Source organism: Pithys albifrons, chromosome 9 (assembly GCF_047495875.1).
Source record: "Pithys albifrons albifrons isolate INPA30051 chromosome 9, PitAlb_v1, whole genome shotgun sequence".
Taxonomy (NCBI): Eukaryota; Metazoa; Chordata; class Aves; order Passeriformes; family Thamnophilidae; genus Pithys; species Pithys albifrons.
Genome location: NC_092466.1, coordinates 24,798,148 through 24,870,236, shown reverse-complemented (window position 1 = coordinate 24,870,236; position 72,089 = coordinate 24,798,148). Strand labels below are relative to the sequence as shown.

General features: G+C 38.2%; 2 protein-coding genes across 3 annotated transcripts; one reads left to right on the top strand and one right to left on the bottom strand.

Moving 5' to 3' along the window:
* Window positions 1-27,732: 27,732 nt before the first annotated feature.
* On the bottom strand, window positions 27,733-34,752 carry RPS24 (ribosomal protein S24). Of its 2 annotated transcripts, XM_071563958.1 has the most exons (7): window positions 34,666-34,752; window positions 32,775-32,840; window positions 31,981-32,190; window positions 31,410-31,520; window positions 30,549-30,565; window positions 28,616-28,651; window positions 27,733-27,826 (listed from the first exon to the last, which is right to left on the bottom strand). In XM_071563958.1, the coding sequence occupies exons 1-5, from the start codon at window positions 34,666-34,668 to the stop codon at window positions 30,560-30,562; spliced, it is 396 nt and encodes a 131-aa protein (XP_071420059.1). In that variant the 5' UTR covers window positions 34,669-34,752; the 3' UTR covers window positions 27,733-27,826; window positions 28,616-28,651; window positions 30,549-30,559. The 2 variants fall into 2 exon arrangements, with proteins under 2 accessions (XP_071420059.1, XP_071420060.1); XM_071563959.1 differs by lacking the exon at window positions 30,549-30,565.
* Window positions 34,753-35,410: 658 nt separating this feature from the next.
* POLR3A (RNA polymerase III subunit A) lies at window positions 35,411-68,633 on the top strand. The gene is made up of 31 exons (XM_071563815.1): window positions 35,411-35,496; window positions 36,308-36,443; window positions 36,992-37,129; window positions 37,670-37,841; window positions 38,663-38,817; window positions 39,748-39,987; window positions 40,872-41,034; window positions 41,224-41,360; window positions 41,914-42,017; window positions 42,669-42,810; window positions 43,329-43,469; window positions 44,665-44,734; window positions 45,383-45,510; window positions 46,971-47,109; window positions 48,978-49,142; window positions 49,419-49,591; window positions 50,729-50,840; window positions 52,136-52,254; window positions 53,448-53,585; window positions 54,290-54,460; window positions 55,256-55,369; window positions 59,363-59,449; window positions 59,529-59,611; window positions 60,979-61,149; window positions 61,751-61,844; window positions 61,955-62,047; window positions 62,493-62,657; window positions 63,322-63,486; window positions 63,818-63,949; window positions 65,179-65,311; window positions 66,877-68,633. Exons 1-31 carry the CDS (start codon window positions 35,453-35,455, stop codon window positions 67,023-67,025), a joined length of 4,173 nt encoding a protein of 1,390 aa, XP_071419916.1. The 5' UTR covers window positions 35,411-35,452; the 3' UTR covers window positions 67,026-68,633.
* Window positions 68,634-72,089: the final 3,456 nt, after the last annotated feature.

Sequence of the window (72,089 nt, the reverse complement as noted above, 5' to 3'; positions counted from 1 at the left end):
CCCTTATCATCTGCACAGGTACTGTTCTATCAACCCCAATCGTTGTTGAAAGAGATTTCACAGTTGTTTCATTAAGGCACCTGGATAAAGCCTTCCAGAGTGCAGACCACGTAGGGATTGAAGGCAAGTTTCATGCAACTTTATACTGCAAGCATACCATCAACCATTAACTGAAATTCCAGCAAAAGGTAAGAGCTACAAACATCCTTGATATCCAGGCATGAGGACCACCCATAGATTGGAATCAAAACAACCAAACACTAATTTGCTACTTCATTTTGATACAGATTTGTGTAAAATAAAAACCTCATAATCCAAATCACAATTTTTGCCTTCTTCAAAGTTCCATTTACCCACCATAGGTGACCATATAGATTTCTTGATTCTAAATTTATTTTTACTCCCTTCTCCCTACTAATAAAATACAAAAGAACCCCTGAAAACCTAGCAAGTTATTCTGATGACTGTACATTAGCACATTAATACACTAGTCCTAAATGCTTGCAGTCCCATCCTGTCCCTCTCTTCTTATTAATAGAAAGATTTCATTATTAAGACCTGTAAGTGGACTACACTAAATACTGTCTGTTAATATGAATCTGACTGAGTTAAGCAAAGACAACACTTTAAACAGATACAGCTATAGTAGACTTAAATCACATCTTCTCCTGATACCAGCTATGTCATCTTCCCTCAGAGAGAGGAGCTAAGACACTCTCAGTAATAAACGTTACCTTCTGCCTCACAATTTAATTCATTTCAGGCCTGAAGTAATGTATTTTTTAAAATTAATAAAATGCCATTTTTTCAGTGTTCTAAGGACAAGAAAATAGATATTCTGCTTGATTATTTAATTTCCATTAAATTTCCTTGGCTCAGCTAAGGTGATGCAAAGGTAGAACCATTCAACTTTGAAAATGAAAAATACAACTGAATAAAAGATGTGAAAGAAAAGATTTTATGAAGAAAACATTGTTTTGATGAATATTCATCCAGATTGGTACACGTAGAAACACAACATGGACAGGTGCCCCATTCAACATATACAATTCTGCTTCAGTACAGCTAAGCATTGGAGAGAAAGATATTTCTCTTTTCATTTTAAGTTCCTTCACAACCCTATTATTAAGAAAAATACTTGACAATATATCACTCAATACAAAGTAGTATCTTCTTTTAAATATAGTCTGTAAATTTTGTGGTGGTCTAAATGACAAGGGAAAATATTTCAAGACCCCCAAAATAGAACACATCTGGCTAATATCAAAACTAAAGTACTTGTCCTTTATTTCAGAAATCACCTATCTATCATTTATAGTAGTCATTTCTATTGTGACTTGCCTAAATATTAGACAGTGTTTTGGTAAAGCTAGGAACTATTGCACAAGAGCTGATTTGCCCACCCTTCACCTTTTCGAAAAACACGTCTGGCAGCATTTGTGCCATCTTGACATAAAGCAACATGAAGGAAAAATTTTTCATGAAACTTATAGCTGCTATGTGAAAGGATGCTGCCTTCCTTAGCAGCATTCTTACGTGAATATTCCAAACTGGTGGACTAAGTGTAACACTGTCCAATACAGGTACATCATTGCACACTTCTAATATCACATGATTTCATCCAAACACATTCACAGAACAGAAAATCCCTTTAAGCGATGCACATATAAAAGTGAAAGTGGATACTGAGACTGAATCCCAGATATTACTACATTTCCAACCAATTACCTCAAATAAAGACTTAAGTGAATTCTGCACTGTGTTCCCATTTACCAAAAGGAAGTTTTGAAGCTCAAGTCCTCTTGCCTATTTTTTTTTTGCCTTATAGAAAACTTGCTCATTAGAGAAGAGAAAAATAAAGTTACTAAATGTAAGCAGTGTCTTGAAATAACAGAGTTCAGGTGAATGAAATTCTAATCTTATCTCTCCTTGTGAAGTCAGTGGTAAAATTTCTACTGACTTCAGTGAAGCAGAAGTAGATATCACCTCTTCTGAACTTGCTTGCAATGGAGTTGACCCTGATCCTGCCTTGTACTGCAAGAAGCATCAATAAATCTGTACATAATCTAGTGTACAGTTTATTCTGCACTTCATTTTATAACTTGACTTCCACTGTCACAATGCAGTTTGGATATCACAACCAGAAAGGTCTAGACATTGGTACAAACACTTACTCACATAATTGGGAAAAAATACAATTTCCTTGTGAAGTGGGTTCATTCTTGTTAGGGGAAAGGTTGCAACAACAGCCAGGACACTATCAGCAGGCATCACTGAAGGCTGTGGTAACAAGAAACTAATGCAAATGAAGAGAGATGAGCAAAAATTAAGAAAAGAAGGTAGTTCTGCAACCACCACATGAGCTCCTACAGCTCTGTCTCAGTATTAATTGTCATTCAATTCCCCATGGTATTCTAAAACCTAGATGATCAGATAATAAGAGGTTGAGTGGTATGCATAACATCAGGCTGATTAAATTTGTTTAGTGATAATTCTTTCAGGTTCCTATGAATATCATGTAATTTTCAAGGTTTATTTCAAACAATTTTTATGTAATGTATTATTGACAACATCTTCATGGACCATTTCTACAATGTCATTCAGGATAATTATTTCACAACAGATTTTCAGAGTCTCTGATTCCTGTTGGGATTCACTTTTGCATAAATTAGAGAGCAGCATATTTAATCAGTGTCTCTATTAGAACCCTATGGCTTATTTTTAGGAATAAGAATGAGAGAACAGAAAAATTTCAGGAGAGGCAAGGGGAAGCAAAGGAATATTGGTATGATTGCACCACAATACTTTCCTCAGTAATACTTCCTCAAATACAGCAAAGCTAAAGTCTGTCTTGCAGCATCTTTGCCATTTTTTAGAAACAAACAGTGACATTAATCTTTTTACTCCAATAAATTAAATATTAATGTTAACAAATCATGTAATGGGGAGTTAAAAGTGATTAACATTTAAATTGCAGTCTCCTTAAGATTGTTCAAAAAAATTAGTTAGCTCCTCTTGAATAATGCCAAAACTGTAATAAATCCAAGAATTATGACTATGGGAATCTTGTATTTTCTTTTAGTCTATATCCACAGAAACAAAGACTGGGCAGTTGCTTGACACACGAACATGACAAATCCTTATGATTACAAAATACTGATATTTCCTTAAATAACATGCTCTAAAGATTGAGCAGCAGAACAGAATACCATACTTAGAGTTTACAAAAGTGAATTAGGCAGGCAGACAAAAATGGTGCTGTGATTTGCCAAAATATCAAGAAACAAAACCATAATAATTCATTTTTAATAGACTGAGAGTCTCCCACTTACATCTAATCACAACAAAGCATTTAAAAAATTAAAAAACTAAAAATTTCTGACTGGTATCCATCAGGGTTTCCCTGAATAAGGGCAAAACAAAGTATATATCTATGTTGTCAGAGCAAGATAGAATTTTAGGGCCATCAGAACACACTGAACAGTGAGGGGAAAGAGCTGTCCCCATTGCCTGATGTTTCAAGTTTCTGTCATAGAGGCAATGCATGTACCTGCTGCAGGGGAAGGGGTCCAAGTACAGCATGAACCTAAAAATAAACATCTTGAAAAGCAGATGGGGTTGTGATTCTACCCATACTGGATCTAGCAAGGAAATCACAGCTAGCACTGGGACATACAACAGGGAGCACAGAGAAGGCCCCATCTCACTTCTCAAGCTCAAATTGCATCTTAGGTACACCAGAAACTGCAATGAATGGGGAACTGCAGTTTTGGTAATTAGAGCTTCAACTTTCAGTATTCAAGGATCTGAACTGAGATCTGAATGCCAGACTATCTCTGGTACCTTTTCTCAGCTGAGAGTTCATTTGCAAGGACAGAGGGGTACAATACCCCTTTGTTACATGCATCACTCCCTGAAGGTCCAACGTGGCAACCAATGAACAAAACAGCTTTATACACTACCCACAAGTATTGCAATTTTAGAGAGTATGACAAGAGCACAAGGCTGAGTTCTGTGAAATTCTGCATCCTTCATGCCTTTTCCTACCAGCATAGCTCAGACATGTTTGTAACACCTGCTCAAGTACAATGATGTTGATTTGCACACATAAACGGTTATTCAAATACGGAAACTATTGACTGATAGTGCTTAAATGCTACTGAAAACCACAAGCCTAAACTGTTCACAAGACTTCCCTATGTTTGTGGCTCTGCAGAGTGTGCACACGCAGACATTCCTCTTACCCATGATATAATTTCTCCTGAGCCAACTGAGCTGGCATGGTTGCTGGAGCACGCAACCCGCAGCATAAAGGAAAAAGTGCCAATAGCCCATTGGCAAATGAGAATTGCTGGTTGGTGGCAATCAGGGTCATCAGGAGCTGGCCTTCACAAGGAACCTGGAAAGGCCTACAGCCATGCCTTGTTTTCCATGCAAAAATGCTTTCACCATTTTGCCATTGGGCCTCTCCAGTATCCACTTTGTAAAGAAGTCAAAGGCAAATCAATTCTTTCTTTTACCCTCATGTACCAAATCAAATACATCTATAAACTGTTACAGGTCATTAGTAGCCTCAGGCTCAAAGATCACGAATTCTGCATATACCCAGGTTCTAGACCCTTATTGTACCCCTTCCTGACAGTTGCCACACAAGAAGTATCCTACCTTCAACAGTAGCCATACTTGTAGTTTCAGTTTACATTCTGTACAAGAATTGAACAAAAAACCCCACCAACAACCCCCTTCCTCCCCAAAAAAACCAACAACCCAAATCTAGTGTATCCTGACAGCTTCTAACTTAACAATTTTTTGAAAGACCTTACGTAGACCCTTGTGGTACTAGTTATAGTACACTCATTGGTGTATACAACTTTTTTTTAAAGTAGAACTTTTGAAGTAATCCCACAGCAATATATTCATTTCTTCAGTGCATGCAGACTCAAAACAGCAAATCCAAATCACTTATTCTCATCAAATACGCAAGTCAATTATCATTCATCCAGAGCAAAAGCTTCAGTTCATTCTTTCTTTCTTTTTCCCACACCAGCTTTAGGTTGGGATTTGTTTAGTTGGAGTTTCTGCTCTTTTTGTTTATTTGGGTTTGGGTTTAGATTTTTTTTTTGAGGGGGGAGGGGGGTTGGTTGGTTTGGTTTTTGTTTGCTTGTTTGTTTTGTTTCTTTTTTAAACAGGAATCAACTCAACAACTAGGGAAAGTGTAAAGGTAGCTAGACCTCTGATAGAAAAAATTAGGACCCGGGAAATATCACAAATAACAGCAGCTATGGGTGTATCTAGCACAGGAGTTCATAACACAGCCTTTAAACTCTCAAGCTGGTATAAATAGAAGCAACTCTAGCTTGAGAAACAAGTGCTAAAAGCATCACTGGCCTTTTCTCCCCTTCACTACAAGTTTGGTACCAAAGCATGTTTTGTGAACTTGGTTTGCAAAAGACGAAGACCACTGTGCTTGACTACTTTGAAATAGTTATAAAAATCTCACTTAAAAGCCTTTAAAAAAACATTTTTATTAAGATAATTATATGGATACTGCCAGGAAAACTCCAATAAAATACATTTTCCATTTGTGCATACACTTAAATTACTTTGGTAAACATGAAATACAGGAAGGCATTTGTTATCACAGTACAAAGTACTGTACAATTTTTGTGTCCTACACAGGATGGCAGAAGAGCCAAACTCCAGGAAACACAGAACCACACAGTCTGACAGCACTGCAGGGGCTTTTGTCTCCCAAGCCTCACAGCAAACCTGCAGCAGCTGAGTGAGGCAGAGCCAGGGGACTGTAGAGGAGCCCAAACAGCTGGATAGTGCAGCATCTTCTCCATCCCTGAGCAACAGAGGACACAGCAGCAAAAGCATCACGATAAAAATTTACTGTCACAGCTTCAGGCATTGGTGTGTTCTGCTTCTGCTACTCCAACACCAGCTTGCAGCTGGGAGGCTGGCAGGCACAAGCCAGCTGGAGGGGAATCTGGGGCAAGGTGAAGTGTCCCCACATGATCCATAGCACCTCTCTTAGCAAAAAGAAAACATACATGATATTTCTAAATTGTGACCTTTCTTCTACAACCCAGCCAGGGTTGTAGGAGAAAGCTTGGGATATCAGCTTCCACAGGCCAAAGGCTATCGGCAAACCCCAGTGCCTCAGTCTTCCACGTGTTAAGCAAGCACATGGCTCATACTGTGGGCACTGGCTGTGCCACTTCCTTCAACACCGTCACACACTCTGAGACCAAGACCTGCGACAAATGCCTCCTTACACAAATTTAAGTACAGACTTGACGCTGGTGCACAATGACAAAATACAACCTTAAAAAGAGGAAGAAATACTGCCTGAAAAGCCAGCTCCTTGACATGCAAGGGACCACATGAAGGTCTGCTAACATGTAATGAAGCTTACGAGGAACAAGGGTCCAGAACAAAATAAATGGGCAGTAAAGATCAGTGGACAAAAATCAGTGATCAATCTTCATCATTTGCTTCCAAAGAATTAAGGCTGGATAAATCAGGCTCTTCTAACAAGCAAGGTGGCTAACCTGAATCTTTCTTTTCTATTATTAGCAGGATTAAAGCTCATTATTCCTTGTGTTCCCCATCCTGGCAACTAGAACATTTACCAAGAGCAATACCAGCCATCTCATCCACAGAGTAACTCTAAGGCCAGCCAAGGCTTTCAAAATGATGCTCCCTTACCCTGCGCTACACCTCATTGAAAATCTAAGCCAAATAACAATCAAGTTATTTTACCAATGAAGAAGCCAACCAATTGTTCAGGCTTAATGTTACAAGTGCAAGAATTGCCACTTCATAGTTTACTTCATATTTCTGTTTACACAGAGTGAAGGTCTTGAAAAATCTTTGACAAGAGAATATTTCAGATCAAGTCATCAGGAAAAAAATATGGCTTGTTCAAATACAAAGTGACTATGGTAATTGCAGGAGAAAAAGTTCACAAAACTCACAATTACACTTGTAATTTCATTCTGGTTTTATTTCTGGCAGGTGAGAATCCTTTCATGATACTCAATATAAACAAAAAAATCCCCCAAACAAAAACATAAAAGTGACTGAATTCGAGTAACTAAAAAACCCAAAAAAAACCAAAAAAAGCAAAACTAAAAAAAAAAAAGAATGGAATTACCAAAACCTGTGAGAACTAACCATGTTTACAACTCTTAACAGACACTCTCTCTCAAGAAAATAATGTTCCTTCTCCTGAAATGTGATTGTTTCAGGGAAGGTAAATATCTAAAAAGCTAGAACAAAAAGAAATTCACTCTTCTTCCCCACATTCACACATTCATTGTAGGATTTTTAAATGTATTTTATGAATCTCTACCAACTTCTGTTATTCTCTGTAGGAATACAATAGTAATATCTCATAGAAGATCTTCAGAAAACAGTACACACACTAACAGAACATGTGCAAGCTTCAGTAACTGGAGAGAAAGAAGGTGGGAGAAAGCATTAAAAATTTAGAAATAGCACTGTATCAAACACAGCAGCTTTCCCCCATGAATTACTTTGAAATGTACCACATTTTATTGGTTTTGTGCAGCAAGACTTTGGTCACAAAGGGCCTATGAAGGTGGCTTCCCTTAGAAGCTTCCCCCCTGTCAGAGCCAATGCCAGCCAGCTTCAGGACAGATCCAAGCCCAGCACTGACCATGGTGGCACCTCTGGGATAACATATCCAAGAAGGGGGAAAGGAGAGGGGAAATGGGCAACTGCAGAAAGAGGACAGAGTATGTAAGAAAACCAAGTCACCCTAGAGGAAGAGAAAACCAGGAATAATGCTCAGCCCAGGAGGAGGAGACAGCTGGGGTGGGGGAAAGTATTTGAATATTTAGGGTTTATTTTCTCGTAATCCTACTCTGATTTAAGTGGCAATAAATCACTTTTCCCCAAGCTGAGTTTGTTTTCTCCATGACAGTTATCTTTGAGTTATCCCTCCCTATCCTTATCTCAACCCATGAGCCTTTTGTTATATTTTCTCTCCCCTGTTCAGCTGAGGAGGGGAGAGAGCAGCTTTGGATGGTGTCTGGCATCCAGCCAGGGTCAACCTACCACAGTAAGAAATAAAGCAGTCTTAAAATCCAGAAATTGATTGACAAAGTAGCTAATTCTATCATATATATGAAATCCAAAAGGTAAGTTTTACCATTAACAGCAGATTCTTCAATACACCTTTTCAAGCCGGGCTTTTTCCCCCACCCCTGAAAAGCACCTCTGTTATATATGATCCTATTTTCCTAAGTCTTAAAACTTTTTAGAGTTGGACAGGTTTAATAATGGTCTTTCAGTGCCATAATTAAATGAATGCTTTGAATTCTACACATTTACTCTGTGCTCTGTTCCAATGTTGGTTCTGAAAAGAGGTCAAACCAACCAGTTCTTGCCCACTTTGTTGAAATGCATCACTAACTTCATCTGGCAATGAGTGACTGGCAAGCCCTGTAGTCATAGTGTGATTTCTGCCTACTTTTAACTGTCCCATAGCAGCCTTCAAGGTCACGACCTGCTTCAAGATTGAAGTGGTCCAAGGGGCAGACAGTTCCCCAAGGACCTGATATTTAGGGGCTGAGAAGAAGGGTTTGGAAGGATGCACAGTCTAGGACACAGGGCAGGGCTCACCAAGGAGAACTTGTCATCTGCTCCCAACTGACATGGAGTTACCTGCAAAAAGCCATTTTACCTTTTTTTACACTCATATTTCTGCTTCCCATCAACTGACAAACAGAAGAATCAGAACTAAGAAATTGGACAGGGCAAAATCCTGTGTCATCCAGATAAAGGCAGTTCAGCAGGTTTTGGCCTTTCAGTATCATCCTTGTCAGAGACAATATGACAGATAAATCCAATAATGGGAGATCACAGAGATGCTGGCTTTCCTGTCCACAACCAGCAACAGCAGCAAAAAGACAGAGCTGAACACCAGGCTTACCCTCTTTTATGAGAGAAACTCTTACTGTAGCTCTTAATCTTGAAACCTCTGTGCTTCCAAGATGCAAGTTCCTACAGCGTATTTATTTACTCATTCATTTGATTGCCCTGACTGGGTTTTTCCAGGAAAGAAAAAAGCAAACAACACAAAACCAAATTGTCTTTCCAGACTCCCTTGTCACCATTTCAACCGCCCCCAGCCCCAGCATTATTTTTTGTTAAACACATGTGAGTCCCACTGGGTTTATCATTGCAAGCCCACAGTTAATAACTTAGAAAGAAAGCAGAAGTTGATGAAAGGAAGCACATCTTGAATCAGAGAGGACAGGACCTAAATTAAAACATGGCATCAGGCAGTAGCTTTTCCTGTGACCCTTCATGAGCCACAATCTCTTTCTGTCCCTGATCTCTATCACCAAGATCATTAGCTGAATAAATGATAGTTAAAAAACCATTAACCAAAGTCAGATTTGCTAGGCTTGATCAATTAGGTTTTCCAAGTGTAAAAGGACCCTAACTTACAGCCCTTAAGGAAGACACTTTTGCCACATGTAATTTCTAATCACTGATTCCTTTTCCCAATCCATTCTCAATTGCTTTTTTAAAAGCAAAGGTTTGGAGAAGGTAAAGAAAATAGGTTATACTTTCTGATATTCACCTCAAGTACTGCCTCTTTTTCATTTTAAATTTTAATTAATTTTATTTATTTGGTTTTTTCCTTCTCCAATCTCCAAGGTTGAGCAGGGAAGGAAGAGCAAGATGGATGCTGGATGAACACAACTGGATTTCATGTAGCCAATTTTGTTCCTTTCCCCAGGGTTCATACCAAGGCTGCTGTGGTCCTGCTGGCTGTAGCCATTCAAGATCAGCAGCCCAGTGGGACCAATTACTGCATTTAGAGTAAAACATGCAAGAAAATCTATCTCCCCATCTTCATATAACCAAGTTTACTGAAGGATAACCTACTACATTACACGGATTAATACTCCAGTGAGTAAATTAATCCTTAGAATTTCACTTACTACTTGTGGCTTATAAATTTTAATTGGTTCTAAACTGCCACATGAATTTATGTGAATGTATATTGATGAAGTAGAAGGAATCAGAAATTACTCTATTAATACTCAGAGCTCAGAGATAACAGGAAATGTCAGGATCAATTTATAAACAAATATAAATGTTTATAAAGCAGGATTCAAACTTGTTTTAAAGGTGCCTCATCATAGTTTACATAGAACTCCACTGAGGAGGAAAGCAGCAGCAGCATGAGCTGAGAATGAAACACAGTTTCAGAAAGTGAAATACTCCCATTTTGCAAAAATTAGATGCAAAGCTGAAGGGTAAGCAGTGCTTAGGCTATTTTTGATTGTACTGTTATTGATCCCAATTGATCAATCTTACCAGTACAGTAATCAGAACAGCTTTCTGACACATTGACATCCTGCTGCACCATACAAGGATTATTTCTAAAAGAATAAAACATAGCTTCAGACTTTCAAGTGTATTAGAAGTACCTAAGGACATAGAACAGCATCTTTATGAAATCACAGATCTCCAAAAAGCTTTGCCATCAGGACAAAACATTCCCTCAGATATCTATTTGTTTACAAAGATTCAATTCACTGGTTGAGCCTTCCAATAGCAACTTGATAGAATTGATTTCCTGAAATACTACAGGGAAAGTTTAAAAGGACAGAGGGTTTTTTTAGCCACTTATGATTTGTTAATACTGAAACATAGCCATAATGATTTGAATGCCAGTAGCAGTAAATGCCCTACTACTGCCCATGACAACAGGGGTGTTCATTACATCTTAGCCATCTTTGTGAAATACAACAAGAGTAAACAAGTTAACGAATCAGAAAACTGACTTGTGAATTCATGTCAAGACTCGTCAAGTCTGGTAATATGAAAGGCCAAAGCTCTCTCCGGACCAAATCTAAGCAGCTTCCAAAAAGCCAGGAAGCAAAACTGTTACTCAAGGACCATCTCCCGTCATCCCATTTCAGTTATGCATTTTTCAGTTAACTAATATGATGCAAACCATTAATTATTACACCACACTAATCAATTTAATATGCTATGAATATAAATAATCCATGAAATAATGACAGGCTGCTTTTTCTTTTCTGTAATTATTTCCACTTCTACCTAAGACTTCCACAAACATTTCTAAGAAGCTTCCCTAATTGCTTTTCCTTCCAGTAGCTACTTATTCGGAATGTCCCATTCAGCACCATTAGCAGTGATGCTTCTGTAGAAAGGAAAACAGCTCCAAGACTACAACAGCACATTGTGTCCATTTCATTTTATGGGTGGATCAGTTCTCCAGCAAATATTTTTGGAGGAAAATATCTAGTACACCCTTTTCAGACTACACTTAGAAACTCTGTGAACATATTCCCGTAGTTATTATAGCTCCTAATCACAACTTTAGCCTCTATAATGACAACATCAGATAAAAAAGAATACCCAGTGTCTATCCTCAAAAGCCTTGATAGCTATGATTGTTGATTAAACTGGAACAAGAAGGCAACAAGTTTTCTTCAAAACAAACTCCTTACAATCAGATGCACTAATAAATTAGTAAACTCTGAGACTTCCTTGAAATTTACAACACTCCTTCTAACATTGAGAAATAAAAGAGGAAATAACCAGCAATTTTACAGTTACATATGCACTAAACAACTATCAATCCTAAGCATGTCTTCAGTTTATACCCTGTAGCTGTGCATGGCATCACCAAGTAAAATGGCACTTCAAACCCAATAAAACTACACAGCCTCCAGATCATGAGATATGTTATACTGAATAAATGACACTTACTAAATAGAAAAAGATTTTTCTCCAGTTTTAGTTTTTAAAGCTAGCTGAAAATACTGGTTGAAGTAGAAAACACCTCTTTATAAAGCCACCTTTTGAGTCAAAACCTAAAAGGGAAATAAATGAAAACAATTACAAAAAGAGGCCTCATTTCCTGATATTTCTTTAAAATGTATTTACTTCACCCATTTAACTGCATGTCCTTTCTACTTTACCATCTTCTCTTTTGCTTGCTTTTGACACTGCAAAGTTTAGAAATAAGCCAAACTGCCTTTTTTAACTTACAAACACTACTACACTCACACATCTAATTTGTTTGCTCTTTCTTTTAAGCATTTACAATTTCTGAATAAAACCAGTGAAACTCCTGTAGTCTTAAACAGAGAAGACAGAATTTTCCTACCTTTACCCAGGCTCAAGGCTTCTTAGGGCTCCTCTACTTGAATTTCAGGATAAACAAATGAACCCCAGAGCATTCAGAAGCATCTTAAACAGTCACTTTTCTGCCTTCTTATCTAGAGAAAATCACTCTCTGAACAGTCAGCTCCTGATCCTCCTTTCTCCAGCTTTGTAGGTTCAGAACAGCCATGAGGATAAGAAAGCCAGAACCTGTGGCTGGCAGCAGAAAAAGCCCCCCATCTTCCCTGGCTCTAATAGAAAACAGCTGTGCTGTGCCCTGCCCTGATAGCCCTGGGTCACAGGAGATTGGCATCAGCTGGGCCTGGCACACAATCAGCACCTGCAGCTGGGTGTAATTACAACCCTCCGTGTTAGTGCTGACCAACCAGCAAGACTGTTCAGGCTGCTGGGAGGAGGAGTCTTTTGATAAACTACTTGACTTTTTTTCTTAGGGAGGAAGAACAGGTGTGATTGAATTTGTTAGTTGACTTTTTAAGAAACCTTATGCGGTACTGTTGTCATCTATTACATTGTTTTTTCTAATTGTTTTTGTGTATAGTGTATCTGTTTTCATATAAGCTTTGCTTGGTAAGATCTCAGCATTTCAAGGAGATTAATAAGTATTATATATAACATTTGTTAAGCATTTGTTCTTTTATTCCCTTTGGAGAGAGAGAGGTGATTAACAGAGGATTTTATGATTCTTGGTATCAATTCTTCTCTGTTGTCCTCTATTTCTGTTGGCGTATGCTATATATCAATCAGCTGGACACCAAAAGATGGACCCTTATATTAGTTTCTCTCTCAGGTGCTAGTCAATACATCCAATTTGCCCTACACAGAAGACATTCGGAGTTCTGTGGTTGAGAGTTTAACAAGGCAAAATTATCACCTTTTCTAGGAGATTTTACTGCTTTGACAATCTTTAGGAAAACAGATACACAATGTAGCCCATTTTTTCTCTTCCAAAAAGTTCTGAGCTGAAATAGAACACAAAATTTGTCAGAACAGTCTTGGCTAAACACATTGTACAGATAGACCTAGCACATTACATCGAGGCCAATAAACTAATTAGATAGTAAATATTAGAAGACCCACCTGTTCATTAGACTAATTGAGCTAATGCTGTCCAGACATTAAAATACGAGGAATGAAAGCTATATGCAAACAAAACAGCTGTAATGACTTTCTGATAAATACTACCTGCCTGCATAAGGCTGGAGGATATCACTCAAGGGCAGTAGAAAGATCTCCTTTGCATAGCAGTAATAATCTATATATCCACAGAGAATTTAAATGGGTGATTGAGATCTGCAGCATACTATGTTCACTACAGAGGTAGAGGAAATATTGCAGATAAGCTTCTATTAGAAACCACAATCCCTGAATTCACATCATCTCCTCAGAAAGACATATTATACTAATATTTTGGAGAAATGGACAAAAGATCTTTGAACTAAATCTTTGGCAAGAGTAAGAGAAAGAAGCAGTCATTAGAATTCAGTCTAACTCAACTGTTACTTCCTCAACAAAACAAAATCAAAAGAAATGACAGAAAACAGAGCTTCTAGGTCTTATATATTTAGAAGATCAATGTAAGCCTTCTTTTTAAAGTTCTGATTTTGGAATCATCATAAAATGGTTTGGGTTGGAAGAGACTTTAAAAATCACCTTGCTACAATGCCCCTGTTATGGGCAGGGACACCTTCCACTAGACCAGGTTAATTACAGCCCAATCCAACCCAGACTTAAACACTTCCAGAGATGGGGCATCCACAGCTTTGGGCAACCTGTGCCAGTGCCTCACCACCCTCACAGTACAGAATTTCTTCCTACTGTCTAATCAAAACCTGCCCTGTTTTAGTTTAAAGCCGTACCCTCTTGTCCCATCCTTACATGCCCTTGTCAAAAGTTCCTCTGGCTTTCTCATAAGCCCCCTTTTGGTACTGGAAGTTGCTGCAAGGTCACCCCAGAGCCTTCTCTTCTCCACCCTGGCTTTCTGGGCTGCAAAAACATATTGCCAGGTAAGACTGAGCTTCTAGTAAACCAATACCTTCAAGTCTTTTTTGCTGAGGCTGCTCTCAACCTGGTCTCTACCAAGGACTGAGATAAAATTGTTTGTTCAAGACCAAATATTGCTAATCTGGAATTCTTTCTTTCTCTGAAAAATAAAGCACTAAAGCTTCACTGAGCCTGTCACAAAGTCCCATTGCTAACAGTAGGTCTCTACTGTTGCTGTAAATGAACAGTTTCTGAGTACAGTCTTTTTCTCTAAACTGACTCTGTTCTCTATTTCGTAGGAGTAGTTTAACAGAGGCCAAGAGGGGAATGCTCACCTTATAGCCTTTATTTCTCATATATCAGTGAAGGCCTGAGAATTGCCTCACATGTTTTCCATTCAAACAGAAGGAACACAGGTGTGCACTTGTGTACATATCCCTACATGTATGGACTTATTATCATACAATAAGCACATAAATCAAAGAGAGGTCTCAACAGAATTAAGATCTGAAAATTATTTTTCCCACATTGCATTCCTATTGATAAAACAAGGGGGAACATGCTTTTATGATAAAGCAAGGTGGAAGATAAAGCAGATGGACGCCTGCATGTGGGAAATAAATACATTTCCACTTTGTCACTTCCACAGCTTCCTGCTAGTGACATTGACTTTCTTCACTACTTCTTACATGGCCTGAACTGGAGGGAGAGACTGACAAAAGCATTAGGGAAGAACAAAAGATATAAAAAGGTTATTTTATGTATGGATATGAGACAGATTACAGATGAATATAAAAAATAGGGTGTAAGGGGAGAGGAAAGCCTAAGGACAGTCTGTGGTGGGTATATACAGGGGCCACTTCAGAGAGAGAGGAATGTTATCCAAAACAGAAACTCTTGTTTCACTACTCCTCTCTACCTGAATCAGTTTCCAAATTTACAGTCTTGCTGGTATCCTGGTCCTATATGTGGAGATTGTATGACTGCCATATTAGAATTCTGTTCAGATCTCCCAAACTAATATTGAGATTCCAGGTTCTGCCTGGAATAACTTCAATGGAATCTATATATCACAGTTCTTCTTCCTTTGGAAAGTTAGAGAAAACACTATTTGTATCAGTGTCTTCAGAGGTTTCAATGGCCATTAACAGCTTTGGGCTGAAAGGAAACAGGAAACAATTTCAAGAATTATATTCAAGGAGACTGTGCTGAAGCTGTGGCTTTCTTATGGTGTTGGTTGTTTTCACTCTTCCACTTGCACTCAAGTAATAGAAATTCAATCGCTTTCCTTCATCTATGAGATATCCTCTAATTTGATATGAAAGTGTGAAAACGTTCTGAGAAAGATATCAGCACAACTTACTGCAGATGCCCTACAAGCCTCTTACAAAGAAATCATTTATCACATATGTGAGAGTATGCCAGAAGTGAGGATTTCTGAACCTTGTCCGAGACTGCATTTTATATATGGAGTAATGAATCAAGCAATAAATCAAAAAAGACTGCTATGCTCTTATTATTCTCAGTTCCTCATATACAACTTTTAATGCTCAACCTGCAAGTCAATGGGGGCAAGCAAGGGGAGGCAATAGCACAGAAGAAAACAGGACCAGAGAGAGTCAGTTTTTGTCTTTGTAGTGATTCTACCTAGTGCTGCTTACCCATTTTTGATAGTATTTGCATGGTGATGCCTAAAAACTGGGTGGGAAACAGAATTCTTCCCTCCCTAAAAACATCCATGTGATCTCTAGGAACAAGTTTCTTCAGCACAGCATAACTGAATGTATTCCAGAAAACAGCATAGGTTTTACAACATACTGGTTCTTGTCCATGCTAAAGCATGGAAATACATTTAACAAACTTAGGCATTATTATATCTCTTAGTCCCTCAAAGTAGTCAACTGCAGCCTTACTAACACCAGTTATAGTCCTAAATGTCTCAGGTCTCACAGTGAACAGCATTGACTTAGTTGTCTAAGATAACTTCTTAGAAGATGAACTGAAACAAGTGAGAACTACATGAAGTTACTCCTCTTTACATTTTTATCCATTTTTTTAATTATATGAATTTGCCATATGTAGAAACGCAAAATGTCATGGAAATTTGTAAACTTTCCTAATCTATCCCAGATAGTTCCTGGCAGGTAGTACACAACAGGGTCCAAGAGCTTTTCCTAAAACTTTAATAAAGCAAATCTTCAGTAGCCTGTGGAATCTGTCTAGATTTGTTTTCTTTCAGGCATTATAATGTCTTTGGGAAGGAGTGTAAATGAGAAAAAGACATTTCTGGCTCCCAACAGAGGGCTTTATGACTTGTAATCACAAGTTCTCTGACAATGTTTGCTATTCCATTGCTGGAAAATCCCCCTTGCCCATTCTGAAGCTTTTATTTTTCTCTTTATCCCTCATTTGCATTTTCTCTTTCATCCAAACAACAACACAAGTTCAGCATTTTGACAGGTTGTCATCAGTATCATTCCTATCCTGAGGGCTAGATCCATGATGTACAATTGTTCTCCACAGCCTCTTTCATCTTTCCCATAGAGCATAAAGGAGGATGCAGAAATATTTCAATGTTTTAACATACACACTACTGTAGAAAGAGGGGATAACACATTTTAGCATTCAAAAGGGTGGATGCCAGATTAATATGACAAAACTGGAAGAAGCTGGATAGATAGCCAGGAAGAGATGACATAAGGTGCAGGAGAATGAGTTTTAAATTGGTGCTGAAACAAGCCATGTTAGCACTGATGTCATGAAGTCATAGAGTGTTTGCATACCACAGCAAGTGTTTGTTTTCTCCTTAGGGACAGTTTGTGTTTGCTATAGCTGACAAGAAGAAAGGTGAGGAAGAGAGAGTTAGTGTGTTTCAAAGCATCATAGGAGAAGAAAAAACCCGTTTTTATGTTTTCCTGGTGCTGAGAGAATATTTTGCTCTGCAATTTAAACAGATTGTAACTGGTGAAGGGTGGGAGTCCTTCAAATGGAGAGACATAGAAAAACAAAATGGGAATTGTTGGCTAAATTCTGAGTGCTGAACTGACCAGGATGCTGTATGATAGAGAGCTCTAGGAAGTCAAACAAACACTGGTAGCTTGCAAAGCCATTGGCTAGTGTTTTCAAGCTACCTGTAATTTAGCCATCTTATCAACATAACATGGCTCAGACTGTATTTATCCTATAGCTAAAAGGAGCAGATTATCTGCAATTTCAGCACATACACATATACTCACCTGCAGTTTGACTCAAAAAATATCCAAGCATTTTGGGAGGTATTTTGTCAACCCTGTGCTCATGGAGGATTTAGAAAAAATTATATGGCAATCACTGAACAGTCTCACAGACGACAAACTGATGTCTGAGCTGGCTCCAAAGACATGATAAATGCTAAATTCAAAAAGAATTGTTTCACTGCAGTGGCTAGATAAACTCACTGAGTACACATGGAGGCTTGTATAATAAATTAACAAAGAGCTACATTTTAAAAAGAAATACTTATCCTACTAAGTCTTTATTTCCTATGTATTACATGCTTTAGGAGCTCAGAATCGAGATGCAAAACGAAATCAGTATTTCAGGGTAGGACTGTGTCTCATTGCTTACTGTAGAGTATCCAGAACAGTGTGATTTCCTGTTGAAGTACAAGAAGAAATTAAAGTATGGTTCATCTCAGAAGTTCATGTTGCAGAGAAGTGATACTGTTAACTTCATTTTTTATTATCTATGTAGAGATTTCTTTTTCTAATTGGAGATCCCAAACAAATACTCTAAAAGAGACAGATAAATGGTAAAGTTTTATGTCTGCAGACATGCCCAGAACAGGTTACCTATCTTCAGCTGACACCTCCTTGGGCAGGCAATTTCCTGTTCTGTTCTTGCACTAGTGGATGCTTAACAACCCAGCTCAGTAGAGATGGTGGAATTCGTTAGGCCAGGGAAGCTGTAGCAAATAGCAGAATTTTAAAGTATTTGAGTGTTTGCATATTTGTTTTTCTCATGTAATAGTCTCAGCCTTCCTTTAGATTTATAGCATTGGGGAATGGTTTTAAGTACTTTATCTGTGTATCAATTATTCTCTGAAGAGGGCTTCACGGTATATCTACAATATTACACTTGTGCAGTAAAAACAAGCTTCTGAAGAACCCTCATGAAAATACATAAAAGCTAATTATTGTGATTTGTGTTTACATTCCAGCTGTCTTCTAATGATACTTTTTCCATGCCATTAAAAAAAGAGGATAGTGTTGTCAATTTCTGGACTCAAAGATAAAGTTCATGAAAACATTTAAGTATCTATTTCAGGTTTTGTTTTGTTGAGAGATTTTCCTGAAAATAGGTTAATTTAAATATGCAGGAGTGCCTTCATGAATTTAAATTTTATTTGATAAAAGCAAATAAATGCACAATGAAACTGAATTCAACTATCATTTGTCCATATGGGTTCCTTCCCACTCAAAGTAACCCCTCGCCTTTGATGATGAATGCCCAGTGTGTTTCAGGGCAGTCAATAGGACAGATCGGGCTTCCAGAGGAATTCTTCCAGACTACTAATATTTCTGCTTGACTTTAAACAGGGAACAGAGGATGAAAAGTAAGACTTTATTACCAGCAGCAAGTGAAAACCAGCTTTTATGGAGTGCCTCTAGTCAACCTGCCCACACCCAGGCACAGAGATCTAGAAGATGCCTACAACTCCACACAGACACAAATGTCTCTGCTCTGCTGAGGCAGCACAGCTCAGACATCTGCCCACACATGCTGAAAAAGTTGAATTAACTCTTGTGGAACGTGGGGAGTGTAGTGAATACGCCACTATAACACACTCAAACTACAGCTGCTGTAATAGCACAATGAATGTTCCTGTTTCTTAAAAGGGTGTCATGCATATCAAACCTTTCTTAGTCTTAATTACAAAACAAAAAATAATATGAACCTCTTACTGTATGTCTTTATTTACCCTCTCATCTGCTATGGCATTTTAATATCCAAGTTTTAGTTAGAAACAGATGCCTCAGCTTTAGCACCCTCTTGTAATGGTTTAATACTCTAGGTAAGATCAAAGACAGGAGAGAAAGATGCTACACTGAGCACAACTTTTGAGCAAATGGGTTTGAATATTCATTAAACAACATTTAATTTAAACACCCAAACCCTAAAAGCAGCAACATATGGGCCTGTTTTATTTTACATAAACTGAATAGGAGGTTGTGCCATTAGTTTCTGCAGACATAATGTTCATTATAAATGAAGTATGTTTTCCTTTAGGGAACACACCACCATTTCTGTAGTGTTGTCATTCCCCCAAAAGGTTCAGTATACTTACCATATGAAGTACTATTCTTGGCAATATGCTTCAAAATGTAAACAAAATTCCCATAGATTTTCATCGACAAGGGGATCCTGGGGCAAATTAAATTCCTTAATGAGAAACAAACAATGAAAAAGCCCTCCCTTTTCAGTATTTTACTGTATGTAAGAGACTATCTCAATTACATAGTTGGGTATGTGGGTTTTCCCCTTAATCTTTGTGATGGAACATTTTTGCATAAATGTGTGATATGTGGTTCTACAGTCCTCTGCTGGCTAAAGGATTACTTTGCACAACCTCTTTCAGAATCTATGATTTTTTATGAGTCTTTACCAAAAAGCACAATATTTGCTCTTGAGCTTTGTGTAGATTAAAAATGGCTAGACAAAAATATTTTGATTACTCAACAAGCCCCATGTAAAGTATTTTATGCATACTCCTGCACTTCATCTCCCAAGACAGATATTTAAGTGGAAAAAAAAAAAGAGAAAGAATAAAAGGAGAGTGGGAGTCATAAGTACTCAGAGAACTAAACAAAAAAGCAACAGAAGCTTCACTACATTTGGGACTGGAGGGTCTACTCTCTCTGTGGTGTTGCTGTAACTATATTATTGAGAAGTACCTATTCAAGAGTGGACCTTTGAAGTACCTTGTGCAGTGTTTGCTTGGTAGGTATCTACTGTAGTATTCTATTTCCATTTATTAATTCTAATAAAAATGAGGCAGTGAAAGCTTTGTTTTGTTCCTTTTTGGTGTTTTGTTTGTTGTTGTTTTAAACTGATAAACTCTTCAGTAATTATTTTGGGTCTTTGCTAAAGAAAGACAGTTAATGTAGGACTGAAGAAGTGTAGTACCTTGATTCACCTAGGAAGTCTTTCTCCTTTCATCCACATACCAGCCATAAAAAAATGCTTTACAGAGTTATCTCAACCCTGCAGACAGCAACCTCAGGTTTCTGCGGGGGTTTTTGGCACTTGTACCTACAAAGATGCCAGTGGAACATTGATCAACCTCTAGGAGACTGATAGATAAATTGGTTTCTATGAGCTATGTGATTATTGTTCATTCCTACACAGTCTATGGGAAAGGTAGCAGCTTTTCCCACAAGTGAGTGGAAAGGTCTCAGTGCAAAGCACAGTCCATATGCAACAGGTAGCTTGAATAAGGGCAAGATGCTCTTTTGGATAAGCGGTCTTGTGGGTTAAAGAAACTTCAGGCTTCTTTAAGGGGACAGCAAAAGATCAAAGCTTGAAGAACTACCTTCCCCCACCTCTAAAACATTAAAATCCATAGTGATCACACAGAGTACTTACTTTAAATTGCAAGTTGCTGATGTTATGGAACAATGAACTTCACCAAAGAACATGGGGGCATACATTCTGAACAAGTTGTAAACCTTGGAGAAGAATGCCCCTAATTAAGCAGCCACTTATGGGTTCAGTTGAGTTGTGACACTAAAAGAGTTCAAATTTATGTTGATCTAGCACAATGACAAATGTCAACCCTAACATAGGCCACTGGAAATGTATCTGTCTTGAAGAAATCTGGTATATGAGTACCTCTGGAGCAGAAATGGTTGAAATACTTCCAACTAGCCTAATAACCTCTGAAGAGGTTTTAAAAGAAGATAAGTCATCTCCTGTGCTATCTGAATCTGTTCCTAAGGGCTTTGCTTCAGGCTGACAGTACTGGTCAAAGCATCAAACATGGACTAGTTGCTAGGTTGAATTTTAGGGGTGGCACAACCATTGACCTAAGGACTGTGTTACAGAAAACCACCAAGGTGGAGCAGGGCTGGTTGATACTTGGTTGCCTTCAGTGTGTCTTGGGCATTGAGACTCTCCCTGACTACTTCCACAGAAGCAAGTCCCATCTCTGGTTGGAGAGAAGAAAGCAGGTCCAGCAGCTTTCCTTGCCTTGCCTTGCCAAAAAGGTTCACTTCCCCAGCACGTTTGCTTCATTTCTGATCTGGGGAGAAAGTCACTACTGCAGGAATTATTGTTATACTGAAATAGGAGGTTCAAAGCTGCACCAGGAGAAGTTTAGACTGGACATTAGAAAGCATTTCTTTGCCAAGGCTGGACAAACACTGAAACAGGCTGCCTCAAGCCTGTCAGTGTTGTGAGTCTTTTGGAAAGACAGCACCTTTAATACCATGCTTTAACATGGTCAGTTCTGAATTGGTCAGACGACTGGAACAGATTATGGTTGCAGTTCCCTTACAACTGAAATAGTCTATTCTATTTATTTGTAAAGAAGGACATTTCACAGAATCACAGAACATGCTGAGTTGGAAGAGACCCACAAGGATCATCGAGTCCTACCCTTAGCCCTGCACAGGACCATCCCCAAGAGTCACACCATGTGCCTCAGGGTATCATCCAAACGCTTCTTTACCTCTGGCGGGCTTGGTGCTGTGACCACTTCCCTGGGGAGCCTGTTCCAGTGTCCAACCCCACTCTGGGTGAAAAACCTTGTACTAAAATCCAACCTAAGCCTCCCCTGACACAAATTCAGGCCATTCCCTTGGGTCCTGTCACTGGTCACCACAGAGAGCAGTGAGATCTTCTTCACAGAGATCTTCTTCATTCCCTCACAAGCAAGTTGTAACTGCAATGTAGTTTTCCCTCAACCTCCTTTTCTATGCTTTTAAAACTTAAAAAAATATCTTCATACTTTATTCTTCTGTGCTTCATCTGTGAATTGGGAATACTGGAATGTTCCAGCCTTATAGGGAATTAAAAGGTTCTCTGATGACATCTTGCCAGGTCCATAGGAGTGCATGACACGTCTTCAAAACTGGCACAAGTATTTCTAAGGAGGCTCTCCAAGGATTGATCTGTGTAGTACACCATGACAAAGCTTCTATGAAGGTATTTATTAGTCCTACACTGAGGCTTTCATCCAGGTCACCAGATATGCTCCACCAATAAAGTATTGCCAGGAGCTCAAAGAATACACTTTATTTTAAAGTGATCATTTACCACACTGAAATATTTTTTCAAAAGCATAAGTCAGAATCACAAAAAGCAACTAACAGACATTTATGCCTGTGTAGATGTTCCTATTTAATCAAAAGGAGAAAAAATTTGGATGCATATTGCACTTACTTTGGGTTTAATGCCAGGGGTTTACTTTTCAGCATTTCTTTGACTCTGGACAATTCAATTTCACCATGTTTTCTGCATTTTATGCATAAGTGCAGTCTTTCAGTGCTTGTTTATATAAGCATTATGGAGTTCAGTGCTAGGAAAAGTATGTTCTCATTTTAATTAACTTCTGAAAAAACCCAGAAGTTTAATATTCATGTGTAAATAGGAAGGCAGTTTTTCACAATCCTAGGTCCTTACATCATTCGTTCCTTTTGTAGAGCCCTGAAGTAGGGCCTAGATAAACCTCTCTTCAATAACCAGAACTGATGAATTAAAATAAACACTTAAAACATTAAATCTGTCGGTTCTCATGTTTTATAATAACCCTCCACTTGCCTAAAAAAAAATTTTCTTCTCTGGAGCAGAATCTATCACATTATAAAGAGAACTGTAAAACAAACTATGAAAAGATTATTGACCAAAATTTTAAAAATCAACTTTTTCCCCCTTTTAATGTAAAAATATTAAGCTGCTTTCATTGTGATTTTTATATTGGCTGTTAAACCAGACAGAAAGTGCTGAGAAAGGAAAGTGTCAGTTCCAATTTTCTAGCTACACTGTGCAAAAGATATGGATCTGAGGTCATTTGTCACAGAAAAGTTTTATTATCAGTGATTGAAACCTGTTATCAAATCAACACAAATGATGCCTGGCTTAACAAACAGGCTAGCAAAAATTGACAGAAAATGATAGCAGGGTAGCAGCTCCAGTACAATCAAATCAGATCATCATGAAAGGCAGTGAAGCATGTTTCTCCTAATGGGGGTCAGTTTTCACTCTGGCCAGCTTCATTAAATAACAAGCTGCATTTTAACCCAATGAACACAAGTACAAACTGTGATCATCTACCTCAGTGAAGCATTGCATTCACATTATTTTTTCTGGTTGTGTAATAGCTACTAGGTTAAGGGAAGGCACAGCTGCTCTGGATCTCCTTCTGCTTCAGCACACTACTTGAGCTTATTTAGGATCTGTGTATGAACAGTAGTAACGCGAAAGGAAGATGGAGCTTTATTAGTGGTACTGGTTGCCAATGGTCAGCGCTTGGAAAATACAGTTACCTTCTAGCACATGATGTGTTTTTTAGCCACTTTTACAGCTGTTCCATTAGCCACAGCCTTTACGGAGAGCAAAGCCCAAAATTATGAGGATAATTACTGAATTCGAGATGAGGATAAAATTGCACAGGGAATATTTTTAAGACATAGCTAGAGTTAAAAAATGTTAGCAAGAAACCTAAGTTTCCAATTCATCCCTTTAAAAATAAAGGAGTCCAGAGGCATTAATGTACTTGAATGTGCCTGCTCCTGACATTGATGTCAAAGGTTACTGAAATCTTTTCATTTTACATCTTAGAGGCATTGTAACAAATCTGTTCGCAGAAATAACTTAAGTCTTATTGCTATTCTATTGGGAACATGATGAACAAAAGAAATGTTTGCCACCTATATTGGAGAATTCACCTGCTTGGATGAAATTTTACCAGCATTCATAGTTATGTGTGTGTGTGGCTCGGCTTCGTGAATGAAGATTTGGGAAGGGCTGTCCCCACGTGGGTGTGCCCTTCCAGCCTGCGCAGTGGATTTTAGGTGAGGCTCAGTGTGCGCAGAACTGGCCCCACCGTTTAAGTCCTGAGGTTCATCTGCCACGGCTGAGCAAGCTTGGACAGTGCCAGTGAAGTTCCTCAGGACTAGAACCTACAGCACCCGGCATTTCCCAGGAGGTCTCCCATCCAAGTACTAATCCGGGGCTGACCCTGCTTAGCTTCGGAGATCTGACGGGATCGGATGTCAGGGAGGCATTTAACTGCCACCAGCATTCATTCATAGTAAAAACAAACAAACAAACAAACAACCCCCCACAAACTATTCTCATCTGGTCTCTAAGCACTATCAAAATAACCACCCCAAAAAAGGCTCAATCAATACAGTTTTGCTCAAATAGAAGCAAATGAGCAGGGAGCACTCACAGCTGGAATTTCACTTACTGTATGAATCAACAGCTGCTGCAGGACAATGGTCTATTTCCTTTGTGTAGGACACCAATGACATTAAAAATTCATTTTTTACAGCAACTGACCAGAATAATACAAACAAGTTAATTTCTTCGGACTGTTGCAAACAGATTTGATAGTGACCTAAATACTTTAGTCCTTAAATGACATTTTCTATCAATAGAAAGAACCCACATCACCCTTTTTAACTATTGGTACTAAAGTCTTCTCACAGCATATTATGTTTCATTTAAGCCACTGACAATATTAGCTTCACTTCTTCCCCTCAATATTTGTTCTCAAACCTGTTACAAGCCGAACCCTAGACAAAACCACCTGATGCTGCACAGGTGATTTCAAATTTTACCATCTTTCATCTTTATCAGAGTTATCTTTTTCTATGAAGCCAAGACACTAATCTCTGCTCCTCCAAACAGACTCTGATAAATCCTTCTTTGATATGCAGTAGCCAGTCTTTCGCTTTCAGGACCGCAATCTCCTTCAGACATAAGGCACCATTATTTGTCTGAGCTGTATCTATCTCATTAAACATAGAAATGGAACCTCAGCAAGTTGGACCACTTGATACAGTTTCATTTAAGCCCTGAGGCTTCTGCACAGCTTTCCAAGTGTTTCACATAAAGATTTACTATTAGACTGGCTATACAGTTTTAAGTCCTTCCTACAGAAAACCCCAAAGATTTTTTGTGCATGCAACTCCAGCAAGTCCTAACCATTATAAATGGTGGTTAATAAAAGTGTTTCCACATATATCAGTTTGAGATTGCTCACCACCAGATTAATTTAGAAGCTGGTCTCCAAAATGCCTTCATAATCTAATCTGGACTCCAGACTGGTCATCAATAGATAAAATACTTGAGATATTAAAGCAGAATTGAAATGAGGGCCAGGCCAAAGTCTGAAAATAGGCAACAGTGACAAAACGATTACCTACAGATGATGGGATGTGCCAAGATCAGCAGGAAATAAAAGGGTTCCTTCAGCACACAGTAGGGAAAGAAGTGCAGATTCCAGTTCAACGTAATTGTTTTACCTCCCACAGGAAAGGGGATTAACCTAGAGTCTGCACATCATGACTGTGCATTAAACCTCTGAATTACAGAACACCTGCTACACATTGCTGAGACTGGAGTGCATATAGGCAAAACACTGGCAGAACAAAAACTCCCCTGAAGAGCTGCTCACAACTCCAAACTGCTGGAGCACCAAGATTTAGATGATAGCTAGTCAGTTGATTGCTCTTTTCCACTTAGGATATTAGGAAAGGATAGCCACATCAACACACAATGTTGCAGAACAGTGGAAAAACTCCCAACAGGCTGATCTACTCAGTCAACTCCAGATCTATGTCATTTTGCCCCCTTCCCCATTTTTTGTTCTTAATGCTTCCTATTGCAAGACCAGAGAACAGCTTATGTATATTTGGTTATAACCTAACCATGCAACATTGTTTTATGGATTCACTGTGGTTTTTGATGTCAATCTTCAATCAAAATGGGGCATCAAATGCCAAATTATGGCACCAAGCAGTATCTATTTCAGTCCATCTGCTTTGGAAAGTTACTGCGCCACATGAACAAATCTGTAATAAACAGCATTTAAGACATTACAAAACTGATGAAGGGAACCCTTAATACTCCAACTCCCAAATTTATTTCTGCTTCTGAAGGTAGATCCCCATGGAACAGTACTGTTTACTATCTAAACTGAGAACATAAAGACAATGCAACGCACACACCTCTATGCCAGCACTTATCTATAGGTCCTTTGTTGATTGCACAAAACTAAGACAAAGAGGCTTCTGAAAAGAGCAACTACAATTTGTGCTCACACTCAACAGCTTTTAAGACATAAACATTTGGAAAACACTAAGTGTATGGTCTTCACTGAAACTGATGATTTTCATTGAATTCAAAACAAGAGTGAACCAAGAACGTGACTTAAAAGCCTCAGCTTCTAAACGTAATTATTTTTAATATGTATTTTCAAAGGAGTTGATATCTTTGTTAGGTGATTTGACCTCCTTTCAGTGGTTCTACGAATAACTGCTATATAAGTCTTCCTTGTATTTGTATTGCTGTGTTCACACTACCCCCTAGTGATTGTTCAATTACATTAGAGCATGACTCTCCTTTTATATATGTGGAAAGGGTTTAACTGCAGGTACTGCCCTTGACACAGGTTTAGATTCTAACTCTGAAGACTTATGTGCATAACTTTTGCTCCATATCCCATACAATATTTTAACTTACCTGAAGTTTAAAGCTTACTCAAAAGCTAAGTCCTTCATCTTTACTTAGCAGATCTTGTACAATATCCCCTTTCAACCACTTTAATAACTCTAACTATGGTAATGCTGGCTTGCTCCCCCTAACACCAAAAATGCCTTTACTGTGTTACAATGTGCTGCCTCAGTATAAAGGTTGTACAACTCAAAAACACTGTACTATATAATAAAGTCATAGCCTCAATCAGCACAGCTGCTACAGCTGCACATTTGTTTCAGTTCTATTCAGAGTACAAAACTTTTATTTTGCTTGCTCCTTAAAACACCTGCACCAGAATGCCCACGCTTCTATCTTAAATGGCTCCTTGAAACCCTACCAGATGAAAAATCAGGAGTGTACTACACAGCTTGCAGATCAGAGACAGAACTCAGGGCCTAGGAACAAAAGACAAATTATGACCAACTCTTTCCCTAGCATAAAACTGTGGAAGCAGGCAGCTCTGAGTATCCGCTTACATGTTTTGTTCTCCCTTACATTGTATTCTACAGGTCCATATAAAACAGACAGACAAGTAAGAACATCTTAAAAGGACTTTCCAAACCACAGTTTGAATACCAGATGACAAAAGCATGTCTACCTCCATGAACTAACATTACGTGCTTGGCATTACTTCCTACTACTACCTGTAGAAAGCTCTGATTCACTTCAAATTGATACTCAAAACAAGAATTGTTTAATTATGAAAAGATTTTAATACAGTGCAAACAGTGCACCCATGCTGAATTTCTCAAACTTTAAGGAACGGTAGCTTTGAAATCAAAACTAAAGGGCAAACCAGCATTTTATTGACACAGTTTATTTAAGGTAAAGTCAGATGAGCCGGTACTGCTTTCCAGAATAATTCCTTCTATACTTCTACATAGAAGTATGCAGCCTGTAAAGGAAAAAAATACATTACTGCCACAAAATTAAAACAATTTTTACACTCATACAGTTATAAAGCCTGAAAAACTTGTTCCAAAGCAAGTCAGGTAAACCACACTGCTTTTCTTTCAAGAGCATAAAGTGCAAAATTTCACAGCATTTGTGGGGAAGACCTCAACAAGCTACAACTGCTTTAACAGCTTTCTGTTTAAGACACTATACTTGTTACACCAGCCTCCAGATAGACCATTTGTAATAAAAACAGTTTTTTCAGGAACACTTACTGAACACAGCACTTAGGTTTCTGCAGCAAAAATACAGGGACTTATCTGCAAGCTTATCATGTTTGTTTATAAGGGACTTACTTGAAATAAGTGTCAGTAGGTAAACAACAGAAATCTGTTCCAAAAATAGATATACTACTTCAATCTATTAAAGACAAATGAAAACAAGGTCTACTACCCTCTCTTTACCACACCTACAAATAAAAAATGTAAGCCTTATTTACAGTTGGTCTTAATGATAGCAGCTTTAGGAACACTAAATGTGAACTGACAGATTTATTATTTCAGTCTTTACACTAATCAGGCACTTCATGTAAGTCAAAGCCACATAAGCTATCAACTCAGTAGTAAGCACAAAAGTGATTTGTAAATATTCTTTCCTAGTCTTAATTCTTGAACTGAGTCCTACATCTGCACAAGTACCATGGTCTTTGCATAAATCAACACTAGGCCTACATCATCATAATGACTGGGCTGCTAAACATTTACTCTTACAAAGCATTCTTAAGTCATACCTGTCATCCATTTGCCATCTGAAGAATGCTCATTTACTGAAAAAGAGAAAGAATTCATTAATAATAATTTAATCAAAGTTTTACTACTGTAGAAGATGGAGCTTTGAGGATTTTTACTGACACTCACAATAAGCTGTTTTCAATAACTACAGTGAAATGTGATAGGAAAACTGCAAAATTTTCACTACTGTAGAGACTGAAGACTAAATTTCACACATTCTCTCAAACTCAACATGGGACCTAACAATAGCTGTTCAGAGCTTAACTAATATTCAGAATGCAACAGCATGTTCCGTTATACCTATAGGCTACAATGGTTTAAAGTGCCTATCCAGCCACACTTCCATTTGATAGTTATTTTCACATGACAAAGGCTGTCACAGCTACTGCTCTGACATTAAAAGGGAGGGCAGGGTATTTTCCTTGTGTTTCAGTGTCTCACAGTGTATGGGTGGCTGCTGTGAAAGCAAAGACTAGGTGAGAGACAGCCACACATACTTGATGCAAATTTTTAGCAACCTCAGCAAAGTCTAGAGCTACAGAATATATTAAACAACATAAAATACTTTAAAATACTTCTCTTGAAACTGCAGGGAGAACACAATGGGAATTCCAAAGGAGTGAGAAATGAAAGGAACCACCAAAGAAAACTTAACAATAAGACATCAGTAAAATTAGATCTGACTTCAAGAAAAGTTATTCAAGTACGATTCCCCACTTCAGCAGTTTTCACGATTACACAGTACATAACTTTTGTTGAGTATTTGTAGAATACACACTTGCCTGAAGACTTCTCAGAATCAAGTGCCTATACATTTCGGAGAAAAATAAGACTGTACAGATGGACTCAAAATCATATTCCAGGACTCATACTAAATATTTCTCCACGTAACTGTGGTAAAGGATGATGAACCATGCCACATCTTTAAACATGCATTTTTCAAGATAAATTTTAAAAACATCGGTGTATTTCACAGACATTTTTCTGCAATGCAGCACAGAACTCTTCTCAAGCAAATTTTCCAGAAAGCACACAAAATAATTTAAGTGAAGACACAAAGATTAAAAATATCTGGGAAACAAGTAGCATCCAACAGAAAGGTCATTCTAAAAGATATAAAAAACCCCTCTAATCAAAAACACAGTTCACCTACACTAAGACTGTGTGCTGATTTGAGAAGCACTTGATACAGAAGTCATATCTTTGAATTTCTGAAGTGTTGATATGCTTTAAGAGAATTTCCATGAACTGGACAGCTTTAGTAATTCAAGAAACAGTCATTTAACTATTTTGCATTAACACTCAAAAAGAGGCACCTTCGTGTGCAAAAGTCTTGAAGGCAAGAAGTTAATCCATACTACTCGGATAGGTGCAACTCTAAATGGCTTCCCTGCCATTGACAAAAAGGTGTATGTTAGAAGTTACTACCATCTCAAATGCTAATTTTGCACTGTAAACAATTGTAGGACTTCATGGTTAAAACAGAATTAAAGCAGACAGGAAAAAGGTGTCTGCATTGGGTCTGGCCATGCTCTCAAATGACCTAAGGTGTGATGTGACTCACCTTTCATGTACACAACTACTTACACACAACAGTCAAGTTAACATGCAATTGCACTGTACTACTTTGAATCAAAGCCTGGGGTGTTCTGAACCAATGCCTCAAATTCACAGTACTGAGTTTCTTGGATTTCTTCTCACTGGCAGTTCCTTATTTTAAAGCTCATTCACTGGTTTCAAGTCATGTTTGCTACTAGTCAGACTTTATTTCTAATTCATATGGAATACAGTTCATGAAGTAGTTACTTAGACCTCACACTACAGTTTAAAGTTCAAACATGCATGCAAGGCAGTACAGTGCTTATATTAAAAGAATGGACACATTTCAGTGATGTCTAATTCAGTCACCACATCCATGCTCATTTCCAGTACCTGTAGATACTTCATTTCTGATGGAGAATTCCAAGAAAGTGGAAAAAAAAGCAAAAGTGAAGATTACTACAGTTCAAGATGTCAAGGCATTTCTGCAGCTACAGAACTAAGCATCAAAACCCATTACCCTCTCTCCCCTCGATAAAACACCTGAAGAAAACCTACCTGGCGGTACAGCTTATTCTGCACTTGTCAAAGGACAAAACACTGCGACAGAAGACAATTGGTTTCCCACCCAGACTATTCCTCAGTTTTGATTTTGTTTCATGACAGAGGAACCCCGCTTCCCCACTAGCTGATTGTACCAGGTTCAGCCCACGAAGTTCCCACCACAGGAAGACTCTACTATGATGTGAATCAGTCACTTAAACCCAGGATAACACAGACCTTCTACCTGATTTCTATTTACAGCCTGTCCTCATTGCCTACAGTACTGCACATCCTTAACAAACTCACCTTGATAAGTAACAGTACAGTAACAGGAACTTGGTGGAGTAAGCATTAGGTGTTTAGGCAGTCTGAGCAATGTGTGTTAAGATTGCCTATTGTGTGTATTGCGAGACTGTTATGTGATTAGAGCAATACTGTTAGATTTACGCAAGTTTAACTTTAGTTTGAGTGACACGTACGGAACAATAATTTAAGAAGCATTCTTTCACGCTACATCAGCTAAGCTTGCAGCAGTGAGGAGCAAAACTAAGCTACTGAGCTGATGACAAGCTATACAACACACAGATTACCTTCTGTTATCCAGTAGAACAGGTGAAAAAATGGAAGAAAAACAACATTATTCTGTTGAAGAATCTAATCAACATTTCAAAGGCACATGCTTGCTCCAGCTTAAATTTATTCTTATCCTACCTTCTTGCCAGCACCAACATTTGCCTTGGCTGTACCCCTGACTTTCTTCATTCTGTTCTTACGCTCTTTTCGCTGTTTCCTGGAAGTCTTCTTCTTTTCATACAAGCCATGCTATTAAAAAACAGTTGAAGTTGCATTTAACATTGCTTCACTAACTCTGAATTTAATTACTTCTGAACCCTTAAAACACAATTTAAATTTAAAATATTAACTCAATTGCAAGTTCATTAACTAATGAATGATTCAACACAGACCATAAGAACTAAAGTAGCATATGGATCAGCCCAATCTTTTATGCTTCTTCCAGACCTTTAAAAGTAATTTGTTATGTATTACTGATAAACATCTCTGGTAACACAGGTTTTGCCAAATCAATTCCCCTGTAATAGAGAGTGAAAAAACTTAGCCCATTTTCCAAATGCAGAAGCTATCTTGTGCTATTTTAAGATGTCTCATATAATTGAGTACATAAACAGTACTTTTACAAAACTTGGGTTTTTACACATATAAATCATGATAACTAAACACTTCCAACTTGTCCCAACTGCTTCCAAGATACCAGAAAACATACCCTGGCAAGCCTGTGCTTTGGTTCGTTTTTCTTTGCATAGTCCAGGGAGTCATAGATCATGCCAAAACCAGTTGTCTTGCCACCACCAAAGTGAGTTCTGAAGCCGAAGACGAAAATGACATCAGGGGTTGTCTTGTACATTTTTGCCAGCTTTTCTCTGATTTCTGTTTTGGGGACTGTGGCCTTCCCAGGATGAAGAACATCAATCACCTAAAAAAGAATTTTTACAAGTTTTATAAGAGGTCACTGTTCAGTACAACAGCCAGGTGCTACAGTCCCACCATGAGCTTAACACCTAAACTAACCCATCTTAGCAGTCCAAAATATTATTAATTTGCTATAAAAGAATTCCAAAGTTTCCTGCTTCACAGAATCATTTGGATTGGAAAATACCCTTAAGATCATTGAATCCAACAGTAAATCCAACACTGTAGAGTCTCTCAATGGCACTAAGACATGTCCTCAAGGGCCACATATCTACATGTGTTTTCAGTATTTCCAGGGATGATGACTTAACCTGGGCAGCCTGTTACAATACCTAATAATTATTTTGAGGCAGAACTTTTCCCCAATATCCAATCAAAACCTCCTCTGGTCCCACTTCAAATGACAGAACAAGTTTGCTACTTCCCCATCATGATTTACCTTCAAGAGGCAAACATATCTAAAGCCGTAAGGTTTTACAATAAGAACTCTGGAGATTTTAAGGGCCCCATACTTACAGTGGCTAAAAACCACTTGCAGCCCTAAACCAACAGAAAAATAATTAAAGGCAAATTTCTTGTATTCTTTACCATCTGCTTGCGCTGCAGCAGCCTGTTTGTCATGAACTTCCTGGTTCTGATGGTCACTGTGTCATTCTGTGAGAGAAAACAAAGTAAAACAAAACAGTCAGGAACCTCAGACACTGACAGTGACCACACAACCAAAGTGGATGGGTCTTGAGCTACAGAAAACACCTTTAAAAAGTAGAGCAGAAAACTGAAAAACTAACCCCCAGTTCCCAAACTCCACAGCAACATACACACCTTCACCTTTCCAAAAAGTTAAGCAGCTTTTAATGAAACACGTGGATGACATGCCCAAGCACTGTAACATTATAACTGAATTTTGTTTAAGAAGCTCAAATATTGCCACCCCTGTGGTGTCCCATCCTTAAGGGGAAGGGAGCACCCAAGATTCCTGGATGTCTGTGGCTGAAAAGAACAAAGGTCAGAGTCCGGTCCATAAAAAGCTTACAAAAGTTTAATTAGTGAATTACACACTTGGCATGGAAATGGGTATGTCAGATCCTGATCTCCTAGTGTAAAGACAAAACAGTGGGTTTTGCATAAGAGGATACATTGAAAGGGAAACGAGAATAAACAGAAACATGGGAGAAAGAACCTGGCTCCAACATCAATCCTGGCTTTCCAGGGGGTACCTTTTATAGATAAGTTTCCCCTTTTCTATGTTAATTAGTTATCATGCACAGTCCATTCTTCTGGAAATAGGTAGGAGGGCTTTGGGGATCTTTGATGGTCTTGATCTCCCTCAACAGCCCATGCCCATTTCTTGGCCTCATTCCTTTGCTTGCACTGTACTGTGCTGTGCTCATCTCCAGGAGCCACAACAAGAATCTCTGTCTTGGAACAGTGCTGCCCTACCTCCACATGGCCTCTCCTGCAGCCACAACAATCCTTGGCTGTTATTACCAACACTCAGTTGGCTTTGCAGCCACTTAGCTATTGGAGACACACACGAGCGCCCTCAGCTTTTAGGCTTCTACAACTTCTTTAATGTTACAAATTGGATCAGGTAGAAAGGAACCAGAGGGGTTATCTGGCCCAACCTCCCTGCTCAAGCAGAATCATCCAAGAGCACATGGCACAGAGCTGTGACCAGACAGTTCTTGAATATTTCCAGCAAGGGAAGTCCACAGCTTCTCTGGGCAACCTGTTTCAGTGCACTGTCGCTCATACGGTAAGTACTTCCTCATCCCCAGGTAGAACTTACTGTGCACTAGTTTCTGATCATTGCTTCTTGTCCTGTTGCTTGGCCCCACCGAGCAGAGCCTGCTCCATCCTCCTGGCACCCTCCCTTCAGGTACTTATACACATTGATGAGCTACCCACTCAGTTGTCTCTTCTTGAGAGTGAGCAGGCCCAGTTCCCTCAGCCTGTCCCCATGAGAGATGCTCCGGTCCCTTAATCTTATTTCTTGCCTTCCACTGGGCCAGCTCCAGGAGCTCCGTGTTTGTCTCATAGAGAGGAGCTCAGACCTGGACCCAGCACTCTGGATGGGGTCTCTCTAAGGCTGCACAGAGGAGCAGGATCGCCTCTCTGGACCTACTGGCAACGGTCTTCATAATCCAATATGCGAGTTTCTTTCAAAAACCCCGCGTGACGCCTTCGGACACGGGCGGCCGTGAGACGGAGCCCAGCCTATGGCAGCCCCCCCGACACCTCCCCAGCAGCAGCACAGCGCCAGCGCACCATCAGAGCCCGGTGCCGGCCCTCGCCCCGCAGCTCGCTACGAGCACAGACACACAGCGGCCCAGCTGTCGGAGCGCGCGCTCGGGGCGCGCCAAACCCGCGCGGAGGGGGCGCGGGCGGGCCAGGCCCGCGGGGCGGTGCGGTGCGGGACACGGCGGGCGCGGGATGGCGACGGCGCGGGCCGGATGGCGGGGACGGGCCCGGCACTCACCATGATGGCGCTAGCTGCGGCGGCTCCGGCGGAGAAAAGACCGGGGCCGCCCTCCGCTCCGTCATAAGGCGGCGCAGGGCCCTCCCCCCCCGGGGCGGGGCTGCGGGTAAGGGTGTCTTTTGCAGAGGCGGACGGGCTAGGTTGGCTCTGGTGTGCCTGACGCGCCTGGGCGCGCAGCAGTGCCGTGTCCCGGGTGGGGGCTCGGGTAGGGAGCGGCTGGCCCGGCCCGGCTCCCCTTCCCCACCGCAGGACTGGCTCCGCCGCGCCCCTCGCTGCCCGGCAGCCGGGGCTGGGGCCGCTGCGAGCACACCAATGCACAGAGCCGTGCCCAGAGTGTGGCGGCGCAGCCCCTCCTGACAAGTCGTTCAGGGCTGAGGGACCTGGACCTGTTCAGCCTTTAGGAGAGGCGGCTAAGAGGGGATCCCATCGATGTCCCTTAGTATCTAAATGGAAGTGCTAGGCTGTGGTCGGTGCTGTTGAGCAATAGGACATAAGGCAATGAGCAAAACTGATACACAGGAAGTTCCACCTTGATACGAGGAAGAAATTCTTTCCTGTTCAGGTGATCGCACGCTGGAATAGGCTGCCCTGAGAGGTTGTGGAGTTTCCCTCGCTGGAGACACCCAGCACTGGACACGGCCTCGTACCACGCGCGCCTGACACGGCCCTGCCCGGAGAGGGCGGCGCGGCCGGCAGGGAGCGCTGTGGGCAGAGGCTACGCGCAGGCGCAGTGCGGTGCCCCCGGCGCGTGTAACCCCCGGGCCCGGCGGGTCCCGCCGCCGCCGCGATGGTGAAGGAGCAATTCAGGGAGAGCGATGTGGCCAAAAAAATGTGAGTGCGGCCCGTGCGGTGCCTGGGGAGGGGTGTGCGGAACCACTGTAACTGGAGCTGGGCAGAGGGTTGGCGTGCAGAGAACGGAGGGGGCTGTGATGGCGCGGCTGCTCCGCCGGCACGGGCTGGGCTGTGCCTGTGCACGGCTGCGGGAGTGCCGGGAATGTAAACCACCAGCTCACCGCAGGGCAGCTTTACTCTGTACAGTTATTTGAAAAGGGCCTGTTTAAGCAATACTGCGAGTCAATTTAGCCACCTTTGCATTGCTTCCGGGTGCTTTCTTGTCCAGAGAGGGGCAGCGAAGCTGGCGAAGGGTCTGGAGCACAAGTCTTGAGAAGAGCGTATGGGGGAGCTGGGGGTGTTTAGCCAGGAGAAAAAGAGGCTCAGGGCAGACCTTATCGCTCTCCACAACTACCTGAAAGCAGGGTGCAGCCAGGTGAGGGTCAGTCTCTTCTCCCAGACAGTTAGAGAAAGGATAAGAGAACAGTTTTAAGCTGTGCCAGGAGAGGTTTAGGTTAGGCATCTGGAAGAATTTCTTCACCAAAAGGGTGATTCAACACTGGAATGGGGTTGCCCGGGGAGATGGTGGAGTCATTGACCCTGGAGGTTTTTAAAGACTAGACATGGCACTCAGTGCTGTGTTCTAGTTGGCATGGTTGTGTTTGGTCATGGGTAGGATCTAGAGGATACTAGGGGTCTTTTCCAACCTCATTGATTCTGTGACACTTAGGTGTATGCATGCTTGCCATTAGAAGTGTTTCTGTCTACATGTGTATGTGCCCATAAATACACCTGGAATTTTCTATCCTAGAAGCCACATCTGTTTTGGCATGAAATCTCCAGAAGAGATGCGTCAGCAAGCTCACATTCAAGTGGTTAGCAAAAACTTGTATAGTCAGGACAACCATCACTCTCCGCTGCAGTATGGAGTACTGGACCATCGCATGGTGAGGACCACTTTTTGTCCCCCAAACTCTTTTTCTGGAACTACTGAACTGGTTAAAAAAGGTTGGGATCACTGAAATGTGTTGCTTAGCCAAAATATGCATAAATGATCCTTTCCTTGAAGTTTATAGACTATTAACTGCAGTGGCAGCTACATTACTCATGGTTTTGGAGGGTTCAGGAATGCATTCTTTCAAGGCAGGAGGTAGGTTTTTTCTGCAGACTTACTAGGAGACCCATAGATATCCATGAACACCATGCTATATCAACAAAATGCCATAATGTAGGTTTGTGGGCTGCAGATCAATTTCAAGACCTGCGTGAGTTCATGCAATTGGTGTCAGCAGGGGCCATTTAAAAAACAAAACAAACAAAAAACCCAAAACATTTTTCTTAATGGTTGGAGTGAGTATAATGCTATTGACAAGCTTCAGATGCTGGGGGAAAGGAGTGGGTCTGCTGTTAGAATACCTGACTAGCTTCAAAACTGTTTTATTCAGTCAACTACAGCTAATTTTTTTTATCTGTGTGTGCTTACTTTCACCTAAAGGGAACCAGTGAAAAAGACCGTCCCTGTGAAACCTGTGGAAAAAGTCTGGCCGATTGTTTAGGACATTATGGGTACATTGACTTAGAACTGCCATGTTTTCATGTTGGATACTTCAAAGCTGTGATAGGCATCTTACAGGTAAATGTGATTATCATTTGTTGTCAGCTTTTAGTCTAGAAAGGAAACTTTCAGGAAAGATGATGTTTGAAAGTAATTGAGAAGGCCAAAATAAGGTTGCATTATTGATATATATTTATGGACGTTTTCTTTTGCAAAATAAGTGTTTGTAAATATCAGTTTTAGTGTTGGAAATACATCTTTTTAATGTTATGTAACCTCAGACTGATAAATTTAATCCATTATTTGTCTGTAGTTTGAATTAAATAGATGCACTATAACTCATCTTTAAAGACATCCCAGTAAATCAAAGTTCTGTTTGCTCCATGTGGATTTTTAAAGTCCTGCAGACCTTAGATAAGGACTTGCCTCATTTACTGTACCTTTCTTTTTCTCCCATGGTTTTTAATGCATATTGCAATATCTGAATTGGCCTCTCAACAAGACAGTAAGTGGTATTTCATTCAAAACACTGCCCTCTGTTGAAGACGTTGAGTTGTAGTTCAAGAGGTTACATCTCTGAATGTTGAACCAATGTGTTTATATGTCTTTACATTTAAGATGATCTGCAAAACCTGTTGCCGTATCATGCTGTCTGAGGAAGAAAGAAAGCAGTTTTTGGATTACCTAAAGCGACCTGGCCTTACATATCTTCAGAAGAGAGGGCTAAAAAAGAAAGTGTCTGAGAAGTGCCGAAAGAAAAACACTTGTCCTTACTGTGGGGACTTTAATGGTGAGTGTTGACTTTAGCCGTTTGTGAAGCTGTCTGCTGTAATGGTTTTTACCTTGGCAGCTGTAATAGGATCCAAATCTTGAACATTCTTGTTTGTTATACAGCTAATGGCTGCTCTCTGTGGCCTTCATTGTAAAACAGGTAATTGTATTTCTAGTGCCAGGCATATGCTTGTTCACATCTCATTTGTGTGGGTATAGACATTCTTCTAGTTGCTTGTGTTGTTTCATGTTTCATGGCAGGAGCCAACAGTTAATACTTGAATAACGACAAAGAAACCTGTTTAGCATGTTTTTAAAAGTACTGGGAGGTGTTGGCAGGTATTAATACCTTAACATAAAAGCATTGGTAGACTTTGTAATTTTGAGTGAAAAACATTTTCATCATTGTGTTAAATTGTCTTAAGATTACTCATTCTTAAGGGCAGAGTATAAGATTTCACATTTGGTTTTCAAAATGCCTCTTACTTTTTTTCATCTACACTGATCACGATAATGCTGTTTAAGGACTTGAGGTGTTAGATTCATAGTAGATAGTTGATCCACAACTTAAAACTTAAAGCTTCAGACGCATCATCATGATGTAGACACACCGAGACATCCATACAAGAAGGTATGACTTGATTGTCCTCTTGTTTTGTGAGTTTAGGAAGCTGGTTAACAAAGCGGATAGTTTTATTTTATTCTTGCGTTTACTGAAGGTTTAACTGGGTTTGGAACTGTAGTTTACTTTTTCTAAGTGTTGGTGTTGTTCTGTTTTGTTTGGTGTTTGTGTAGTTTTGAAATAAAGAAGCAAGATAACTCTTATTTATTTGCTTGCAGGAACTGTGAAGAAGTGTGGTCTGTTGAAAATAATACATGAAAAGTACAAGACAAATAAGAAAGTTGTAGATCCAGTAGTATCTAATTTTCTACAGTCCTTTGAAACTGCCATTGAACATAACAAAGAAGTAGAACCGTTACTGGGAAGAGCTCAGGTGAATTTTTTATAACTTAATTTTCCACTAGTTTTTGTGCATAAAATGAAACTCCTTAAAGGCTTTCAATGCATCAGCTAAGGTCTTGTGGTGGTCCCAAGAATTCTGTATATCAAAAGATTTCATGAAGAATGTTTATATCTATTGCAATAATGTTAACTTTGCTAAAAGGAGAAATTTAGTTTTTTTTCTGTGTTCTGACACATCACTTTCCACCTGTGAAGGAAGGGGATGTTCTTGGTGTTATGCTGCTATAAGCACAAATGAAGAAAATGAAGAACAAACACAGGTTGACATGTACATGGGGATTTACAGTAACTTCAGTATTAGTCCAATGTACAGATACTTTTTTCTTCAGTTCTTACTGTTGAGAAGGAGAAAGACAACTGTCTGTTTCATGAAGCTTTGCATTGTATGCAGTTCTGTTTCCTTCTGCTCTTTGCAAGCTGGAAAGATCTCCAAGTACATCGGTGAATAAAAAAAGCAGTGAATATCTGCAGTTTCTTATGCTACAGCAGTAGCTGCTCTAAGAGAAAGTTTTGAAAAATAATCTAGAAAGTACTGTAATTCATGTGAGTTTCTATTAATAAAATGAATACACTGTACAGTAAGTTTGTTCTGGGATGTTAATTGAGTTGCTGTGTGTTATTATCTATGAAATATTCTCTGTTAACCCTTGAGAATAGACAGTAATATGATAAATAAATACATGTCGGGGAAAAAAAAAGGAAAGAATATAGCAAGTTAACATCTGAGATGCTAAAAACATTGATTCAGAATAAATAAACCAAACCATAGCTTTGTTAGCATGAATAATTCTCTTTGCCTTTGAAAAATACTTCCTTTTTGAACATCAGTAAATAAAGGGAGGAGGCAAGCACCAAAACTTGACATGATGACTTTTCCCCTTTTTTCCAATGTATTTTGTAGGAAAACTTGAATCCTTTGGTAGTATTGAACCTCTTTAAAAGAATCCTAGCAGAAGATATTCCTCTACTTCTAATGAACCCAGAAGCAGGTAAACCTTCAGATTTGATCCTCACACGACTCTTGGTGCCTCCACTGTGTATCAGACCCTCTGTCGTGAGTGACTTGAAGTCTGGCACCAATGAAGACGACTTGACAATGAAGCTGACAGAGATCATTTTCCTCAATGATGTAATAAAAAAGGTGAGTCACCCTTCAAACTCTGAAACAGTTACCTGTGAAAAGATTTGGTTAGAGTTGAATATAGCAAATGGGCTTACTGCTTACAATCTGGTGCTGTATTTCTATGTTGTTGGGGATTTTATTGAAAGAAAGAAGAAAAGCTTGCTTCAGATGAAGCTGGCTGCTGAGTTTAGGACCTGCTGAAGATCTGCTGGGATTTCTATGGGAAAAGTTTTTCAATTTCAGCTCCAGTTTGTTAACTTCACCCCCATATGAAACTTTTCAAGTGGTCACTTACAATCAAAATACTACACCTATTGATTTGTGGGTTTGGTTTGGGTTTTTTGCTTGTAATCCTTCCTCTCTTTTACTGCATCTTTGTCCTTTCTTTATTTGTCATCTTAAGAAGTAAGATTTCATTTAGCTTGGATATCAAATTGAAACTAAAGTAAATTTGACAATTCGTCATTTGTTTAGAAGAGCACTTCTACCAGACTAATACATGCTTTTCAAAACAGGTGTTTTGTCAGGCAGACAAAAGCAATTGAGTACTAACTCTCCCTGATTGAAAAATTACTAACTACTGGTGTTTTTCCTGACTGTTAAGTGATATTAGCTTAACTTAAGTGGATTGGGAAAAATATAATTGAAACAAATACCTACTTTTGTGAGTGTTTGTCCAAAGCCCATGTTAGTCAAAAGAACTTTTTCTCTGTGTTCTCTTGTAACTGGCTTTTTGTTATAGCAATATGCATCCCGTTGCAAATTTATTTTGCCTTTTTTCTTCCAGTGTATGGAAGTTTCTTAATGTTACTTGCAAAAGAAAAAGTTGTACTCAGAAAATGTTTTCTGCTAGTTTAACATGTGTATATTTATTTTCTGAATGGGATAACTATTTTGTTTAGCATAGGATATCAGGAGCCAAAACACAGATGATTATGGAAGACTGGGATTTTCTTCAACTGCAGTGTGCCCTGTACATTAATAGTGAACTCTCGGGAATTCCTCTCAACATGGCACCTAAAAAATGGACCAGAGGTTTTGTTCAGAGGCTTAAAGGAAAACAAGGTTTGTCTAGAAAGCTGGTTTTAATTATTTTCTTTTTATTTGTGTCACAAATACTTGCTGTTGCCAAGTGTCTTTCTGCTACCATTGTGTTGCACTTCTGTGCTGTACCTTAAAGGATGTTCTGACTTAACAGATGACATTTTGAAAACAATTTTTAATAAAAGAGTTTTAACTTGTTTATTTTGCTAGGTCGATTTAGAGGTAATCTGTCTGGAAAGCGAGTGGATTTTTCTGGCAGAACAGTCATTTCACCTGATCCTAACTTAAGAATAGATGAAGTAGCAGTGCCTATTCATGTTGCCAAAATATTGACCTTTCCTGAAAAGGTAAGTAGTACAGAATTAAACCTTTTCCTATGCTTTCTTGGTTTTTTTCAAACCAGACCTCAATGTTGTTTCTTTGTAACTTTTCTATAAAAGGGAGTGAATGTATTGTATACTTTTTGAAAGGTTATTCAGTCGTGCTTTGCCAGTTCTGTTGCTGCTGACAAATGAAGGTTGTAGTGTTGGATACAGCTAAGTGCTGAGGAGCCATGTGTTATGAGCAGCGACCTATCTAGAGGAAAGAGTTTTGCTCTGTATTTTTTAATTCCTACGTGGCTTGATTTGTGTGTTGGTGTATCTGTCTAAGGAGTGGTTGGGTATTTTTATTTCTAAGTTTATCACCCAGATTTTAATTTCATTTCGCTCCAATACTGTCTTCAAAGATAGGCTTATGTTTTCCTCCTCTCTTCCCTCCTGTCAGTTCCCTTGGCAGCTGGAGGCTGTGAGGGGGTATTGTCAGTTAAGCCTGAAGTTTGAAAACGCGAAATCCACCAGTAAAAACAAGAGATCGTGAAACTTGTTTTGTTTGTTTCTGATTGAAGTCTTTATGCAACAGGTGAACAAAGCAAATATTAATTTTATGAGGAAACTTGTTTGTAATGGTCCTGATGTTCATCCTGGAGCCAACTTCATACAGCAAAGGCACACCCAAATGAAAAGGTATCATGCTTTTCTGTAATGACTCACTTTTTATTTCTCCCTGTCAACTTGTTCTTACTGCTTTGAGAAAACAGTTATATCTACAGGGATTAAAATAAGAGGGAGTAGTAAAAGAGTTGTCTTTATATTCTCAGGTTTAGTGTAAATTTTTTTTCTGAACTATTTGTTGTATTTCATATGAACTATTCTTACTGATGATAACAATCTGCAGTTATATTTGGTTTTTTAATGACTATTTTAGTTGGAAGAGGGGATGTAGTACAGACATGAATGAAAACAGGTGGTCTTCAAGAAGTTGTACTGCCTGCTTTTATGTGAGAGCTAATCTGTAGTCAGCTTACGGGTATTAAGAGCGGATAATACATAAGTGAAACTTCCTATATACTCTGATACAACTGAAACAAATTCAGTTTTTATAAATGAGCTTTTTTCTTACTTACTGTCCTAATTACTGTAGCTTTGTTAACTTAAAACAGCAGCAGGACTGATGTTTAATTATTCAATCCATATCAGTTTTGTCTCTAATTATTGTAATACAAATACTCAGCATTTAATGGAAAAGCTTGCATTATGAACACAATTAATTTTTAGTTGTCTTTACTTCTGTTGTTTGTATTTCTTCTGACTCCATGACTGTATGTTACTCTTAAGATTTTTGAAATACGGAAACCGAGAAAAGATGGCCCAGGAGCTGAAATTTGGTGATATTGTGGAACGACACCTTATAGATGGTGACATAGTCTTGTTCAACCGACAGCCTTCTCTTCACAAGCTGAGCATCATGGCTCACATTGTAAGTGCACGTGGTCTAACACAGAGGTAGGGCATTCCTGAGTCTTAGGTGGTTTATCTTTGGTGATTCTGTCTTACATGAGCAAAAATAAATAGTGTCTTTTGAAACAGGATATGGGTACCAGTATGAATACAGTGCAGTTGTGCCTCTGTATGTGAATTGATGTGCACCTGGATTAGCTGTCTTGACACTTCTGCAAATAGCCATAACTGACCTTGGTATCTGTTCTTGTTGAGCATTTCATTTTTGTAGAGTTGATGTGATCTCTACAAAGCATGTTGTCTTGTATGCTTTGTATAGATTCTTCATAATTAAAATAATTAGCTAAATTTCTGTAATATAACCCAAGTACAATTTCTATCAGTTCCTGCTTGAGCTAAATTGTATAATCAGGACATATATTATATGCCTGTAATGCAAACAAAAGATAAAGACTACAAGGAAGCACTCGCTCCTGGCTTCTCATCTTTAGCCATGCTTGACTGTATGTGTATCACTTCTTTTTTTGCCTTTTCCAGGCTAGAGTAAAACCTCATAGAACATTCAGATTCAATGAATGTGTCTGCACACCATACAATGCAGACTTTGATGGAGATGAGATGAACCTTCACCTTCCTCAGACAGAAGAAGCAAAAGCAGAAGCACTTGTTTTAATGGGGGTAGGTTGATAATGTTTGGGTTCGATTTTGCTAGTGACAGATGGGGTGAGCCCCATATTTCCTAACTTGCTTGTGAAATCTGAAATATTATCTAGATTACGGGGTGTGGATTATTTGCAAATTTGAAGCTGTGTGAAAACTCCGCAAAAGGGAATTTGGAATAAATTAGGATGGTAGCCTAGGAGACTTATGTTTAACATCTGTGGAAAATCCAGTGGTTTAAAGTAGGTAGATGTCATTAGTATGGTTCTGCCTGACTGTCCTTAAGGATGCTACCAGACTAGCATGGCTCTGTTAGCAGCAGATACTGCTTCCTCATTTGACAGCTGCGAAGTTAAACATAAGATGTACAGACCATCTGGAAATGAGGCAGCAACACAGGGCTTGTACTGGAGAAGAGAGTTTATCAGAGAAGGTAGGAGACAGTAGGCCCTTAGGGTAGGGTCAGAAAGGGAGAAGGGAGGATAGATAAATAGGGATCTGATGGTTGCAAACTTTGATCTGTGGTATCAAAGTAGAATCAGTAGCGTCATGGTGAAGATTTTCCAGTGCATTGCTCCTTTAGGGTGACTAAATGCCACTGCTGCTTCAGATGTACCCACACAACTGTTGGCTGCAGCATGTATGGGCTCACTGAACTGATTTGTGAGCTAAAAAAGAATCCCCCCAGCCCCTAGATGTGTGGTTCAGGTCTGTGTGGAGAGGTGATCAGGCAAAACTTCTGCACAGGTGGGGCTGATTAACTGGAGCAGTAGTCTGAGTAAAACAAGAACATGGATCTCGTGGATTGATTGTTACCTATCAGTAGGGACCACACAACTTGCAATATTCCAGTCACTCCTATTGGGGAGTTATATCCTCTTTTGTCCCTTCCCAGGTTCTCAAAGCTAGATTATCTTCCCTTCCCTGTCCCTACAAAACAACTCAAGTTAATTGCAACTTCTACTTTGGAAACAGAATATGTAATTTCCATTAGCTATTCTGACTATTCCTTAACTGTTAATAAATGTGCATGGACTGTAGTGAACTGGATCTTCTATTTTACTTTGTCTATCTTTTTGAAGGAAGCTGTACTTTCATTTAGAATAAGCTTTGACCATTTTTACTACAATACATATCTTAAATGGTAAAGTTTTGTTTTGAATAGCAGATGGGATAATCAGTGTTTTCAAATATATTTTCTTATATCATATAGACTAAAGCAAACTTGGTAACACCAAGAAATGGAGAACCTCTTATTGCTGCTATTCAGGATTTTCTTACAGGTGTGTATATAAGCTTGTTTCAGAGCTGTATAATTTAAGTTTTTCCTTCAGTATCACTTCCCTCTTTTCCAGAATTTTTCTATATTAATTAAAAAAAAGTCTCCTTTTACAAGTCAAAGTGTCATGATGAAATAGGGCCATTGTTTGCCTGAAATACAGTGATGTCCTCAGAGTGGCTTCTGATACTGTATACCTTTGTAGCTGCAATTATTACCTTTGCGTATGTTTTGCAGTGTTTTTCTGCAAGTGAATATTAACAGAACAGCTTATGATTATGGTAGAGGAGTTGATTTCGTTCAATAAAAATGAGTTTTAACCTACAGTAAGTACCTTCCATGTCCTTAATTCTTTGGTGAATGTCCAATGAACATAAGGAAGAAAGTGTACAAATTAAATGCCAAGGCCTTCTTTTCACTGATGGGGTAGAGTCAGAGACAGAGAATAGAATACAGAAATGCACTGTTTCTCATTTTTAGAAGTTTGATGTGGAGCAATTAAAAAATTCTGTAAAGGATTTACAATTGAAGCTGTCTAATGTCATTTTACATAGTAAGTAGCTAACTAGTATTAGAATGAAGTAATTCACACTAAATATGCAATAGCTTTTAAATTTAATTTATTCTGTCTTAATCCTTTTGTACATGCCAGGTGCCTATCTTCTTACATTAAAAGATACTTTTTTTGATCGAGCCAAAGCCTGTCAAATTATTGCTTCTATTCTGGTTGGCAAGGATGAAAAGATTAAAGTTCGCCTTCCACCCCCAGCAATTCTGAAGGTGTGTCAAAATATTTTTTCATATTACTAAGACTTTCTCTGTTTTGTGTTCTTGACCCCTGGTGATGTCTCAGCAGACAGTTCTTATTCTCTGACCTTAGTTGTGTGTGAGATTTTGCATTTGTAAAGTGTAAAGTGCAAGGAACAGAATTTGAGGTTAAAGCTATGTAAAAGTGGTTTGTTGGTTCCTGATGCCTGAATGGTGCCAACCTTGCCTGGTGCAATCCAGATGCAAGATCCCTTCAGGGTGCAAACATGGCTTTGCTGCTATCCTGCTACTGTGACACAGCTCTCTTGGCTGCTAGTGGCCACTAGAACATACTTTTGTTCTTAGTAACCTCACTGTTACTGACTGTGCAGACTATGGGGCTAAATGGGGAAATTGTTATTCCTTGGGTGCCTCGAATAAGGTCCTGAAATGCTCAACAGTTCAAGGTTCAGGAGATAGGAGATGGAAATCTGAGGAAGAGTATGTTTTAATTGTGTTCAAGCTTAAAGAGAATGAGTGCTATGTGATTTGTTTGTTTGCAGGGTTTGTTTTTTCCTTTGTTACATCATGTACATGAAACATTAAGGGCAGAGTATTTGTGTATCTTTTACAAACTTTATAGAGAGTTTCAGTATCCTGTATTACATTACAGTATGTTAAACCTTTGTTCACATACATTTGAGGATGTTTGTATTTGATTAATTTGGTATTTGAGGCAAACAGGATTGTTTGGTAGATTTGGTACATTTTACAGTTTGTTAAATACCAAGTGTTGGTGTATACAGTTTCATATCCTTTATTTAATTTCAAAATAATGAGTTTAATTTGGGAGAGTTCAGAAAGTGAAATGGAAATATTAGTGAATAATATAATTTAAAGCAAAGTCAGGGTATTTATGTGCTGTATCTAATATGAATTTCATAAATTTATATGAGCTTATGCTAACAGCTAAGAGCAATGATTCTTTGACTGCTTCTGTCACTTGAAATGAATAATTTTAGTGTTACCTGTGGCAATTTCTTACATCTTACTCCAGCTGAGGGGAGTGTGTATTTACATGAATCTCTAAACTCCTAAATTTTAAACCGAAGTCACTATATAAAGAAGGAATTATAAATGTTGCAACTCTTTGAGGAATTAAATGACAGCAGCAGCATCTTTTGGGGTTGTTTTTCTTTTCTAATCAGAAAGGGACACATGACAGTAAGAGAGCAATAGAGCATGTTTATCTGAATGCATGCACATACCTGATATCAAGGATAACTGTTCTGCACTCAGGTTTTCAAACTATGGAAGTGCATAATACTTGTCTATTCAAAGGAACAGTACTGTGCACTTCTGCAAGTATGGTGGGTGCTTTTTAGAAAGGTTCTGTCTATAAAACTGTTTTTCAGTTAAATTCTTGATTATTGTTTTACTGTAGTTATAGCATAAATTTGTAATCCTAATTCTTCTCTTTCTGTTTCTCTAAGCCTGTAACACTCTGGACAGGAAAACAGGTTTTCAGCCTCATTCTCAAACCCAGTGATGATTGTCCTGTAAAAGCCAATCTACGAACAAAGGGCAAACAGTATTGTGGCAAAGGGGAGGACTTGTGTTGCAATGATTCTTGTGAGTGACACTTCTAAAGCTATATTTTGGAAGTCTTCAAAGAAACTGTAGCTGTCACTGGGTTCACTGTAGGAGTTAAAGTGGTATTTCACCTAAGTGTTTTTGAAATGAAAGGTAAAATTACGTTTCTCAAAAGTTGAAGTCATGCTGAACACCAAAGATTTGGGTGTTTCCTTAAAGTGTTTTCTGTATGATGTAGGCTTGTTATGACTCTAATATGGTATTTGAAGGTGAGAGAGAGAGAAAAGCTAAGGAGCTTAGGAAGGGTTGGTGCAGAGGGCAAATGGAAAACTTTGGTATCTTAAGTGGGGGTAGTAATACAGAGGTTAGAAGACAAACAGTGAAAGGAGTTATGATATAAAGGGAAGATAGGAATCCCTAGGATATCAAGCCATCTGTGTCCTCCTTCCAGTTAGGGAAGTCAGAGTGGCAGGTGGAATGCAAAGCACCACACTTGAAAAGGCTGTAGGAGATGAGCAAGACGTTCCTTATAATTAAACATCCATATGGTAACTGTTGGAAGGGAACTTGAGCAGGCAGGATTAAGCTGGCTCCTTGCTGCTCAAAAGTCTTAAGTTGAGGAACCACTGATTTATGGTAATTCTATTATGCCATGTTGGTGTGAGAAAGAATTTCCCAATTAGCTGTCAGATCCACTCTACATCAAACTCTGACTGATTTCTGTAGAAGATAGAACCACCCTATTGTTGTGAAGTTCCTTACAAACGCGGTAGAACAATTGTTTTATGCCTCTAAATACTGTGGGATTGAAATGCCACAAAATAATTCTGCTTGCGCTTGTGTGAACTTAAGCCATCTTCTTTGCTTCTGAATGTATTTATTCGAGGAAGTATGGGAAGAATTTCCATTTTCTGAGTTTGACAGGAGCACATGATGCAGAGAACTTCTGGATTTCGTTGTTGATTGTGTTCGGTTTTCTGAAAAAAATTAATTTCTGAAGCCATACTAATCTTTAGAAAATTCTCTGCAAATTCTTAAAAGATTCAAAAAAATTCTATTATCATGTTTGCATTTTATATCATAGTTTTGATTTTACATAATAAGTGGTAGAGCAGTGACTTGTGTTCCAGATGGTTACGTAAATTCATATTGAAAATACTGAGCATGGAGTACAGTGTGCAAACAGCTACAGTGTTCTGCTTAAAATGGTTTAAATTCAATCCATCTACATATGCCAATTAGTTCAAGACTAAAGCTTGTAAAGAAGAATCAATGCCTGAAACAGAACATTCCTAGTGAAGGAAAAAAGAGTAATCTAAGAGAGGCAGCATGTCCAGGCCTAAAGGCAAGACAGATGTTGTTACAGTTTGCTTGTAACTAAAGGGGCTTAGGAGTCCCCTGTGTCTTCTAACTTCAAGCCATGCCCCCAGAAGGGATTGGGTTGAACTGGATATCAGAATCTTCAAATAAGAGAACTGTAACTATGATTTTTTTTTGCTCTACTTTATAAATATATAAAAAAGCATTGTTTTGTTATCCATGATTGAGGACTTTATTTCTGGGCAGATAAAATTGATTGAAGACTGTGTTCTGATTAATGAAGTGAAGTTGATGTTTAGATTTTTACCAAAAAAACTTTATTCACCATGTTTCTCAATTGTTTATTTGGATACAGTTGCCTTGCTAAAGAGGATGGGAAATAACTTTATTTGGTAAGGTCAGGTTGTAGGCTGTTCCCCTTACACCACTTAATCATGTTCTTCTACAGATACATTAAATAACATGTGTCTGGTTTTTTTCTTTTAACGAACAGAGCTTTTATCTAAAAATTCTCTCCATAACCTGTTACTAGTGGTTAGTTCATGTTTTAGAAAATTGGTGAATTCTTTTTGACTTTTTATTTCTAGATGTCACAATTCAAAACAGTGAGTTAATGAGTGGCAGTATGGACAAAGGAACGTTAGGTTCAGGATCGAAGAACAACATCTTCTACATCTTGCTGAGAGACTGGGGGCAGGTAGAAGCTGCGGATGCCATGTCACGTCTGGCCAGACTTGCTCCAGTCTATCTCTGTAAGTGCCTTGCCTTGTAATATGGTACGTTAATGCAGAAATGCAGAGCAGGCAAGATTTTTTGCTTCAAATGTGACATACTGTGCTTAAAAAAAAAAATAAGCTAGTTGTGAAGCTGGCAGGAAGTGAAGCCACTGATTGTGCTTATGCAGTGCTTTTGTGATGGGCACATGATGCGAGGCAAAAATAAAAGTTCCCAATGATAGTATTTTCTGGGTTTAATTTGTTTTCTCTATGAGATTAAGCTATCAATTTTTATTATTTTTTCAATAATAGCTAATCGTGGCTTTTCAATTGGAATTGGAGATGTAACCCCTGGTCAAGGCCTGCTAAAAGCTAAATATGAGCTCCTGAATGCGGGCTATAAGAAATGTGACGAATATATTGAAGCTCTGAACACTGGCAAGCTACAGCAGCAGCCTGGTTGTACTGCAGAGGAGACATTAGAGGTAAATGTTTTAATTTACATCTCTATACATTTAGAGTAGGGACTTTGCAAATATATTCATGTACATTGTCAAGTGTAAAGTTGTCTTCTGAAGCCTAAAAGTACAAGCCAATACATTCCCTGGGCATGCAACTTGAGCTGAGTCTATATAGACTTAACATTAAGATGTTTATATCTATCTAAAAATGTTAGCTAAACACTTAACAGCTGATATCCTCCCTCTAAGATGTACTGGACTGATACAAGGGAATAAAATGGCACAGGTAACTGAAATGGAGTTGATTGCATTTATCAAAATTTGCTAAATTAACAAACTACAGTAACAGTAAAGAATGTGATGCAAGAAGTAAAACATTTCTTTGATTGTAGATCTTATGCAAGTGTTATCTTGCCCCTTACTGGGGTAAAAATTAGGTGGACTTGGGTTATGCCGCATTTTTCTTTTTTCTTTAGAAATTTTGATGAAGAACGATGAACAATGCCCAAAAGCTTTCTGACTTAATCAAGTCAGCTAAAACCAATTTTTGTTGTATTTAATGATTTCGTATGTTCCTGTTCTTGGCTGCCTGGTGTTTATTTTTTACCTTTAAAAAATGTTGAAAGAAAAAGAAAAAACCAAACATCACCACCACCCAACCAGAGAACTTCTCCCTGTGATGAAGTACTGCCACAGTTAGCCAGTTTGAAGTGGAATTCTGGCTGAAAGAAGCAACTTCAGTCCTTTCCACTCTTCCTTTTTTGGACACCTGTGTATGTCCTAGAGTGTTTTTTGGGTACAGTTATGTTTGTGATATTTGGAGAACCAAGCATTGTACTCTCTGAGAGCAGTCAAAAGAGGGTTTTTTTGTGGTAATCTTTCGTGTAGTTCAGTGTCTTAGATTTTAGTGCAGTGTTCTATTTAGGTGAAGTTTGTGCTGCTGGTAAGAGATTGTCATGTTCCTGGATATCCCTATTTTGTATGGAAACCTGGAATAATGCAAGTTAAAATTTGAAAGAGTTTTACGCAAAGCAGTTATGCGGTTTCTTTATTGTATTTTGAATTGCCTTTGACTACTGAAGGTGTCACTGGAAGTGATAGAGTACTGTTTGTGTATGTATTTTTTAACAAATACTATATCTCTGAAATATTGGATTTCAGGCATTAATCCTTAAAGAACTCTCTGTCATCAGAGATCATGCTGGCAGTGCCTGTCTCAGAGAACTGGACAAGAGCAACAGTCCCCTTATCATGGCTCTCTGTGGTTCTAAAGGTAGGGGTAGCTGAACTTCGCATGTACATTGCTCACTCCGTCACTGCTGTGAAAATTACTTGTTCATCTTTATAGCTTGTTTTATACTGTCACTTAAGGGACTCAGTAAGTTCAGGTTTATTATAGTTAATTAAAAGCAAGCTGATGTTCTAGTTTTTTTTATCTTGAAGTTTTTAATGCAAGTTGAAAAACACTGCAACTTTAGATGTTCTTAAGACTTAAATTAATTCATCAGTAAAAACTTTTCAGTTGCATTTCTACTTCAGGTATTTATATCACATACTAAAATCAACTGTAAATTTTATATTCAGAATTGGAATTAATATTTCATAGAATCATGGAATTATTTGGAAGGGACCTTAAAGACCATCTAGTTTCAAACCTGCTGCAGTGAGGGGTGTCACTCGACCAGGATGGGTTATCCACAACTTCTCTGAGTAACCTGTTCCAGTCCACCATAACAAAGAAGAATTTCTTCTGATGTCTAATCTAAACCTACCCTCTGTCAGCTTAAAGTCATTTTTCCTTGTTCTATCACTACATGTTCTTGTGTGAAGTCCTCCCCTGGCTTTCTTGTAGACCCTCTTTAGGTACTAGAAATTGCTATGAGGTCTCTCAAATTCTTGTCTGAGCTTTCCTTTCTTTTTTACAAGAACTTGAAGAAATCACTTAACCATTTGCCTTTTTTTATTGTGCCTAATAAATTGTGGAAAGCCTCAGGGTGACATGTTATGTTCTGAAGAAATACTGAAATCTAAGAAGAATATATTAACTGAATAATTTGGGGGAGGAGAGATGGGGAGGCATCGTTTACCAATATATTTAGTAAGTAAAACTTACGAGTTAGTGACTTAATTCTCTGAGGCTTGATTTGTTCTAGGAATCTTAGTAGATACTGACGCCTTTATAAAATATGTGGTTATTGAAGAAATTGGAGCAAAATATGTAGGTTAGGATCATGGGCTGTATAAAACACTGTACATAACACAAACCAGGATAATATAAGGGCCGTAGTCAAATAATGGTGGCATGAATGTCTATGACCCAAAGGAAAAAAAAAAGATAAAAATTGTTGGCTGTATCATAGACTTAATTTTCAACCTCTGAATAAATGTTGAAATTAACAGGACAAGTAGCAGAAAAGCTTCTTTAACTTTTGCAGTTCTAAGCGGTTTTTTTGACCAGTTATGAGGCTAAGCTATAGATCTTCATGGAAGTGAAGGTAACACATCAGGGAAGCAGTATATTCCTCATTTGTGAGTGTGATGGTTTTTTTTGCTTTCTTTCCTTTTCAGGCTCCTTCATTAATATATCCCAGATGATTGCTTGTGTAGGGCAGCAGGCTATCAGTGGGTCCCGAGTTCCTGATGGATTTGAGAACAGATCCTTACCTCACTTTGAGAAGCATTCTAAGGTAATTCTGTATGTCTACAATAGACTGTGAAGAAGAGTGAAACGAATTTCCTTAAGCCAGCTTGAGAAGGATGCATGATAAGATGTGTTGTCATGGGAGACTAAAGGAAAAAGATCACATATGGTCAATGTAAAATGTTTTGAGTGTGATTTCTAAGTTAACAATAGTGTTCTAAATTGCCATAGAATGTCTAGTTAGCTTGAATTTTTACAGCTAAGCCTTGCTTTGACCTTTCTACTGTAGTAAACTGTTTCATGATACATTTTTGGTTCTCTTGAGAATCCTAAAGATAATTTGTTAAAGTTTCTCTCTTGTGTTATGTTTGACTGCACTAATACTTTTCAGGACAACTACTGGGTGTGTGTGGGTATCTTTAGACAGGTGAGACATGCCACATAAACCTTTCTGGAGTCTGGGTTGGTTTCTTTTCCTTTTTTTTTCCCCAGAATAGGTATCATGAGTTACTCTCAATGTTCCATGTTTTAGTTCAGTCCCTTTGGGTCCTACATGAAGCACTAGTTTAATATGATTCAACAAGATTAATTTCTTTAAACTGGTATTTGAAATCTAATGAACGGTAAAGAAGATTCCAAATTTCCACTTCAGAGTTCTGTAACATAACTGAATAAATAGAAAAGAACTAATACAACATGGATTAGATGACAAGGTAAAAGTTAAAATTTAGCTCTAGCTTCTTTACTTGTGTAGAAAGCACTGCCTGTTAAATAATAACAAAAAGTGATTTTCTAAGATGAAGCTCTGATCATGGAGGCATTGATGTTACTTGACTTCACAGAATGCCTATGTAAAGTTCATAGGCAAGAACTTTCCTCAGTAGTGAAAGCAAACCACTCAAAAGAATTTATTGTATATGTATCTCCAGCCATATTTTTTCTGGGTTCCTTAGTCTTCAGTACTGCAAATACCTTTGTGCTACTATTGTGAAATGAATGTTCTTAGTTGCCTTTTCTTGCAAGTTTAAGGGAGTCTGAGGCATTATAAGTTGGTATAGTGTTTGCAAGGGATGCTGGAAGTGTGATAAAGTTTGTAGGGAGAAGGAGAAAGTCTGTTATATTAGTTTGGAAGAACTAGGCAAGGATTTTTCAATCCTTTATTCAGATCTATGATACAAACATGGAAACTTGGGATGTACATTGCATTTTAACTGTGGTTTTTCCCACTCTTCTCTGTAGCTCCCTGCAGCAAAAGGCTTTGTTGCTAACAGCTTCTATTCCGGCTTGACTCCCACTGAATTTTTTTTCCATACAATGGCGGGTCGAGAAGGTCTCGTTGACACAGCTGTAAAAACAGCTGAAACTGGATATATGCAGGTAACTGTCAGTGGAGTGGGGGTTTTATCAGTCTTGCAAAATGGGGATATTTCTCCTATGCATGTTGAGGTGACAGGCTGGGGAGAAGTGCATACATTGCATGTATGTGTGTTTTCAATGTAACAGAGTAATTTATACGATGAAATACGTAGCTTGGCTCTGTTCTGCAGCAGATATGAGGTTAGAAATGAGACCTCAGGCCATGGTACAGTAACATGCTTGTATTAAGCTGTTTCCTCTCAAATATGGGTTGTAAAAGCCCTTGTTCTGTGGAATTACAGATAACTAATTTCTATGTAGCATGTTCCTAAAACTGATGTGAATGATGACAGAAATGTGGCTAAAACTCGCTTTCAGTGTCTGTCCTTTCTAGATAATAGGCACCTTGGCCATATAGACTTAAACTAGTTCTCTAAGGTATTAGTGTCTTTTGCTGTACCTTCTGTGAAAATAAATGTTCCTCCAGCAAAGCTTCTTGCTGCTATGAGCAGCCTTAGGACTTCTGTGCAAATATTTAAGTAGTATTGAAAGTATAGTACTCTTTTCAGTGTAGCAGGCAGTAGAAAAGCCAAGATAATTTGTCTACTTATGACTGTGTCATGTTTATTTCCTGAGTCAAGTGTCTATACTTGTTGTAATCCAAATCAATAGCTATTTTTAAAATGATCCATTTCACTTTCTTTGCACAATTATTTTCCCTTCAGAGGCGGCTGGTAAAATCACTTGAAGATCTTTGCTCACAGTATGACTTAACAGTCAGAAGTTCTACTGGGGACATTATACAATTTATTTATGGAGGAGATGGCTTGGATCCTGCAGCTATGGAAGGGAAGGATGAACCGCTGGAATTCAAGCGAGTTCTAGACAATATCAGGGTAAGGATTGCTGAAATCCTTGTTGGAAATGTAAAAAGACTATGAAGCATGTAGGAGGAAGTGAATTATGGGGAATATGGTTTCAGTTGAAGTATTTATTTTTAAATTGCTGTTTTGGAGTGGTTCTGTTCAATCTGTCAGCATGTGTATACTAAGAGTAATAGATTTTTTTTTTTTACAATGGAGCAGAAGTAATTAGGACTAGACTATGTACAAGCTATGAAAAGTAAGATTTTTTTTTCTTTTCTTCGCTCAAACATAGTTTTAGGGCCTAGTATCCAACTCGCTAGATAAATTACCACTGGCTTATTTGAGTACTGGTTTGTTACATTGCAGAAAATAATTCCTTATTAAATCAAGGCATGCATGTTCTGTGTTGAACAGGCTGATGTGTTGTTCAGTAACTCTGTGGTTATATTGTAGTCTTTGAAGACCTGTATTGTTTGGGTTTGGTTTGTTGGCTGGTTGGTTGGTGTATCATGTCCCCCCCTTTTGCTGAAATAACTGTTTGGATTTCTGTAATATGAATGTAATAAATGAATGGAACTAGAAATATCTGTATATCCCTTCATATTTATACAAGTAAGTAGAACTGTATGTGCCCCTTCTTTTCACAAGAGTCTGGTATAGTAAAACAAAAACAACCAAATAAAAACTCCCAACAAAGTGACTACAAAAAACCACAACCAAAACTAAAGAATGGTGTTACTCAATTCTATGTATCTCTATTCTCTGTCTTTGCAATGAAGTTTTTGTGTAGGTATTTTATGTGAAGTAATACTTTTTCCTTTTAAGGCTGTATATCCGTGCCGGAGTGAACCAGCTCTTAGTAAAAATGAACTGGTGTTAACATCCGAGTCCATCATGAAGAAGAATGAATTCCTTTGCTGTCAAGACAGTTTTCTGCAGGTAATTACCTCACTTTCTTAGCACACTGTTGTTAACTTTTCCTTATCAATTAAGGAAATTAAATAAAACAGTCTCACCAATCTGATGAAGGAACAGCTGGATTTTATGTGTTAGTAGCATGAGCAGTGATTTGTTCAGTAATGTATTTCTGTACATTTAGGGGTAGGGAGCTAGGACTAGTAATTTTAATTCTAGGACTAGTAATTTTAATGTCAGAAATTAAGTAATGCTTTTTGGCTTTATGCAAGAAACCACTAGGACTGAATATCATGCTCTGTTTATTATTCATATGTTTTGATACCAATTTTATGATTAACTGTTTTTCCTCATGAGCTTGTTTTCCTGTAGTGGAAACTCCACCTATATGCTTCTATTCACAGACACACACACACTTCCATACTTGGCTTGCTTATGAAACTAGCACAGAAAAAAAACTTGTCATACAAACTGCTTTGCTGAACAGGGCTTTGGGCTCTGGAGACTACTTACGTGTCTTTTAAGGATGAGTGAATGGTCACATGACTGCTTGCACATTAAATTCTAAAAGCTGATTTGTTTGAAAGAGCATCAGGCCATTTTAATATTTATGAGAGCAACCACTCTGAAGAGTTCTTTGGGAGTCAGTGATAAAAACTGTAGACTTAACCTTACCTTCATCTTAAGCTGCTACTTTGATGAACCTGCTGAATGTAATGACCTGTGTTTGAAGGGTTTATTTTAAATAGATCAGAGTGCCTCAGCAGAAGGTAAACCTGATTTGCACTTCCATTAGTAGAGTGGAATTGAAAAAATAGTTACATCCGTATTTGAAATATGCTGTAAATCTTAACTGCATCCCTGAAGGAAAAAAATACAATATTTTAATATCAGAGATTGGGAGTAAAGCTGTTATTTGAAGTATATATATTAACCATATTTGGAAAATAATTGTTACTAATTTCAGAAGCACAGGTATGACTACATTGCCCTAGTGATAATTAGTTTGACTTGAGATTATTAAGTTTTAGATAGTTACATTTTCTTCTTTCCTTTTTTTTCTGTTCATCTTTGAAGGCATTAACTGAGACAGGTTATGAAAAATATAATGAGGTAATTGTAGCATGTGTGTGCACTGTGTGAGCATTAATGTTAGTGCTTTTTAGCTAAAGATGTGTGTATAGTGCTAAAGTAACTGATTAGCATATATACATTACTGCTTGTAAATTTATGATGTAGTGTTCATCACAATAATTTAACCTTTTCGATTGTGAAAACTGATACATGAATTAATCCCCATAGTTATACTTAAGGATTTTGTGGAAGCTTTCTTTCAGTATTGACTGTTCTTTCTAAAAGTCATTCTTTCAACCTTTAGGGGTATTAGTATGTTTTACTGGTGTTTTCCTATCCCTTCCTCTGCTTTTCCATTCCAGGACAGAGGTGATACTTATTGCTGTTATTTTAGCAGGAGGTTGCTATAATGGGCTTATCCACTTTTGTCCAGAGCACAGTATGTCTAAATAGCCTTTTCCAAACAGACTAGAATTATTCTGCCTGCACCGTGCCCTTGCTGGAGGGAATTCAACGGATGATAAAGCAGATTGTTGGCTGACACAGTTTCAATTGCATTCATGTTTTTAACATATTTGAGTATATTAAGATACAGGTGAAGGGAAATTTTTTTCTTCTTATTGGAATTGGGGGAGTATTTAGAAACCCTCTCAATTAAAAAAACTTCAGTTTTTTTTGTTTTGAAGAAGATAAAATATGAGTGCTGGGAGTACAGTGCAAGCAGAAGAATCTCAGCCCACAGCCCTGTGTAGGGCTGGCCTAATGGGTCTGCCAGGATTTCAATGGATTTTTGCTGATTCCTGTGGCATTGTTTGTGCCACTCTGTGTTTCAGTGGCTTCTTCACTGTGAGGGATCTGATATGAGCAGTGCTGCTTCATGTATGTAAACGATCCCAGTAGCTTGAGTTCTGGGGCACATGGTGCAAACAGCTGGGGGACTGTAGTTTATACCCTGAACTACTATATGAGCTGGGGCCAGTTCTGCGCACGCTGAGCCTCACCTAAAATCCACTGCGCAGGCTGGAAGGGCACACCCACGTGGGGACAGCCCTTCCCAAATCTTCGTTCGCGAAGCCGAGCCACGCACACACTATATGGGCTAAATGTTGCCTCTGTAGGAGCTGACAAGGCCCATGTTGAGCCAGAACTTACTGAATCTGTTTGGTGCTGTTTTGTTAAGGTGGTCCAGATAACAAGACTTTATAGACTTGACTGTGTGAAAAAAATCCATGTTTTTTTGAGTCCACTCTGGGAGTTATGTAGCTATGCTCTTGGAGGACAGTGTTACACTGAAAATTATTAACCCAGAGAGTTAGATAAGCTCAGCAAGAGTGAGTTACATTTTCATTCCATTTGTGGCATAAATTAATCTACTGTTGGGATAAACTGCCAACAGTTGAGAGGAATAAATAATTTCCTCTGTTAGGTCTTGTGTATGAATAAAACTGTAGACAATGAAAAATAAAAGTCTTCAAGGATTGATTTTTCACCTTTTTTGATTCTGCTATATGGAAGTAAAATATAATTTGATTACCTCGTTCAGAATTATATATTATAGTTGATTTACTATGTTGGAGCTTTGTGGATTTTTTTTCAAGTACTCTGGAACTCAGGGGCTATCTAAGAGGAAAAGACTTCAGCAAGTCCTGCAGTATTCCTTTTTTTATGCATCTGTAGTGGAAAGGTTAACTTTTGTAATACTACATCATTGCTTAACACTTAGTTTAGGAAATAAATCACCTTGTCAGTTTTATGCAAATATTTCAGAATCAAAAGCCTGTAAAATCTTTGTGAATGCTACTTACTGCAAGGCAAAAGGAAAGAATTCTTGTTCAATTTTGCAAGTAACTGTCAGAGCTCAGCTACTGTGGTGGTTAAAAGGAGTCCAGTACCTAGTGCAGAAGAGGTGATAATATGTAATCACCCTGTTGGTCTGGTAGGACTGATGGGGTAGAGAGGGTTTAAAAGGACTCTAAAAAAATCAAATTATTCGTTTCTCCACAGAGGCTTTCCTAAATCATTGTTGAAGGAAATGGGAAGGATGTCCCCTTGCTTTTTGTGTTTGTTTGGGTTTTTTGGTAGCCCCGTGTTATGGCAATAACTTGCACTGAGTGCACTTTAGTGGAAGAGTTTAATTGCGGACTTCCTGTTTCATGACTTCTAGTGTATGTGTCTATAGACGAAGTGTAATGACTGAATGATCTTTCATAGTAATGTTGGATATTTTTCTAACAGTTTTGTTTCAATTTATGTTCCAATAAAGACTGTTAGAACTGCTTTTGTATAAGCAGTAAGAGAGTGAAAGGCTTATGTACTTCAGTATGTTACATGCAATTATCTGCAAGACCTCTCCACAGCATAGAGAGGTTATTGGAATTATGTTAGGTAGAGATTCACATGTATATAGCAGTTTTGAGGGTTTGTTCTCATAAAAATCAAGTACATCTTGAATCTTTGAAATCTGTCTCACAGGTACACTGTATCTACTTCTTCTCTTGCCATGATCTTTCCATTTTGATTATTTTGAATACTGAGTAATGAGTGAGATTGTGTTAGTGTCAGCATAGTCACAAAATAAGAATTTTGAGTTTTGTGAGGCTTTTTGTCTTTTAAATCAGTTTCAGTAGGTGCTGGGTAGGAAGCAAGGATCAACCCAAATCAAGTACCTTCAGTTGTTGATGTATACTCAGGAGGGTGTTTTTATTCATTGTGGACCATATTCCTCATGTACTGCTACTGTTTTCTGGTATACAAGAGCAACTCTGGTTTGCTAAATTCTAGTGCATGTGTGTGTCTTTAGTTTTGATGTTCCTCTCTTCATATTGTACATTGTTAATTTATTCTGTAAATATTTCTTTTAGACATTTAAGCAAATTACTTGCTGCTGGAGACTTCAATATGAAGACCATGTCTTTGCTTACTGTTGTTTTATTGTGATTACAGGAAATTAAAAAATTCATCAAAGGTGTTTCTGAGAAGATTAAAAACACTAGAGACAAGTATGGAATTAATGACAATGGCACAACAGAGGTAAATAGTTTCAACAGGGTAATCATGTAGGTTTTCTTCATAAGTTACTGCTTTTCTAACAATTCTATTCTCGTTTCAGCCACGAGTTTTATATCAGTTGGATAGGATTACTCCAACACAGCTAGAGAAGTTTCTAGAGACTTGCAGAGACAAATATATGAGGTAAGTGTTTACCCTGCTGTGTTCTTAATGCTGCTGCATTCTTGGCCCTGTAGGATTGTATTTTGCTATTTTTGCTATATGAATGTTAGTCTTGTTGTGAATGCAGTACAAGTTGGTTCCAATGACTTAAATGTTGCAGGACAAAGGTAGGATGCAAAAAAAAAAGCATCACTATCTACATGTGGGCTTGTTAAGGCATATTTTGAGTCTTGTACAACAGTTTTAGAGGTCTGACACATGAGGTTTTTACATTAGTCTTGAGTCATAATCAGATTCTTTCGTTAAAAGACTTTTTTTTGTTTGGTCTCCTTTTACGTTGTAGAAAAAAAGTCGTATGTTTCCTTTTAGATTTCTTGAGCATACGAAGCTATCTGCTTGTGTTTAGGTACCTTCCTTCTGAAACAGTAGTAATCATACCAATGAACACAATTTTCTTCTATAGCTACTTACATCCACAGATTGTGTTGTGACAGCAGATTGTGGTAAAAGCCAGAAGTGATAGGATTCAAAGTATGGGAGGATGTGATTTGAACACTAACATTTTTACATCCACTGCCAGACATGTTCCCTTCCCATCTTGCAGGAGGTTGTTCAAAACCTCCATTAAGTCCATGCAGAACTAAGTCTAAATAGATCAGTTTCAAATTTATGTGAATCTTGATAGTTATTCTTGATTTACAGAGTCTGTGAGGAGTTACGTCCCACTTTATTCTAACATGTTCTTGGATCTCTTATGCACTTGTAGGATCCTTTTGTTTGTTATTCTTGGTCTCTGACATGGTGGTGTGAATAGTGTGTGAGCGTGGATGTTTTCATCTCTTATCCATTGAGACCTGTTTCATTTACTTAGACTGCTCAGATTTGGTCCTTCACACACAGCCATTGGTGACACTGACTGTGTGAGGCCTCGCACTTACCTGCATCAGTTGTTTTCTAAGATGTTTTGGAAAATTCATGGATATGTTAAATTCTTAAGAATTTTAATTCAATTACCAGTTTTCTGTTTTCAGTTATTAGGATTATTTGCTTACATTTGTCTTAAGTGTTCTTAAACATGAATTACCTATTTTACTATAAATGTTAGCACGTGGGATTTCCCAGAAGGGAGAATTCTGGATCCCATGCTCGGTGCTTTTGAGGAAGAGGACAAGCATTTTGTTCCTTGGTATGGAAGTTACACTGTGTCTGTGGAATGCCTTTATGACAGGGCATCTTCTTCAATATTAAGTGTTGGTGACCTTTTAACCAATCTCGTTTGTTTATTTTAGACCAACACTATATTAACGAACTTCTTGTATATCTACCAGAATAGTTGCTGGTTTTGTTCACTTAGGACTGAGTTCTATGTCTCTTTCTGTATTTATTAGGGCACAGATGGAGCCTGGTTCTGCAGTAGGAGCTCTTTGTGCACAGAGTATTGGTGAGCCTGGCACACAGATGACTCTGAAGACTTTCCATTTTGCTGGTGTTGCTTCAATGAACATTACTTTGGGTGTGCCAAGAATCAAAGAAATCATTAATGCTTCAAAGGCTATTAGGTACTAACATTGTTTTGATTTGCTTGAGTTTTCTTCCTTTGCGCAAAGGACACCTGATGGGTAAATGTGCAGTACATGATAGCATTTCCCTATTCTCAGCAATGTATCATTCAATGTAAATACCCAAACAAGAAAAATGTAATGTCTGCCCCACTGTAAGTGATACTTAGGCCCATAGATAAGGAAAAGTTCTATTTTTCTGAAAATCAAATGACCTAAAGTCATTATTTGTTAAATTTCATGTTCCATTAGTGTGAAGCTTTCTGATGTTTGGTAGTAGTTGAAGCATACTATTCTTAGATGCGCATGAAGCCATACGTAAATAAATACTAGAATAACATACACCATTGAAAACTGTCAGTAGTACTTGTGTTGTAACCTCTTGTGTGTTTGCTTTTTTTTACCAGTCTGAAGTACATGAACAATAGTTTTCTTAAGTATATCTAAGGAACTTGAAATCTCTTTAGCTTATTAAATACTACTCTAGATACAAGATGAATTCCATAAAACAAGCCATAATTCAAGTTGCCATCTCTAATCTGGCTGAACAATTTCCTAACTGGGGTTTTTGGGGGGTTGTGTGTGTGTTTGTTCTTTGTAGCACCCCTATTATAACAGCACAGTTGGACAAAGATGATGATCCTGATTTTGCCCGTCTGGTTAAAGGAAGAATTGAAAAAACTTTGTTAGGAGAGGTAGGTGAAATTGTATTATTGCTAGTGCTTTAAATGTAAGCATTAGCCAGTTGCTGTGGGGCATTTTAGCCATTTTCACATGCTGACTGTTTTGTCCTTGTTTCTTACAGATTTCCGAATATATTGAAGAAGTGTTTCTTCCAGATGATTGTTTCATCCTAGTGAAGCTGTCTTTAGAGCGCATTAGACTACTGAGATTAGAGGTGAGTTGTTCAGTTCTTGGACAGAGTATGCCTTGGGTACGTTCCGAAGGCGCTCTCAGAAACTTCCACACTGGTAGAAGTTAAAAAAAGGAGGTGAATGAAGGATGTCCTCTGGCTGCATTATATCTAGAGGGGTCTCTTTTTTATTTCCTTGCAAAGCAGATAACTTTCCTGGTTTTTGGAAATGTGAGAGTATAGATTCACTTCTTTGTGTCTTGCTAAACACAGGGATGACATTTCTGTCCATTGGTTGATGTACAGGCTGGCACCCTCAGCATTTCATGCAATTTATAAAGGGTAATTTATAAGACTATATATGGGTTTGGGGTTTTTTTCCTAGATCCTTCTTTTTTTCTATTCTGTTGAAAGACTGCTGCTTTTATTTGAGCAGATGGATATATGTTGAGAGGTAACCCTAATGTTTGCTGGATGACTTTTGCCACAGGTGAATGCAGAGACTGTGCGCTACTCTATCTGCATATCTAAACTCAGAGTAAAGCCTGGGGATGTTGCTGTCCATGGAGAAGCAGTTGTATGTGTGACCCCTCGTGAAAATAGCAAGAGTTCAATGTATTATGTATTGCAGTCCCTGAAGGAAGAGCTGCCAAAGGTAAAAGCAAAGGCTGTCTCATGCTTTTGTGGGAGGTAATCAGTAGTAATAATTTGGGGTTCCATGGTGGGAAGATGAAATAATTCTTGTCAATATTGACAACGATGAAAGCGATCTGACTCTGTATCTCTTAGATCATGATGGTACTGGTTTACAGTTGAAATTAAGCTTTCCTTTACTAATATTGAACCTTCCATACTTTCCTTATAACATTTAGTGAAGAAGTCCAAGTGCAGCAGTTGTACAGAAGAGCTATATCTTCTTCCAGCTGCATCTAGAATTGAACCAAATGACAGTATTTGGTATTTTTTCAGCTTTCTCTGAGGGGACTGTCTACCTTGGATTTTAAAAACAGGGATAAGTGTACCTTTATTATTGGCAACATGCCCTTTTATTTGTGTGGGTCTGCCACCATTCAGAGACCCAAGTCTGATTGTGAGAATACCTGGCATAAAATGTAAGTGGCAAATAAGGTTTTTAGTGCAGTGTCAATGTCAGCTTTGCACTAGTGTTTTTAAGAGCAAGAAATCTTCTTTCATATGCATTTTAAATGAGCATTCACTCCACATACTCGAGCTCTTAAGTAGGTTTGAATACTAGTTTACCTTTTTATACTGTGTTACTGTAAACATCACAGTTACTAGGGTTTTTTTATTTTCTGAAGGTTGTAGTGCAAGGTATACCAGAAGTTTCCCGAGCTGTCATTCATGTTGATGAACAAAGTGGAAAGGAAAAATATAAACTTCTAGTTGAAGGTGATAATCTGCGAGCTGTTATGGCTACTCATGGAGTGAAAGGAACAAAAACATCCTCTAACAACACTTACGAGGTACGGTTTAAATGGGCACGGTGGGTTTTTCCCCATGGCACCTTTTTTACAAGTACTTCTTTGTGCTCAGTTGCAGCAGTTGATACCAAACCAAGCCAGATTTCACTAATAGATGTCAGAATGCATTAACATGAGAGAATAATTCGAGTGGCAGCACTGTTCACTTCAAAGAAACTGTTTCTATAAATATTTTTCAAATGGAGAGGTACAAAAGGGTAGTAATGGAAATGGACTATTAATATGATAGTGGATAACGAATGGTATTTATTCCAGCAATATACTTGCTCTAAGCATTTTGTTCTTCATTAACCCAACATAATCTCTTGGGTAGGTAGAGAAAACACTAGGAATTGAAGCTGCTCGGACGACCATTATCAATGAAATTCAATATACAATGGTGAACCATGGTATGAGCATTGACAGGAGACATGTTATGTTGCTGTCTGACCTAATGACTTACAAGGTTTGTACTGTTTTTTTCTGAATGTTACATTGTCCTGTTTATACAAATTAATTTTACTATGTTTGAGAAGGACAAGTGAGCTAAGGAAATGGAAATCCATTCTAGGCTTTTAGAATTCAAAGTTGTATTGACCAAATACTGTTTGTATTTTACACTAAAAGCTTAATTACTGTAGTTCTTGGGGGGAGAGCGTATCTATTTTGACTGAAAACAAGTTTATCTAATGAGTAGGGAACCATAATTTCATATTAGAAATAGGAATCCTAAAAATTACAATATGAAAATCAACTGTTTGGGTAACCATGCATGCAATTTAAGGCTTGCTGTGCAGAAAACCACACAGGGTGTTGTTCATAACATCTGCACTATATGTAAGACTCAAAGGATACAGACATTACAAATAGAATCAGATTACATGAACAGTATTACAGAACTCATTAGCAAAAAGTCATATATGTTCTTTATTAATTGATTTTCTGTCTTTCACATACAATATGTTTTTTAGATTTGAGGATACTTAGTGAAGTAAGCTTTTCCCATTTGCCTGCCAGAGAGCAAGAGTTTAATTTGGGTGAAATGAATGGAGTTCTGACTTGTCCCAAAACTGTAGAGCTTTGTTGTACTGAGCTACAGCGATCCCCAGGGCTGACCCTTCGGAGCTGCAGCACAGCGGTGGAAGAGGGCATCAGAGTGCCATGTTTTAAACTTGTTGGGCTTCTAGCATACATTCTTTTGACTGTACTTCTGACTTATGCTTCTGTGCACAATCTGATAGAACCAGGATGTTTCTAACAAACATACAGAAATAAGTCGTTATTTGAAAAGGCTAATTACTTTTTTTCCGAAGAGTGAAAATATTAAGAGTCTTCTGTAATCTTCTGCCAGCTGAAGTCAAATTTATCTGTAGACAATGGGCAGTAGATTCAGCATAGTGCTCTCAGACCCCACAAAGTTTGTAGCTCAGCAGGTAGTGTGTAATTGTGGTTTTTTTCTCATGGCCATGTTTCTTTCAATCTTTTCAATACTCTTGCTTAAAAAAAAATCTGTTAACCATTTAAAACAGTTTCTGTGTTGTATGAATGACTTTTGTTTTATTTAAATATTGATTACTACCAAACTATTAACCTTCAGAATGTTAAACTGTGAAGCAGCATATTATGACAATGTTTTATTGTAGATAGTTTATTTTTTCATTCAGTCTTACTCCTTGGGTTTTTCCATTAATCAAGGGTGAAGTGCTGGGCATTACTAGGTTTGGACTGGCAAAAATGAAGGAAAGTGTGTTGATGCTGGCTTCTTTTGAAAAGACTGCAGACCATCTCTTTGATGCTGCCTACTTTGGACAGAAGGATTCTGTTTGTGGTAGGTATTGCCAAGTATGTTGGAGTTTGTGGTCCTTAGCCAGCATCTGTAAAGCTCTGCACAGCATTGGATATTTGCTCTTGTTAAGCTTCCTCTTCAGCGTACATATCAAAAACTTCAGGTCTGAGGCTGAATCCATTTTCTGGCATCTTCTTGATCCTGGGAGTTTGGTGTATGTTTTTCTACTTCTAATCTCAGTCAGAGTTCTTGAAGTCAGCTGGACATTTGTTGCATGTTTCTTAAAATAGACATTAAGTTGGTTTTACTTCTCACCCTAGATGTCAGTGAAATGCCAGGAAATTTGCCCCATTATCAGTAGTTCTGTTTCTTCAGTTGTGAAAGCTTGTGTGTTTTCAACACCTAGAGCTGATGAAGAAATCTTGTACCTCACTCAGTATTTGTTTCATTTCCAATCCTGCTAAAACATAGGAAGACATACTTGTCTCAGCCCAGATGAAGATTACACTGGTAACATGGTTAAATAAGGTGATTTGGCAGTGGTACCTAGAAATAAGCAGAAATGCCAAGTTCTTGACTTCTTCAGTTAATTCTGATCTAAATAAATGAAAATTATGTTTATTTTTTTTATTTACAAGCCTTGTTTATTAGTATTCAGTTGATTAACAGAACAGACAAGATACCTGTCCACAGAAATTTATTTTTTCAATGTATCTGTTCCTCAGGTTTAAATTTAAGTTCATTGACATCTATTGAATAATCCCAATGGATTCGTGAAAGACTTCCAAAGTTTGAAAATATGCCTACCTGTGCACAAGTGCATGCATGCCCACATACGTACAACAAACAGAAAATTCAGTAGATGATTTCTGACATTCTGTTTATCTGTATTTTGTATTTTTGCTACATACTTCAGTATTTGGAATTGAACTAATTTTTGTATATTTTTGGAGGGTTTTAATGCCATTGCCTCCATTCCTTTCAGATTTTCTTCTTTAATATACATTTTGGGAGCAATTTGTTAAGAAGTCTCTATCTAGTAAGTTTAGTAAGTTAAGCAGAAAAAAGTTGCAGTGAAAATGTTAGAACTATCAAAAATCATTGGGACAGACTGAATCTTTCCATTCAGAACAGTCACTTTTGAATGGTGAAAATGCCAAAAGCATTATAGCTCAAGTACTGTGCCTTTCTAATTGGAAACTTGAAGGGGTTTCAAGGGCACTTAGCATATTTGACTGAAGTCTTAGCACCGAGTCAGAGAATGAACATGAAGTAAGTTTGCCTTGCATCTTCTGGTATTGGCATTGCATGGAATGTGTCTTTTCCAAAACCAAACCTTCAGAAGCGGTTTCATTACTAGAGAAGGTATCTAGGGTAGGTTGAATTTTTCCTGCCTAGAATATAACACAATATAATCAAATCTGATTACCGTAATACTACTGATCTGATGAGCGTAATATTTAACTTGATCTAATGAAGTGGCCTTGGCCCTTACTTGTCTGGTTCAAGGTGATTTGATAGGTAAAATATAACAGAATGTGCAGATGAAGATAGTTTTGTAAATCCTTACTGTTCAGATGTTCACTGTGTTTGTTTTTTTCCCCTAGGTGTTTCTGAGTGCATCATCATGGGAATTCCAATGAATATTGGAACAGGACTTTTTAAACTGTTGCACAAAGCAGACAGAGAATCAACCCCACCTAGGAGGCCTCTGATATTTGATCATAATGAATTTCATATTCCCATTGTTACATAGCACTTGGACATAACACAAGATAGCAAAACAAGAAATAGAAGGCAAACATAATTTTAAATAAGAAATATTTATTATCAGTTTTGTGTGTCTTAATAACTGTGAATTGGTAAGTGAAATACTATGACAAGGATTGCCTGACTGTTTACCACCTGTTAGTACAGACCCTGAAAGGAGAGGCTTCCTTGTACCAGAGAGTGGAAACAAATTTAAAGTGGATTTCACCTGAAAAAATTTTCTTTTTCATGTGATAGAGTTAGCTTTTTGTGCTGCTGTTAATGGGTGGAAGCTGTTACTAACTCAGTATTACATTCAGATTTTTTTAGAAACAGAAAATTGCACAAGAGTTCTGTGAGCTTGCCTGAGGTTCATTTGGAAAAGGCCTTTCAGCAGGAGCTGCAGAGGTCAGTTTACAGCTGTTAAGAACAAAAACTTAAGAAAGCTGGAACTGAGTCTGGGATTAATTCATACTGAGTTCAGGAGTGCTGCTCAAAGAGTGAAATATTTGCTGTTTGCTTGTGGTGGTTTTAATTGGTTTTCCTTTATCCCGAGTTATTATCCAGTAAATCGTTTTCCTCCTCAGGATTCTCTTTTGGGACCATATCTGCAAGAAGCTGCACATTGTAAAGCTGCTACTAAATTATGAGAAAACTGTTATAAGAATATTGCAAATTATAAATAGCTTTTGATATGACAGCAGCTGTCTTAAGTGCTGGAAACTGTACAGCAGCCTTAGTTTTGGGAAAGTTTCGTAAGTGAGCAGGATCATCTGAACAACTTTGTTTTGTTTTGTTATATAAAGTAGAAACAGAAAGGAATACTGTTTTATGCATTGCCATGAAATAATTTTAAAGTATTTTTAGCTTCAGCCCATTACAGTAGTTTTCAGAATTAATATAGATTTCAAATTATTTCAGTGTAGTATGTTTAAATTTACTTCAGTGCTGTGGAGGGGCAGTATCTTAGTGTTTTTTCAGCAGTGTTTCATATTCAGTGTGCTGATAACATGGGTCTGAGTTGGAGAGAAAGCAGAGAAAAAAGCTGAAGTTGTGCCCTCATGAAGTAAAAGCAAGCTGCTGAGTATTCTAGCATTTGAAAATGAACAAGGTTGTGCTGTAGTTAGTCTTAATGTAGCACCAAAGGAAAAGTGTAAGGCTACATTCAGAGCGTCTAAGTCTATTGTCTTAAGTCTTAATGTGCTGCTGTGTTTTATTTTTTAATTCATCCTCCTTTCAGATGAGATCTCATGTGAAATTGAACACAGCTATTATAAAATTATTTTGTATTTTCTGTGTGATGCTAAGATCTACTTCTGCCTAGATTTTGGCAGGGTGAAGACGGCGAATGTAGTGCATTTAGCATCTACTCTAAAAGCCATATATATATTGCTATCTCTGTTTTAACAGTAGAAATTTAAGAATAAATTAAAATTTTCTTTGTGATCTCAGTGAGATTGCCACTTACTGATTTGTCTATTTCTTTTTCAAGATGTAAATTTAACACAGGCAGGGACTACAAAAACCTTTCCTGTGTTTAAGTCCTTAATTTTATCATGGGAAATTCTACTGAAAGTGTTTGGCATTTTTGTGAATAAAGATTCTTCTAAACGTGTATGTGAGTTTATATTGGAACAAGTAACCACATTTTTCTCTTTTCCATTTTTTTTTATGCACACAGGGGAATGAATCATTTAAATGGTGGGTTGACTCTCTGTTTTAAAAGTATGAAGTAAATTACATCTTATCATTGTCTTTAGTATGATAATAAAAAGAGGCAGAGGTAAAGAAACTGTACACCTTGTTTGTTTACTGATACGTTATATTTGTGCATAATTAATTTATGGACGAGCTAACCTCTATCTCCCTTATTTACTTAGTTATTAAGACACTTGAGAATTATTGAGCATAAATCTCAGGTAGTTAGAGCCTAAATGAATATGTAATGTAAAACCTATCTTGCTTAAAGTCAACACGTCTTGTCCTCCGATCATTCTTTGCACATCATGAGTGTTTCAACCAAAAATAGATTGTACAAGAGCACTCTGAATTAGTAATTGTTGTTTGAGTGCTCTGCAGAGTCAGTAAACAAATTAGCTGTTGGACTTCACTTATAAGCAGCTTTCTTTAAGGGTCATTTTTAACAGTCCAAGAACTGGAACTTTGGGATATGAAAATTCACATTTTTATTAATTTTCTTAGCCTTAGGTTTTGATTCTTTTTAAAAATAGTATTTTGCACATTTTCCTCTATTTTCTAATTAATGTGCTACTTGAAATTAAATACTAAGTTAAATATAAATTTTCAAGAAACAATTTTGTTTCTCAAAATTTAGTAGATAACAGTAGAAGCCCTAGAACAGAACATCACAGACAGGCAGCACATCTTAGCATGGAAAAACATCACTTGTTTATTTATGATGTCTCATAATTGTGTACTTAATAGTAAAAGCATTTGCAAAGTTAATGCTACAATCTAGATGTTAGGTTATAGGAACAATTAGGAGTATCATTCTAACCTGATCACTGGATGCCATCAAACATTGTTCAGCTCATGTAGAATGTGGATGTTGACCTTAGAACAGTGGGGCTGCTGAAGAAACTTGAGCATGAGCTGCTTAGCCAGGGGTGCAGCAGCGCCAGCAGCAAGTGGGCGGCCTGAGATGGGAACCCAGATTCATATTGGCACATTTTTAAAAGGCAAAACATGGCTACCAAAGTTCATTAAGTTAGCTGTGAATATCCATGTCCTGCTTTCTCATTTACTGTGTGTTTTTCATCTGTTTTAAAACAAGTATCAGCTTTTCTTTACATGTCAGGCTTAGAAACATCTCCAAGTCATTATTTATAAACTGGTCCTTATTTTTTTTTCTTCTCAGTGAGGTCTACTGAAAATAGTCCTTTACATGTGACTTGCACTAAAACTTGAAAATAGTTTTCTGTCTTAGTCTCAGGTAAATGGCAAAGCAAATATATTGGTCATTTTATTCTTTCATGATTAGTAATTCTGAATTTTATGGGCAGTGGGTCAAAGAAGTGGCTTCCATCTCTGTTTTCTTTCTAACAATAGCTCAAAAATTACTTACACAATACTTGAGTAGATACTTGGAGGTGGAGGCACACTTGTCTGTCTCTCTTTGCTGCATTGGGTGGTGAGGGCAGTGTCTTCTTGGGGATGGGAACAGAGCAGAACAGGAGCAGAAATGTAAGTGAAGGGTGAGCACACAAAGAAATGGAACAGAAAGGTAAGTAGAGCTCTGCTTCCTGAGGGTGCTGCAGGGGAATAAGGTATTTGCTGGGAAATGCATGTCTGAGGCAGCGGAACAGATGACATTGTGCAGCTGGGGACATGCAGGAGGGGCCACTGTTTGCTGTGGAGCTGGGCAGGGCTGTGGGGAGAATGTGCGTCTTCAGCTGCTGGGGACTGAAGTTAAGTTGGAGTGCTTTTCCAAGCCTTGTTATATATACAGCTGTCTGGCTGCAGCTGGGATAGTTACTTTCTTCTTGGTAGCTGTTAGAGTGTTGTGAGTTGGATTCAGTATGAGAATAATACTGATAATATACCGATGTTTTAGCTGTTGCTAAGTCATGTGTATCTTAAATCAAGGATTTGGGGATGGTGCTGTTCAGGTCTAAGGGTTGGACTCGATTATTGTGGTTCACTCCTAACTCAGCATATTCTGTGACTTTTGTGCCTCATGCTCTGCCAATGAAGAGGTACAAAAAAGAAAAAAACTAGGAGGGAGCATAGTAGGGACAGGTAACCTGAACTGGCCGAAGGCATATTCCACACCATAGAGCGTCGTGCCCAGTGTGTAAACTGAGGAGTTATCCAAAGAGGGGCCAGTGTGAGTTCAGGGATGGGATCAGTCAATGGGTGGTGAGCAATCGTATTTTGCATCACTGGGTTGGTTTTTTTCATTTTTTTGATTATTATTTTTACTATTATTATTACACTTGGTTTCAATTATTAAACTGTTCTTATCTCATGCTACAGGCTTTACTTTTGATTCTCCCCCCCCCATTCCTCTGGGGTGGGGACAGTGTGCTGAGTGAGCAGCTTTGTGGGGCTTAGTTGCCAGCTGGGCTTAAACCACAACTGTAGCCTACGTAATTTTGACAGAGGACTAAATATAGGCCTGACAGGGTTATAATTTTTACAGTAAGGTTTACATTAATTAGCAATCTGTTACTGCTTAATCTATATCCTTTGAAAAATTACTCTTCTCTCCCCATAGTGTTTGTATTTGATGGGAAGAATACTCAAGGTAGAAGGCAAAAATTGTAGTTACAATTAATTAGTAAATGAGTAAGCACAGAGCAATTTTTTTAAAAGGCACCTCATTAAAAAAAGGTATTTAATAAAGTACTTTTTTGATATGTTTATCAGGAAACTACTTTACACATGTCTCTTATCTGCAGAGAGATAAGAAAACAGCAGCATGTGCTATATAGGTTTCCTGTTATGACTATAGGAAGCTGGAAGTAAATCCAGAACTGTGCTGCTTTTATCCATAACTTGGAGAAATTTATTATAGAGGGATATTTATTCCCTTTTTGTTTATCTATGCTTAATAAAAATAGGCATATGAATGCTGTGTTTTATAAATTAACAAGAAGTAGGATAAAATTTGGCTGAGTACAAATGCTCCTTGATGTCTGACCATTTGTCACTGTTTCAGTGTAAGTTGAAGGAACCATCGCTGCTGGTCACTCTGCTTGCAGACAGGAATGTCTTTATGAACCCAAAGCAAACAGGACACAGATTTTCGTAGTATCTGCATATTTACCTAATTTTTCTATGAATGTAACTGATAAATTTGTCTTCCAAGTCATTAGCTAAAGCTCTGTATTCAGATCTAGGAAAGTCTGTCAAAATATGTGGGGGGAAAAAAATAAAGTAAGAAAAATTGGCCTATTTTTTTTTGTATTGTCTAAGAACAGGAAAAACTAAAAGGAATCAAGTTATAAAATGTTACAATATTTCAATGCACAAAAATACTTGGCAGATTATTTGCATGTAATTATGGTATTGATGTATAGCAAGTTGATCTCGAAGACTAAATACCAAA

Excerpts from the sequence above, each read along its gene's own strand:
- RPS24 (XM_071563958.1), bottom strand. Across the intron at positions 32,191-32,774 it reads TGCTGCAGCGCAAGCAGATG|GTGATTGATGTTCTTCATCC; the intron begins GTAAAGAATACA and ends ATTCTTTTTTAG. Across the intron at positions 31,521-31,980 it reads CAAAGCACAGGCTTGCCAGG|CATGGCTTGTATGAAAAGAA; the intron begins GTATGTTTTCTG and ends GTTTTTTAATAG.
- POLR3A (XM_071563815.1), top strand. The coding sequence starts at position 35,453 with ATGGTGAAGGAGCAATTCAGGGAGAGCGATGTGGCCAAAAAAAT. Across the intron at positions 38,818-39,747 it reads CGTTACTGGGAAGAGCTCAG|GAAAACTTGAATCCTTTGGT; the intron begins GTGAATTTTTTA and ends TGTATTTTGTAG. Across the intron at positions 63,950-65,178 it reads CTGACCTAATGACTTACAAG|GGTGAAGTGCTGGGCATTAC; the intron begins GTTTGTACTGTT and ends CCATTAATCAAG.